Raw genomic sequence first — 58539 nt, 5'->3', positions numbered from 1 at the left:
TAGCGATGTTATTATTTAAGGTGAACATAGACGGCTCGTGAATATATGGGTGGGAAAATTCTAAATTCGACTTGAGTTTTCGAAAAAATGCTATATAATATAATCGCCACCCAATTCAAAAAGGATCACAAATGCTTCACTTTAAAACTGATTCGTGTACACGATTTACTACACTTTGTGCAAATGAATTTTTGGAAAAGACTTAAAAATAGTGTAATAACCAGTGGCGGCTCGTGGTGATTTTTGATGGGTGGGCAAAGCATTATAGGTAGGTTATAACATGTATGAAAAAAAAATATATACATACAGGGTTAGTCACGAGAGAATTACTTCTGAAAATTATTTTTACGCAACCCAAAATACGAATACCATGTACCATTTGATACTAACTGAATTTAAAATGAAATGCTTAATCCATGATTGCTTTGAGTTTGACAATCTCATTTTGACAATTGTGGAAAAGGAGGTTACGCGAGTGTCCATGGTGGTACCGCAGCCAGTCGGAAATCTCCTCCGGCGCCGCTAATAAATTTGTCAGTGTGCCTCTTGGTCTTTTGCAACCGATTAATCACGAGAAAATTATTTCTAAAAATTCCTTTTACGGCATTTTATTCAAAGGTTACAACACAAACTCAAACAAGTAAGTAAATAATTTAACTACTAATCTGTTGAAAATGTTGGGTATTTTGGGGGGATGCTACGGCTTTTTTGTAAATGGATGGCCGAAGAAGTCCAGAGGTTGCAGATTTGCACTTCGAAGAGGCTCTAGGTGACGCAGAGATGGCGAATTAACACATGCACATTAGCGGCGAACAACATTGGTAGAGCACTTACGGCTTCAGTATAGCCCAGATTGATCTGACTGTATGTCGTCGATCCAATGGGGCTCTAGAGGCGAGTCAACGATGAAAAAAAATGTTAAAAATTAATTAACGTCAAAGTGACACTGCCAAAGTCAAAGCAATCATGGATTGGGCATTTCATTTTAAATTTAGATAATATCAAGTGGTACAGGGTATTAGTATTTTGAGTTGCGTAAAAATAATTTTCAGAAGTAATTCTCTCGTGACTAACCCTGTATATATAATTAATCATTTTTGTGAGAACGTGTTTTTGTTTTGGTGCTGCATGTCAATCAATATAATATAACAAATATTTTATGTATATTACATATATATTTTTTTATAAATGTTACTTACAATGTCGGTCAGCAAGAACCAACGAGAACATCGAAGACTCTTGCTAGAAGAGGAAAGAGGAACAAAAAAAAGGTTCAGCACATAAATAGATTTGTTAGGTGTTTATAGAACTATAAACTCAAATAATGATCCCAACATGTAAAGATTTTTAAATAACATGACGAGAAAACATTAAATTTTAATCCTTTGGGATAAGCTACACTTAGACAAAGCAGCAATTTGGAAAATTATTGTAAAATCAAAATTAAAATTGCCAAATGAAACAAAAAATAAATTCTCAAAATACTAACAAAGTTAACAATAACAAATAAAATAAAAATAATTCCAAAATAATCGTTCTGAAGACCACTAATTACCAAAGACTCCTCCAAAAAACTTTTTAAATTTATCATCGAATTTACTTTAGGAGAAATTTGCGATTCATCTTGTCCCCGAAATGTATGTTTTTGTGTAGCCAAGAAAATTATCATATGGAATAAACGCCGAATTTAAGAGAATTTTCTATAGTTTCACTTCGTTTTCCAAGTAATTTTCGTTTATTCAGATTGGTCATGTTTTTGTAAAGCAGTAGCAATATATTTTATATCGCTCTTCTTGTGAAATTTTAAAGTGTTCGTAATTTAATTTTATGTTAAATAGCAGATAATTTCAACAGTTTTGTTTGTTGTTTCACTACCGATCAACCAATAGGTAGGTAATATTTATTGTCCGAACTTTGATTAAAGCCTTTATTACTGCCACGAGAGTTTGTGATGACCAATTGTTTCATTTCTGGACATGATCTTAATTTATAAACAAATAATTCATAAATATCAAGTTCCATACTACTGAATTTATTTATTAAAAACAAAAACTCAATGTATTTAATGCCTTCTTTACCATCTCTCTAATATTATTTGCACAGCTTACAGTAGGATTTGCCATTAAAAAAAATTGCTAGAAAGTACCTACTTTGGTACCCGCCTAACTATTTGGTAATTTGAATAAGCTACATTTTATAATTAAATGCACTATCCACATTGCAGTTTCTGATCTGACTGAATTCAATTAAGTCGTGTCTCCGACGAGGACGAACCATGCCGAGTGCTTCCGATTTTCAGGGTGGATTTGCCCACCCATGCTAGAGCGAACGCGTAACAAACCTGTGCGGACAGTCTGAATTAAATAATAAATTAAGCGTATATTTAACTTTTGTTGACTCTGCTACAGCTATATTTATGAAACAAAAGTGCATATGTAATAATAAAAAAATACACATGTCAGATACGTACTGCAATAATAAATGTATTACTTATTCTCATCATTGGTTATTCGGATTTTTAAATTTATAATTCATTATAAAGTGTACACGGTGTCATAATACAAGAATATGGTTATCACAAATTTTCATTTGATATGAAAAAGTATTTATTAATTATTATGGTGTTGCTCTTTTCTGTAACAATATTATTCAAGAATTTTCGCATAACATTATTTTCCTTACTACCTTACCCATATTTCAATAGAGTAATAAAAATAATTACCTCTATACTTTTACAATGCAGAAGAAGTAAAAAAATCGAAATTAATTTATTGAATCCTTGAATCGAATATCGAGAGATCCGATTCTGCAGCGTTTGAGATATACGTTGAGGCCAGGGCGTCCTGCCCCGCTTGAAGTAAGAAAACACGGATATGCAAAGACGCGCGTTTCGAATTCTTCACTCTCAATTACGTACATAGAAAACCGAACGTATGTCGTTGCTTACAATCAAGAGGGTGGACCAGGGTGGACTAGCCCATCCTCACATGAACCGTATAACGCCGAGATCTGACGCACTTTTTTACAACTGCAATTTCTCAGTTACAGAAACTGCGGGATGTAATGAAGAAAATCCGTTGGCCTAAATGATGTTTACGATGATAATTATTTGTGTATACATATAAAATATTTTAAAAAAGAAAAAAAATCAATATTTTACTTCGTATCATAAACAATCAAATAGGGTGGGCATTGCCCACCCTGCTCACCCCGAGGAGCCGCCACTGGTAATAACAATAACATTTTGTAACTAATTGATCTTAGAAACCACATAGTCTATTATAATAAATAATAATTAATTAAGCGCCCTATAACTGAGATGCCGTGTTGAAATTTAGATGTGGCCCGCTTCTCTGATTACTATTTTACGTTTCACTAATTTTTTTTTCATGACGGCTGTAAATGGTTGAAAAATTCAACGTTATTAGAAAACGCTAATATATGCACATTTAATTTTTTTACAAAAAAAATTAAACAGTAAACAATGGTTCTATGAAAACGTGAACAACGCTTTTTAAAATGTCTCTGTGAAAATTACATTTAACTGCAATAATTACACCGGAAGATTAGCCTTAAATCGTCAAAACCAATGCAACTAAACTGCCAAATTTCAAATATTTCACATTAAAGTCACTAGATAACCAAAGTACCGCAGTTCAATGTCCCAATGTGCAAGAAAGAGAAGTACCTTGCGTTGCGCGCCCTCATACGGTCACAAGACAAACGACCACCCATGAAAATAGGTCAGTAAAAATAACCAGTTGTCTCTACTGATTGATATCTATACTGTGACCTGAGGTCGAACAAAAGTCGAACAAAAATGGAAAGAAATATCTCCATTATAAAATTATTATTAAAACAGCATAATATATATGTGGAATATACTAATACACAAAATCAAAAAAACTCACACACTAGTTCTGAAAAGATCATCACTTTTATCACGTAAACAAGGCAAAAGATGAAATAACAATATGCCGCGAAAAACTGAAACGTATAAGTCTAGGAAATCCTGGCAAGTCAAATGTCAATTATTTATCAATCATATTGCATTTAAGATAGTAACCATGTTCGGTTGTCTACTTAATCCCCGAAAATAACACAGGCCTGCGAAATATAACTTTTAATTTCCCTTTTAAATAATATTGTTTTTTTTTTATATATTTATGTATGCCGAATTAAAATATAACTCTAGTTTTTTTGTAGCACATCGAAATTTATTTTTATGTAGGCCTAAATATTCATAGTTTTTCAAACAATTTTTATGAAAAAATAAAATATGAAGAATATAAAATTGAATGTTTATTTATTAAATGAACTAAATTAGTTGCATATAAACAAGACTTAAAAAAACAAATAAATCAAAAAGCTTCTTTTTTTCTTTCTTCAAAGCTATAATTTAAGCGTTTTCTCTTGTATTCACGATAGGATATGTTATTGCTGTTACATTTTTCGCATTATATCTTTTTATTTTTGAACAGCAAAAGTAACAATCGTCTGTATGATTTTATGGCTCCATCCAAATCATTGGTGTCAGCAAACTTATTTTTTTTTTCCTATTGACTATTTGCGAGGTGCATGAACAGTTAACACATTTTATGAGGCACCCATTTTTTGTCTTGGTTTTTTTATATTAACTTTAAAATAACTTTCGCATAGTTATTAGATAAATTCAGAAATTATTTGTTGTTGTTTTCTGATTAAATAAGTTCTACAAATGTAACAGAAGTTATCTGAAGAATTAACCCATTTCCGAGAAGACATTCGTAATTTTTGTTTAAATTCAGGGTAGTAAGCGCATAGTCGACACAAATAACTCTTACTAAGCTGAACACAAAATGAAATATCAACACCATTATCCATACATATTATTACCACAAAATCTAGAAGTTAATTTTTATAGTACTAAGAACAAAACTGAAAAAAATATTTTTTGCAGAAACTGTACGTGATGGAAATTTTTGCAATTTTTTTTTATACATGAGTATCTAAGACCTACCGAAATTACTACTTCATTTTGTTGGGGGAAAACCATCGCAGGCCTGTGTAATTACCCTGTTATAAATAAACGGCTAATAATAACCGGTTATAATATTATATAGCACGGCACCAGTGTTTAGTAATACCTACCTATTTACTGTTTTACACAACTTTCACCGGCATTCATTAAGTAGAAGGGTTGTATGTTATATGTACTAGGGTCGCTATAACACATAAATAGTTGCAGGCTGTTAAGTAATATGTTTTAAAGTTCATGATCATTGATCGGACTAGGTATGCCTGAAAAGCTATGTAAGATGATTTCCGATGATACGAGAACTACGTATAACATGAATGCAACACAATCAACAAAACTGTCAAAAATAATGAGTGAGAGAAGCCGTGGGCAGATGCTAGTGACTTATGTGACGAGCCGTCACTAAATTCGTTCACGAGAAAATTGTAACTAAAAAGACTAATAACAAACCCTCATAACTCGAAAATTTGCAAATCTTAATTAATTAACACGCATGTTCTAATCGGCATATAGTACCATTCAAATAGATAAACAAAATCAACTATCAATCCCCAAATGCAGGAACAAAATTCGCGTATTCGCAAATTGCGAATAACATTGCGCTTGCCAGACATTGCAAATAACTTGTACAAAATAATGCGCCAGAAACATCGCCAATCGCAATTACTTTCATCTAAAATTGTATCCAAACTAAAACAGCTGCAAACGAAACGCAGACGCATAAAAAACATCAAAGAACGCCGTTGCTTCAAACTTACTACGTCATCAACCCAGCAGTGCATCTGTGCACGCACACTCATCTTAGCCCTCGCTAGAATCATCCCCACTTCATCCCCGGAACTGGGAGTTCATCAGCTTCCCATATTTTTACCATATAAGGAAGCGGACTTACCGATTGGTCGACGCATCTCCACATTTTCATGACCGTATAAAGGCATATAGTACCACACAAAAGCACGGTTCTATTTCTGTCCAAAACGAAGCTATATAAGGGTGACTTTCCAGCAGGAAAGGGATTCAGTTTGAGTAGAAGTTTCCAGTTGCTGTCGATGACGCTGCCCAAACCGGCATCGAGATTTTTTATTATTTTTGCTGAATTTTGAAGAAATCCGAACTTAGAAGAATTTGCTGAGCCCGAGAGGAAGATAGAAAAATTCTCAATGCTGCAGCTGTGTAAGTCTACCTTTTAGTCATTCTTGATTTATCTTGCTTTCCGTTTTTTCGTCATGTGTTCTCGAGTTCGAATCGTACATGTGTAGCGTTTAATTTATGCGTTTTCTTCGTTTCGTTGGGTGTGAACAGTTAGCGCCGGCACCGAAAGTAATCTTTAGTGCTTCCATATGTTGCCGTTTGCAGGTGGCACGTTTAGCCTTGCGTCGGTTCTTGATTATTGGGGAGGATTTTTCGATAAATTACCGTTTGCTTTTATGATAATTATTCCAATGATTCTTTAAATTGCCGATTTAATTCTTTGCTTGCGACATAAATATTTTATGTGCGTTTTTGGAGAGGATTTTTCTGATTTTTACCGTTTGCTTTTATGATAATTATTCCAATACCTCTTTAAATTTGCCAATTTAATTCTTTGCTTGCGATATGACTATTTCATGTGCGTTTTTGGGAAGTTCCCGAATTGAAACCTTTTAATCTAATTTTCTTGCTGTTGATTATTTTATATTGAATTTTTGCCGTTTAAATATAACTCCGTTCTCTGATTATTTTGCTATAGTATTTGGAAACCTCACATTATATTTTATTTTTAACCGTCTCACTGTATTTTAGCGCATTTATGATACTAATTTCCCAATGTTTAACTGCATTTATAAATTATGATTGTTTATTTTTACATGTATCTAACTGTCCTGTAACCATCAATTTTTTCTCGTGAACAATTGTTGTGCTCGGCATATTTAGCTAATTAATGTATGTAAAAACTCATTTATCTCTCTTTTTACATGTTTATATTCATAAGTTGTTGTAGATTTAAGTGCATGATTTTAATCCGTTATTTTTAGTTGTTCTTATAATCGGTGGAGATTTCTTCGAATCCACTGAATTATTGGTTTTATTATTATTTTAGTTGTTTTAATGATTTAATTAATATATAAATGCCCAATCGCAATTTATTTAAATAATTAAGTAATTATTCGATTTCGTAGTTAGTAGTTTTTTTTTGGTTATTTATCATGCTCGTAATATTAATATTGTTTAGAAGGTATCGCACTTAATTAAGGATTTACCGAATTAATTTTTTGTCTTTTTGCATGCTGATTTTTCTAGGATTAAATATTAATTAAAATTGTGGGTTATGTTCATAGATTTTAAGAGTTTTAGTAGTGGAATATAATTGCGTAGCGCTTTAGAAGATAGTTTTGCATGTTGTTTTTTTTTTCGTGTTATGTGTGTGAATTTATTTTATGTTTTATTTTTCTGTTCATTATTTACACATTTACTCGATTATTCTTTTGACATGCTTATAATGCCTTCTTTTAATATACGTATAAAAATGTTATATATGTTTAATTATTACCTCTTCCCCTACATGCAGTTTAGCTCTTCCATTTCCAAGGAAATGGGCCTACACCCAAATAAATAATTTTGTTAGTGTCCAAAAGCTCGGCCGCGGTCAAAACTAATTTGGGCACGACACTTATAAAACAAGTTAGTAATATAAAAATTTGACGAAGAGAATTTTTTACAAACACATCATTTCATAAATCACGTTGCTGTCCTTTGGACGCCTATGAATTGCCTGTAGTGGGGGTTATGTGATTAGGTAATCGACGCGCACTTTTTTCTCATTTTCAGAATTTTATTAAATATTTCATTAAGAACAAACACATTTAATTTGTCTTATTTATAAAAAAAAAAATGAAATTTAATACCAAATGTTTTAACGATTTGTTTCATGTTTCCAAAGGCTCTGGTTTATTTCATATATTACATATTTTTTAATATACACAATATATAATAATATAATACATACATATTTAAAAATAATGCGTCTAATTAATTAGATGTTTTACATCAAAATTATAAAACTAATAACAGTTCTTGTTACACCATTATTCTAAGTGAAAGAAAATTACACAGATTTTGTTCTAATAAAATTGTACAACAATTCTTGGAGTGTCATTTCGTGTTTTAGTTTAAGGACCTGACCAACTTCCGTATAGTTTTTTATTGCAGAAAATACGTAAAGAGCAAAAGTAAAGGATTTCAAATATCGAAAGCAATGAAAATCCCGTAAATAATCCTAAAAGGCCTCCCAAGTTGGATATTAAATCAGAGGTACCATAGAGTTCATTTCTTTCCATTGTTGTAACCTGCTCGTCTGTCAAATAAATATATACAAGTGACCAAGCCGCTCCTGCTAATGATTCCGGATCCATTAAATTTCTTTCTTCCATATCCAACAATACTTTCTCATCGTAGTTCCCTTGCGAAATTTGTGCCCTAAATTTCAAATTTGTACAGGCAGGTTTACAGTCACAAAAGTCATATCCTTCTATGTTAGATTCGATTTGTACGTCTATAAGCGTAGCTACCAACAAATAAAATCAGAAAAGATTTAGATACATATTGAATTTATCCTTACTGTCAGCATGGAATACACACCAGAGAAGAGCGTTACCACAAATAGCAGTTGTATTATCTCCTATAGTTAAAAATTACACAAAATTTTATAATAAAATATATAGTATACTTACGCGGCATGAAATATGCAACACAGCCACATTTTTTTAATGTATAATTAGTTTGACATTCAAGTAAACAGTTAGATTGAGTATAGAATTTAAAATATTTCAAAGGTCGTTCATCATGCATGTAGCACTGTCTTTTTTCGGGAGTATATTTTCTGAGATTTTCTGATGTTTGAATAAGTTCAGCTTCCACAGCAACTGCCGCAACTTTATTGATAGGTATAACAATGCTATGTTTGCGAAGAAGAGGTACATCCAAAGGGCTATGAACTGAAACCTACAAGTAGAAAATATAATGTTACGCAACAAGACTTTAAAATTTTTATCTTTAAATAAACCGTGTAATACTTACTCGAAATCCTTGCACAATATGAGTACATTCAGGATCTCTCTGTTTTTTGTCAAACCTCATCAATATTTTAAGTCCATTGTCAATACCAGACATTAGCGCTCTTCTAGGATACGGACGACCTATCTTCCCTTTGTATCCGGTTTCCACATCAAAATAATCTGCAATTTTGCGAGGGACGTGATTGTATTGACCATAATTATACCTACAAATATTAATCAGTTATAAAGATTTTTAAGCAGTTTTCAACTTACTTGTGGTCGGTAAATAGGTCCTCTCGTCCTAAAATGTTAAACGAATAACATAATCCCTTATCTACAACAACAGGCGTAAATAGTTGTTCACACTCAGCTTCAAAGTTATAAGCACACATTGAAAACGTATCCCGTGGTGAAATTTTAGTCTAAAATTATAATTAGTGATAATAGGTATTAGGGTCAATTTGACCCTTTTCCTGTAAGCAAAGTGAGTAGACATTATATAAATTCCAATGATACAGAGTGAGACAACATCGCGCAGGCGAAGTCAGATTTTTGGAGCGCCAAGTTAAAATTAACCAATGAGCGACAGATTACGCATGTGTAGCTGGTTGCATTCTGTCAAAGAGGTTTGTTGTCACAGGCCTTTGCTCTGTTGCCGGAGTGCCGGATACGTAGTTTTGAAGATGCGTGCGCACGGAAAGTCACTATGGAAGTTTTACGATCTTACAGGAAAAGGGTCAGTAAGTGGGGTGAACTAGTCGGGCGTACTCGTATGCCCGCTTCGCTCGCTCGAGTGGTAATTTATGGGAGAAATGTTAAGCGAATTTATTACTCGAAAGGCGTTCATTAGTTCATCGTTCACTAAAATGAATTTAAATCTATAATTATTTTAAATTTATTGTTTCATCCAAATAATATTTCTAATGCGTTACACTAGAGAGCTAAATCAATAAACAAAAAAAAAACAACAAGGAAAACGCTGTCAAAATGGAATCAGTAAGTTACTAATAGGTAAGTGTTTTTCAAGAAGTTCGTGCTTTCGCTGCATTGGCAAGACAGGAAATAATTCCAAGCGCTTCGAAGAGTAAATACGAAAAGGAGTACTCGATTTTTAATAAATGGAGAACCGAAAAGGGGCAGATTTCACATCGTGATATTTCTTAACATGCTTAAGGGTCCCCAGTCGTCGCACGCAAAATCGGTTTCAGTGAGAAGAATTATTTTTTGTAACTATGCAACCCAAAGTACGGATGCACGGCAGGTAGCGACCCAAGAGAGGAGAGATTATGGTCACTGTAGGGAGTCCGTCATAAAATGCAAATCGGTAAACAACACCAGATAAGCTTATTTATTTTGAAATGAAGGGTACAGGCAATAACCATCGAAATCCATTTCTATCTATTTTGAAAGAAATTGAGTTGAAAGTTTAAAATGCTGCGGAAAATAGATTGAGAAACCCACAAGGTTCAGTCTAACACAACTTTTTATTTTCTTTATAATGTTTTAAAAATATGTATATAAAATAAACTGTTTATGTTCAAATATAACAGCAAAAAAAATTGGTGTAAAGTTGTTTCGACAGAACTTCCCTCGCACCTAAAATACAATGAAACATATCCAGCATTTTCGAGTTAAATTTTTACTTTAGGTACACAATTTTGTGATGAAATCATCACCATTTTGCAAGGACACGTAAATCAATGTGGGTTAGACTAAAAATAACAGTATTCCAAAAATTTCTGGGAAAATGGAGTGAGTCGAGACTGATTTAATCAATAGAATAAATTGACTCATTCATTAATTTTTTTGAGCCACCTAGGTATATAAGCAAATCTAAAAAAATATGAATGCAATGCTAAATTACAAGTAAAAACTCATCATATTTTGCACATTTTGAACACAGTTGAATTTATTCAGCAAAATTTTGAGATGATGTTATCAATTTTTTAGTAGCATAATCCTGAACTTGTGGTTTATAAATACATTATTGAGATTTTTCGACTTTTCGGTTTTTCGATTTTTCAACTTTTGATGTTTCAATTTTTTAGTATTTTAATTTTTGACATTTTCAATTTTTCCATTCTTCAAATTTTCGATTTCTCTATTTTTTTATTTTTCGATTTCTCAATTGTCCGATGTTTCACTGATACGATTTCGCAATTTTTCAACCTTTCGATATTTTAATTTTTCAATTTTTAAAATTTTAGATTTTTCGATTTCTCCAGTTTTCAGTTCTTCTATGCATATTTCAGTTTTTCAATTTTCGGAATTCATTATATTTCTGATTTTCCATTTTTTTTTTATTTTTCGATTTTCCAGTTTTTTGATGTTTCGATTTTTCAATTATACGATTGTTCAATTTCTCGATTTCTAAATTTTAGATTTTCCGATTTTAATTTTTTTTTATTTTTTCATGTTTGGACTATTTATTATTGCTAAAAATAAAAGTAAAAAATAACTACCAAAATTGTGACTAAAAATATGTACCTAAAAATTAATAGAAAATAGAACACATTGCTGCTAAAACATAAAAATTAACTGTACTGTCCCAAAAAAATCTATTGCTTGATTACTGTTCCACTAGTATTGCTAATTTAGGACGTTAGTATCAAACGCAGTGAAAGTATTAATTCTTAGTTAAACAAAAAAATAGTTGAGTGTCAAAGTCGAGTGAAACATGTGAGACGTGTGTAAACAAAAGCATCTAAATAATAACTATTTCCCGCAGAATTTTTGGAGGCTTATAGAGTCGACATTGGCCTGAGCGCGCTCCGGTCTGTGGATCATACAAGTTCTCGGGCGACGATGTATCTAATAACGAGGCAGTTGAAATACCTGATATGTCACAGCGCGAAAAGTATTTCTCAAAAAACTTTCAAACCTTGATATCTTTTTAATCGAACAAAACACAATTTGCGAACGCAATAATCCAGAATGGTGCGAAGAAAAATCCTTTAGACTAACCGAACGTTATTTTGGTAAAATTTGCAAAATGAGAGAACAAGTAATCTTATTGTACTGTGAAAAACATTTTACATCCCTGCAAATCTAGTTCGGCATGTACTCTCCCAAAATCTTTGCATAGAAAATGAAGCAAGGGCAACTGAAGCATTTTGCAGTAACACCAAACTGACAATAAGACAAGGCGGTTTGTACATTTTTAGCGGCATCGCTAGACGGCTTAATAAACAAAAACGCTATCTTAGAAATATATAAAATGTCCAATTTAAATAATACTTAATTCAACGAGATGATAAATGTTGGGAAAATAATATGATAGAGCGAAATAGATAGAGAGAAAAATTTTATTTTATGCCTTACTTCCGGAGAGAGTAAATTCTCGTTATTAAACAAATCAACCCATTAGACAAATTGTAAAGAAAAGATTGTACAATTAAAATTTTTTATTTGCATTCGCGTCATGTGTAGTTCATATAAATCTTTTCCCCTTCTAGTATAAACACAGACAGGAATAAATAGTAATATTGGAATAGGTTTACTGGAGATATCACGTAAAAAACGTGCCTATAATACTCTTCCTCATAGGTGGTGCGGAAAAGAATATCAAAAAATTAAATTTAAATAAATATGATTGTTCAGGTAAATAAGTGGTTAGTGAAGTGATGAGAATCTAAATCTTGTCAGTTTTGTGTATTGATTTATACATATATAGAATGACAGATTAGTAAAAAATACTGGAATAATTTTTTGTAAGAAAATGTTTTAGTAGAATGTATAAAATTATAAAAATTTGCATACTTTTAATTCAAATCAGTAAGTATAGATGCTTAAATACATAGTCACTGTTCAAATTATGTTAGCAATGAAAGGAGTCGACTTGTAAAAGAGTTTCAACAATGTTCGTAAGCTAAAAGTATTTATGAGTTTTATGACCTAGCGTACCTGGACGGATTACCTGAAAGGGTCGGTCGGCAAGGCTCCCTGCTGTGTCAAACTCGACCATTTATGGAAACGAATCCTTTGTAAATAGAGTTGCCTAGTTTCAATTTAATTTCATTATTCAGTATTTTTTTAAAACGCAAATATTTTGATAAATATAAATTTTAAACAAAAATGACCGGGTCTTCCCCATAGAGCTCAATGTTGTCTTTGCACTGATATAAAAGTTGAAGCGAAAAATGCTCTCTCCTCGTCTAAAAACTCAAACTCCTTCGAACAATGAACGATTAATTAAACACTAAACAATCACTTATTTTAAAAAATATTGTGTGTTCCCCAGAGATTTAGACATAATCTATCAATTGAAATGTCGATCTTTTTTTCAAAGTTGAAATTACGCCCGTAAAATGAAAATCTATTTAGCTCATTTTTCGGTCTGCTACTGGGGACCCTTAAGGCATATTACATGAGTGGATGCATGCTAAAGGTACATACAGTGGCCGACTTTTAACGCCAGGCAGCACTTTTTGTCGACTGTAAATACCTACCATGATATAATAATTCTTTCGGTATGATACTCGTGCGGCTCAAAATTAAACCAGTTCGCACAGTGACGTCACTCGGTGAGTAGAACTAGTGGAATTTCAGCATAAAAGCACGAAGAATCGCTAATATTTTTTAATTTTATTGTTATAATTCGTTATGTATTTAAAAAATGTGTTGTACAACCTCTATATTATAATATAATAATTATAATGCTGCATTAAACAACCTGAAAATTAAATTTACGTAAATTATCTGAATTAAATTGTAAAAACGAATTTAACGGAGTTTGATACGTATTTCTATTGTGTGTAACAAATTAAAATTTCGCGTTTAATATTATTTTTCGTGTACTCAATAGAAAAGTGCGGCTTTAATTTGGAGATAATTATAAAAAAAGTGCTATTTTGCTGGTTAGTAGCGCACAGGTTATCTGAAAATGCGAAGATCTTCAGAATTATCCATTTTTTGCTTTTTTAGGTTTTTATTATTGATTATCATGAACAGACTCGTTGTTATGGTAATTGTGCACATTTAACGTGAACATAATTATCTTAAACAGAAATCTACTTTAGAAATTCTGTTCTAAACTTTCAAAAACTGAGTACAAGAAAAGGTAACCACTAAAAATAAATACATTGTACTATTGAACTGTAATCTACATGTTAATTAACAATTTTTCTTGGAGTGAATTGTTTAATTGTTTTCATAGCTTGATTTTCGTCAAGCTATGAAAACAAGTTCGTCGTCTTGTTTTTAAGATAAGCAATTTTTGCTTCTAGATCTTCTCTCTGTATATCTTGATCTGTATTTGTACTATGTAAAAAAACATAATTAAATATTGGATATACTACGTCTTCAAATAATCGTTTCCCTTGAGAAAGAAATATACATCATGCAGAAAAAAACGTGCAAACGTAAAAGTTATTCTTCAAAAAAAAGCACTTTCCTTGAGTAAATAATGTTCAATATACCCAACAGATTTACTTGTAGATGCTGTTTTATCATCGAAGGCAGCACTTGCGTTATTGGTTCCAGTGCTATAAAATAAATGAAAATATTAAATATTTGCTAAAAAGAGTCCTATAAGATGTTCTTTGAAAACATTTTTTGTAATTGAATTTGTTTGATTTATATCAATATTCAAGTAAAATAACCTCTGTAATTTTTATCCTGTTGCTTTATTATTGGTCGAAATCTACAATGAAGTAAATGATCATTAAAATTTCTGTAAATCAAAGATTTGTCTAAATGTACTTAGAGAAGACTTTTTGTAAGCAGTTCCTATAAACTTTTTTTTTTTAATAAGAATATCCTACGTATGGTGAGAGATTGGGTCTGCAGAAAATTCTCTAAATCTGTGCGAAGAAAAGTGTACGATCCGGGTGAAATTTGCAACTTCAAAATGAATTTAATCTCAAGCGCTATGAAAAATAAGTTTTACATTACTCGAAAATGTTTGTAGTGAGTTTCATTTAGGAGCCATAACTTTATGGGAAAAAATGATTTCCTGGCTTTGAGTTCTATTAACAAATATTAAAACTACATATATTACATTCAAGGCAAAGAATCGTCATTAAAACCACTAAAATTGAAGTCGCTGTCACTGCTGTCTGAATCAGTGTTTACATTAGTAATTACTTCCCATTATTGCACTTTTTTTTCTCTGGACCACATAATTGGACCATTGTTCTGGGGTTACAGACTTAAGAGCGAGGGACCATCCTTCGAGGGAATTTTTATTCTTAAGAACAATTTCATCACATTTTCGCTTTGTCTGACCCCATACCATTTCTATCGGATTAAAGATAATATGGTATGGAAACAAACAAAAAACTTCATGTCCTGTTTACCATATATAGTGGTGCTTTATAGTTGGCTCTACACAGTGACAGAAAATCGTGTTTCTTCGCCCCCACAGGAATCCTAATATTTCGCTACTGGAACCATAAAACTAGATCGACTTTTTTCCATGCCAAATAAGGTCTCTTTTCCTCTAGTCTACTGTGATAACTAGCGTTGAATAACTAATAATGATAGAAGGTTCTTTTAAATTAGGCAACAGTGTCTGAAGAAGCCACTCTTTAAACGTCTCGGCATTCATTTCACTGTGGTAGTCCAAGGATTTCGTTTTACTTTTAAAAATTTTAGAGCAATTTTGTACAAATCCCTGCTCATTACCAGCATGAACAACAACATAACAATCTAAAATATATAGTTATTATATCAATAGTAAAAAATACATGCCAAAGTATTGTTCCTATATTACCCCCATCTCCAGTAATTCGTTTTACTGATCGCACGTCTTCATCTTGTCATGACTTCTGCATGGTTCCATTTGCAAAGTCCCACGTCTCATCTAAAAAAATAAAAGGTTTTCTCTTTGCAGACAAGGCATGTTCCATAGATTTACCTAAAAATAATTTTCTTAAAGTAACCACATGCGGTTTTTTCATTAAAGCCCTCCTGTTGTCATCTTTCTCTTAAGAAAATCCGAGGTCTTTTAAAAGAAGTGCCAAATTTGTCCTCTTGCAGTTATATATATATTTTGCCCTTAAGTCTGAGCCCAAAGTGTTTAACTTTGCAACTTGCTCCACAAAATATGTATATATATAAAGCTAAGATACAAATATTAAGAACAATAAATGCCCAAAAATTTACAGAAAGCTATCCTCCTGATATTAGAAAAATAAAGACAGCACAATTTAAACCAGGCAAAGGTTATTGTCTTACTTTTTTGCACCATGCCATATAGAACCAAACGAACTTCCTGCTTAATGTTGGGGTCTAGGTCACGTGTGGCCTTCTGGAGCCGATGTCTTTGTATCTTTTTCGGTGTTTCAATGGGACCATTTTTATATTGTAACACACGTGATGAATATTTGTGATAATTCAGACGATTTATTAGCTAAACGAATTTTGTGTTCCGATGGAAACATCACGAGTTGCGCAGCAACGAGTGGTATTTCCTCAGCGCAACATAATCTGATTTTAGCTAATAAAAGTCTGAATTATAAAAATATTCATCCTACGAATTGTATTTTGCAAGACTATTCCATGCAGTTAGTACTAAAGCACAATAATTATAAACAATTTTCGTCTGTATTTTTAATTCACTTTCTAGGTAAGAATTGTTGGTAAATGAACCCATTTTTTAATAATGTCAAAAAATTAATTTGTTTACATGATCGTAACTATAGTTTGTCAGGTTAAAAACACCGTTTTTTGACCCAATGGGGATGCTGAGTTACTGTGGCTTGCCGCGAAAAGCCCACGCTACAACCCAATCATGATTCGTTCTTAACCTATATGCATGGAATAGTCAGTAGAAACAGCGACAACGTAGTAATTTCAGTGTATTTTGTAGTGTTAGATTGCTGCCAACCTACATGTCAACTGTCAAGAAATCCCAATGTCTCACCGGAACTGCTACATACCGAGAGAACGAAAAAAATACTATAAAAGATAGCCATGGGTTTTATGATGGCATACCTGACTGTCAAAGTGACATTTATGACAGCTGCTTTCGTCTAAACCAATGAACACGTTTGTTATGCATGCTCATGTCAAAACTGACAACTGTGAAATACTACCGAGTGATCAGAAATGACAGTACTTTTAAATAAAAATGTGAACTTTTCTTGCGGTTATGTTGGCATAACGGAAGTAATTGTGTAACAGATATGTCAGTCATGATATGTGATAAATTTAGGTTGTTTTGGATTCATTTTGCAAATTAAAAATGTCAACAATCTATCAATCTTGACAGCGGACAACCAGAAACAACATCATGATATAAATTTTAACTACAAATCCAAGATTGCCAACAGACTCAGTCATTTCTGATCACGCGGTAGCATGGATGCCAATAATTCAGAATTGCCAACACAAAAATTTGCTTAAATCATTATGAGTCACCCGGTAGGTATTCATGATACCATATATCTAATACTACTATACTCGTATTGCTAACTCTTCAGAAGTAACATAGAAACGGTGTTCACGGACATAGAGAGACAGAAGATGTTGTTTTCTGTCTATAAGAGTACCGAGGGTCTGTGCGCATGTACACAAAATAGAAGCGAAAGTACGAAATGTCAAAACGCATCCAATCACGCTATCGACTACAAATCAACCAAGTACAAGTGTATGCGCAGTACTGTTTGGTACCACAGAGAAACAGAGAGGTCCGATATATTGCTCTGCCGTTATGTTTTCGGAATCTTTTGAGGCCAGTTAGCAATATAGTACACTTAGATATATGCATGATACAATAAATACTAGGTATGATATTGCGCACGTACGGAGTGGGGGAGTGACGTCACTGGGTGAGTAAACACAGGCATTTCGCGGGTATTCTGCGACGTTTTTCTGTCTTCCACGTATTTTTTAGAAGGTTTAGTGACTATAGGTTATGTTTTAATAATTTTATAAAGTCACAACGATGCGTTGTGGCGTTTTTGAGTGTAATAGCGATAAACAATCAAGACATTTTCAAAAAGACATACAATTTTATTCGTTTCCAAGGGACAAGTATGGGTTATTCCTTGTTGTCGTTCGGACTCTTTTATAGTAAAAAATGCAAGAGTGTGTTCACAGCATTTTAGTGAAGACGATTTCGAACGAAATTTGCAACACAAACTTCTGAATTAATTTCCTAAAAAAGGAAAAAAAACTAAAGTCTGGACATCAGCCAAGTTAGTTAAAGAAATTTGTTCTAGGGATAAAATCACAGAAATTAAGTAGGTAATTTTCGATAATTTGTCAAGTAGCTCGTCATTTTGTTGGTTGCTTTGAAAACGAATCAATAATTTTTTATTATCTGTCAATAATTTGAATTTCGCAAAATGAATCGTTTTGGTCATCATTCAAAAGCGGAAAATAACAATTGTAGCGGAGCTTCCAAAGTGCTCCGCTAGTACCCTCTCGAGGGCGCTGTCCTCGGCAGGGCCAGTATCAACCCCACCGTGCTCACCCCCACTGGAACACACCCCACCTGATGCTGCGTCACTACGCAGGTACTCCCACGCAACTCAACCCTGCCTATAAAAGGGCCAACGCGGCCACTTTTCGGGCAGACGGAACTTCACCATTTCCACCTTAAGGGCTGCACTGTCTCGGTCCCCTTCTGGTGAGCACTGCACAGATGGAACTCCACCATCTCCACCTTAAGGCCTGCACTGTCTAAGTCCCCTTCTGGTCATCACCAGGCCTGCACTGTTTTACGGTCCCCTCCGCCGCTTCGAGATAATTACCAGGGCTGCACTGTTTTACGGTCCCCTGCGCCGTTTCGAGATCATCACCAGGGCTGCACTGTTTTACGGTCCCCTGCGCCGCTTCCACGATGTCATCTCCAGGGCTGCACTGTATTACGTTCCCCTGCGCCGCTTCCACGATGTCATCTCCAGGGCTGCACTGTATTACGTTCCCCTGCGCCGCTTCAACGACGTCATCTCCAGCGCTGCACTGTTTTACGGTCCCCTGCGCCGTTTCAACGACGTCATCTCCAGGGTCGCACTGTCCAGGTCCCCTGTACCGCATCACCGACGTCGTCATCTCCAGGGTCGCACTGTCCAGGTCCCCTATGTCACATACACCGCCGCCGTCTTCCCCTACGACGCTCCGAGTTTGAGGAGCCGCCACCATTCCCGACGAGATTGCCACCCCTTCGAGAACCCATACCCACACTTTTGACTTGTATTTTTTTATTATCAATAAACCGCTGAGCTACCACACAATGCAATTAAACAGAAGACACCATTAAACACGGTAAAGTGCAAAAATAATGTGTGGAAACAGTAATTTTACGACGTTTTGCACTGACGGAAATTACGAACTGACAGCGACCACCAGCGCAGAACAATTGGCCAGAATTCTCAAAGACGAGGGTTATAACATGAGAAAATGTAATGGTGAGGAGTATAAAGAATCTGCAGTAAAAACCATGTGGAACGTAGCTGCAAAACAACTTCAGCAAAAATATCTCGATGAGTTTCAGAAGGAAATTGATCCATTTAAAAGTAAAAAGCACTGACAACTGAAGAGTATCAGAAAATAATAAGTTTGTGGGACGAAAATACACCAGAAAGTTTGCAGAAAAAAAATTTCGTGATAGCTTCAGTGGAACTTGCGTGGAGAGGAGGTGAAGCAAATAACTGTTTGTTACATTTCTATAGAAGGGAACGCGGAAATGATAGAAACCTTGACAGGTCGTATTGAATACAACCCGGTTTTCACCAAAACCACTTAAGGAGGCTCTCAGAAGTGTGCGGATAGTAAGTGGTTAATAAAAAATGCAGAAAATCCGGCAAACTGTCCCATTAGATTGTTCGAAAAACTAATTGGGAAAAGACATAATGGGATCAAGACACACCGGCTTTTCCTCACCGTCAATCCGACATGGAATAAATCGAATAGTGTTGGGTGGTATAAAAATATTCCTGTTGGACAAAATGAAATGTCCAAGTGGATGACACAATCAGCAAAAAGGACAGGTTTGGATGTTGAAAACAGAAAAATCACCAACCATTCAGGGCTACCGCACTATCCAGTTTGGCTAAAGCTGGGGTGAATGAGCAACAATTGACAAAAATTACTGGGCACGCTCATGCTAATTCTATTAAACCATATCTGCAGATGGATGAACAACACCACGAAAACATTGTTTGTGGCTTGCGAAACACTGCAACCACGTCAACTGGCACCTCAGAAGTGGAAGTCAATGAAGTTATGAAAGTTACGAAAAGCCAAGCGACAACGATTTATAATAACTGTGTTTTCAATTGTACTAATCTTTATTTGCATGAATAAATTAAAGAAATCTATTGTGGCAAGTTTATTCAGGAAATAATCTTATCGAATTATAGCTTGTGCTTTGAAATTATCGGTAATTGCGACCCTCAAGCTGAGCAAGTGATTACTCGTGTCATCTTTGACCAAAACCTCGAAGTGTCACTGGTGATCACTTGATCTCAGCTTTCGGGTCGAAATTACCGATAATTTCAAAGCACTCATGTAATTACTTGCGAAAATTTGAAAAAAAATTATAAGTAGTACATAATCGGCGTAATATTATCTGGAGAAACAAAACTACAACTTCTTTTAGAGATGCAAATGGTAGCCATCTTTGTTCAGTTTGTTAGATAAAGATGTTAAAATAGTTAAATAAAATTAGCCACTCCTACTTAATTTTCACTTACATCGCTTATGGTTTCGAAGAAACCGTTATCCAGGGTATTGTTTTCAAATTTGCAGTCATCACACGTGTTATCACAGACAACACTTAAATGGTGAAACCTCGTTAAACTAGAAACAAAATTAATGTTGGCATAAATTAAGAAATAATCATTTAAAACAAGAATTTTCACTAAAACAAATATAACAAAACGATGAAAAAATTATTCATGGAAAAGTAATTATCCGCTTGTACAATCTGTTACTGACAAGTGTGTTTCTGCAATAAAGCAAAGTTTTTCTAAGTTTTGGGCTACACTATCCAATTTAGGATAAATAGGTATATTTGTCCCAGTCTGACTGTCGACTGTTCTAGTTTCTGGCCTTGTGGTATAAATAACTGCAGCGTTAAAATTAATTAATAAATTAATTACTGTTTCAGTTGGTGTCAACATATTTTAAAATGGTAGACCTGTCATTCCACCCTACATACTGCTATTAAAATTGACATGGCTCACAGACTTTAATTCAAAAGTTATTAATGAGTATATTAAAATGTTGCAAAGAAGCGCATTTTCGCGGGCCGGAAACCGGGACGAGTATCGAGAGAGTTGAGGGCCACTCCGCGATCGTCGCGCCGACGCGGCTGGATAAAGGATTGCTGGTGGAAGTCTTGAGGAGAGAAGAAGTGTGTCGCCCCTCTGTTGCAGCTGTGGAGTTTTTGAAAGTTTTTCTTTGGAAGTGAAAACCGACCACCTAGCGTTTTGGGTTTTCTGCCTATTTGCGTACTGTTTTGAATCGTCTCCCTAGGGCGAAAAACCGTACCGCCGTCACCAGCATTCGGTTCCCACGTTCGAAGGAATAACGTTGGTATTGTCAGTCGTTAACTAATGTACATAGTTGTAAATCTTATACAATAATCGCACAGCCCCCAGGGAATAAAAATTGGATTATTGTTAATTTTCCTACGTTTTATTTTGTTACTTGTTTCCGCGAGCGCTCACTAGACCATCTGCAGATTCGTCTCTTCGACGTTAGAGCAGCTTCAATGCTCTTTCGGCGGACAGGGAGCTGGCGCCCGAGCACCGCCACTCCCGATCGAAGGCGCCACCCTCGGTGGCGTGAAGGTGACCGCATAAGCCTAGGTCGGCCAGACGTATTTCTGTTCAGTGGTACTTGTCGGCCCAAGGCTTGGGACTCAGTCCCGCCAACCCCACAGGTTATCGGTGAAATTCCGGACCATCACCGTCCGTCACCGGAATTTCGTTGTAATGTCATAACGTAATTCCTTGACCCTTTAAAAGTGATGGAGCGCCAAACATACATAATTTTTTATTCGACTTGACCGCAAGAAATTGCAATAATTTACCTTAATTAATTAATTTAATATCACAATCGACTTGTAGTTTTTATAAATTGTCAGTTTTTAAGTGATTTTTCCAAACGACGACTGCAGTTTAAAACTTATATATACTCTGTTCAAACGAAAGAGTCAGTGATCACGTGAAACCTGCATGATGCATTCTGGAGCCGAGTGCGCGTAAGATTACTGCCCCTAGCCCGTGTTACACTGTAGGGTAATTTTAAGTTCTGATTTTGACAAAATAATGTTTCCATCATCCAACATGATAGCGCATACAAGTGTAAGAACAAGCAAAAACACAAAAGACGAAAGCAAGGAGACGGCACAACGTAAGGGATGAGTCAACAATGAAGCGCACCGGCAACGAAATATCGGTATAGTGTAAAACTGGCTTTGGGTAAAAACCCTCCCTCAAATTTGTTGACCAACAGCATAGAAATAATATTATATGGAAGTAACTTAGAGAGAGACGCGCGTTGCCAACACAGTGGGACAGAGATAGGGCTCTCTGGGTGGCAAAACATTGACGCGAAACTGCAGAGCACTATGTTTCTGGCGGTTTCTTTCGTGCTGTCGCATGGTGTTTAAAGGTGTATTTTTGCAAATTTACGTTTTTTAGCCTCAAGTTACCTTATTTAAATGACTACAGTCTTCTTAAGTTGTATTTTATCGGACTATTTGTTAAACATCGTGAAATCGTGTTGTGCGTATAATTGCAAAGAACGTGCAAAGAAAGCAATCCTGTTTCATTTCATAGGTAATAATCACATATAGAGACGAAGGATTTCGTAATTATAATTTAAAAATTTTGTTAGATTCCCTAAACATTTCGAGTTACGAAAAAGATGGATTGTTGCTACAAAAAAAGGGAATTTTATATCTATTGATTATTGTTTTAGTTATTTGTACGTGGATTTAGAAAATAGATTTTACTAGAAAATTTCACCCACTTTAATATGTTTAATTTAATTAGGCACCCTGTCACTTTTATCGAAAGTTTAATTAATTTTATCCTAAAAATTTCAGATTTACCAGTGAACATACACTACAAGATTAGTTAACTTGTAGAAGATTATTGTGTTAACTGAATTCGTAATATATTGTAGATTCTGTATACATTTCATTTTATTAAAAGACTATCTCCCCCACTTAACATGATTTTTGTTGTTTCATATTACACATAATTTTAATGTAAACTGTAAAAATATAGTTTTCATTAACAGACGTTTGTTATAATTGATTGTTTGAACAAATTCGTAAGAAAACGTATTAATTCCCGTTCAAATGAAGTGTTTCTTGCAGAGACTTTAATACATAGACTGGCTGTGTCAGGAAAAACGTGAAGTTTTTCGACCGCCATATTGCTTATAACCGTAAGTGCGCGAAATTTGAATTTTCCGGTCACAAAATGCAATTTAAAATGTTAAATAAAAAAGACAACAAATTGTAATTATTTATTTAGCATAATAATATCCATATGTATATGTAAATTCCTTTAAAAATATTAATGTCCTTGAAACAAAATTAATTTCGTGAATTTTTGTCTTAAAGAGATAGCTTTTTCACGCTCAGTACTTAAGCGGCACTCATAACCTATTCCGAGAGTCAAATAATTTCTCAAAATTAATTTAAGCAATAAATTAAAATAAGAATTATTTACGTCCAACTAATCCATACTAAACAATGTTCATTATGTAGAAAAAAAAATTTATGGTCCCCACTTTGCAAAGTTAAGGCAAACATTTTAGTTACCAAATCATTTTTAATGGCCATATTTACAAACAATCTCGTAAGTCCCGACACACAACCACTTTTATTTCGAGGTCTAGAAACGTTCTGTGCTAGAAACTACTGCTGCTAACCACCACAACCTCACTTAATTTGACATAAAAGTTATAGCAATGGCGTCCATACTACCATGCGCCGTGGCTTCACCGAAATGCATTAGAAATGTTACTAACAGCCAGTCTATGTATTTAAAGTCTCTGGTTTCTTGCCACCCAGCACGTGATACGTGGTCAGCCGTCCTTTCCCCACTGATGCATAACCGCTCTAGCTGTTTCTTTCTTATGTTGATTACACTCGCTCGCGTATGGAAACGTATACAAGGCTCCATCCACTCCTTTATTAGATCAATGACCAACAGGCAGTTGAACACGCGCTGATCACGCGTCTTTATTGCTGACTCTTTCACTTGAATATGCTACAGAACTTATTTAAAATATATTGTAAAAGGAGGAGAGTATTTTCTTTCAACTGAGTCAGCAATTACAGAATAAGGAAGTAATGCGACATTAGATTTTTTGCTACAAAAAAGAAATTCAGCAAAAAATAGTAGCGAAAATTTGAAGGTTCTCGACAAAAGAAAATGTTCAATATTTTTCCAAACATGTTCTATTGATGGATGTATTCCGCACATATCAAAATACCGAGACATTTTTTTGACTCTGAAAATATCAAGGTAAGTATCGGTTTAATCCCTTATAGTCAGTTTTAAAAAATACACATCAACGCATTGGAAGTATGCAACCAAAACACATACTTGATTTTATACAACAAGAAATTCTAAGTTGGAATGAAGTTAATGAAGACATTGAATTTTCTTCTGTATATCACAAGATATTTGACTTCTTTTCTTCGGTGAAAATATCGTTTGTTTCAATTTGTTTAGTGATTACGACAATAGTTCAAAAAGTTGACATATTTTAGTGCTTTTCACTTCCCGAGCGTAAGCTGACTCCCAAATCTTATGTTTTCTAAGTATTTTCGAGTTGAGTCTTTTCTTTACACAATTTTGTGATGACCTCATCAAAATTTTTGGAAGGATACGTATATCACCTTGGATTGGTGCAGTGTAGTACTAAAAATAACAGTATTGTGTCCCCAAAATTATCTGGGAAAACGGAGTGAGCCGTTCCTAATTTAATCAATAAAATAAATTGACTCATTCATTTTTTTTTTGAGCCACTTGTTTAAGCAAATCTAAAAAATATGAATGCAATAATAAATCACAAGTAAAAATTCAACATATTTTGCACATTTTGGGTAGAATTGATTCGACAAAATTTTGAGCTGCCATGACTAATCATCCACACCAACAATTTGATGACATCACTTCAAAGTTATACATAGTAAATGGGTTTTAAAATCTATAAAATAACATAGTGCTACACATGTAGTTTGTTACTCCGTGTTGAGTTTTTGCCCGAAACGTCCAGATATTTGGAAAAAAAAGAGTGCGTCGACCCAGGGACGCACGGATGGAGTTTTAACTCTGCGTTGTCAATTTATATAAATTAAACACGTATACGAAGTCATTAATTTTCTCTTAAACAATAATAAAAGCCAAAAATATGTTGAACTTGTATTTTTTGACAAAATGATGATTGGCCTAAATAAAGTAAATATCCATATGTTGTCTATTATAATAATTAATAATATTGTATAAAATAAAACATTAAAGTACAATGTGTAATTTACCAACTAAAGTAACAAGTAAATATTTACAAATGCTAGAGCAGTATTTATAACTTATTCGATTTAAAATACAAAAAAAAAAAATTTAAAAAATGCACAAAAAAATACAAATTACTCTTAAATAATAGCGTTATCGCCTTCGGTATCTTTATCCCTATCATTGAATACAGTTATTAGTGGCCTATGGTGACTAAAATGAGTGATATAAATATCAGTTCCTAAATGGGTAATAAAGCGTTTGAAAACAGCATCAATTGTTGTACCTAATTTAGTCGTTGAAACAGTCAAACTCAGAGATAATAAATATACGACAGCTGGCAAAATTAAGCGACAATAGTCCTTATATACTGCGCCCAAAACAGTCACTTTCGGACGCACTATTTAAATTTGAGTGAAATACCAGGTTCTTCGTAAATGGAAGAAGAAAAGATTAAAATATAACAATCATTACGTTTATTCGAATAATGATTATATTGTCTCTAACATTTTTTGGTACTTTTGTAATGTTTACAACCTGATTAATAGTAAATTATAAAGTGTCCTAATGTTCTTATCATTACCTGACATGTAACAACTGAATATATGGATGTAATTATTGTGTTTGTTACTGATTTACCAATATTTTTATGTGCTAGTGAAGATAAGTGGGTACGGGTTGAAAACATTCTTCTCAGATATGCCATGAATATGCAAATGCATGTGGCGGAAATTCTATAAACTACATTATTGTCATTTCCAAGCCCACAATTCTGAAACTTTAACCTTATGGCAATCTGCATATTACACTGAACAACCTTTTGTCATTATTTGTGCGATTAAGTTCTCTCTTTCTCTCTCTCTCTCATCTCCATCACATTTCTTGGATTTGCTTATGCAGGGTGAATGAAAAAAATAATGAATGGGTGAATTTATTTTATGGATTTAATCAGGAACTGCAAAACCGAATGCTTTGAAATCTTGGAGATGTTGTAAAGTTATAGTTGGATTCATGTATCTTTTGACACACGTGACCGAAGTATCATACAAGCTCAGACAGCACCTACCATAAGAATCTTTGTTTTAAGGATTACAAAAACGAAGAGCCAGACAAATATTATGTCTACCGAAATTAGGCCTAATTACGCTCTACGTCAGTTATTCTCTTCCACAAAATTTCTTGAATTAGAAAAAGATAAAATACGTAATAAATGCGTCCACATAGTGCGACAGGCACTGATGTAGTCACTCTAGTGACTGATAAATAATTCATCGATTTTTCATCAAACGTCACTGTCATTTTTGGTTTTACTCAGAGTGGTTAATTACAGTTTTTCGTTGTTCTATTCAAGTTTTCTATTCAGTTCTTCGTAAAGTTCGTTGGTTATTAGGATTCTTGTTTCGTTGTCCTATTTTTTTTGTTTTGTTATCTTATTTCTTGTTCGTGTTTGGTCTACAACATGACGGGCAAACGTTTGAGTTCCCGTGCCCAGGATATCGTGTCCAACTTTATAGAGTATTTTGCTCTTGAGAAGGAAAACGGTGGTCCTTTAATCTCATTAAGGGTCCCCAGTCGTCGGCCGCAAAATCGGTTTCAGTGAGAAGAATTATTTTTTGTAACTATGCAACCCAAAGTACGGATGCACTGCAGGTAGCGACCCAAGAGAGGAGAGATTATGGTCACTGTAGGGAGTCCGTCATAAAATGCAAATCGGTAAACAACACCAGATAAGCTTATTTATTTTGGAATGAAGGGTACAGGGAAATAACCATCGAAATCCATTTCTATCTATTTTGAGAGAAATTGAGTTGAAAGTTTAAAATGCGGAAAATAGATTGAGAAACCCACAAGCTTCAGTCTAACACAACTTTTTATGTTCAATAAAAATGCACAAAAAAATACAAATTACTCTTAAATAATAGCGTTATCGCCTTCGGTATCTTTATCCCTATCATTGAATACAGTTATTAGTGGCCTATGGTGACTAAAATGAGTGATATAAATATCAGTTCCTAAATGGGTAATAAAGCGTTTGAAAACAGCATCAATTGTTGTACCTAATTTAGTCGTTGAAACAGTCAAACTCAGAGATAATAAATATACGACAGCTGGCAAAATTAAGCGACAATAGTCCTTATATACTGCGCCCAAAACAGTCACTTTCGGACGCGCTATTTAAATTTGAGTGAAATACCAGGTTCTTCGTAAATGGAAGAAGAAAAGATTAAAATATAACAATCATTACGTTTATTCGAATAATGATTATATTGTCTCTAACATTTTTTGGTACTTTTGTAATGTTTACAACCTGATTAATAGTAAATTATAAAGTGTCCTAATGTTCTTATCATTACCTGACATGTAACAACTGAATATATGGATGTAATTATTGTGTTTGTTACTGATTTACCAATATTTTTATGTGCTAGTGAAGATAAGTGGGTACGGGTTGAAAACATTCTTCTCAGATATGCCATGAATATGCAAATGCATGTGGCGGAAATTCTATAAACTACATTATTGTCATTTCCAAGCCCACAATTCTGAAACTTTAACCTTATGGCAATCTGCATATTACACTGAACAACCTTTTGTCATTATTTGTGCGATTAAGTTCTCTCTTTCTCTCTCTCTCTCATCTCCATCACATTTCTTGGATTTGCTTATGCAGGGTGAATGAAAAAAATAATGAATGGGTGAATTTATTTTATGGATTTAATCAGGAACTGCAAAACCGAATGCTTTGAAATCTTGGAGATGTTGTAAAGTTATAGTTGGATTCATGTATCTTTTGACACACGTGACCGAAGTATCATACAAGCTCAGACAGCACCTACCATAAGAATCTTTGTTTTAAGGATTACAAAAACGAAGAGCCAGACAAATATTATGTCTACCGAAATTAGGCCTAATTACGCTCTACGTCAGTTATTCTCTTCCACAAAATTTCTTGAATTAGAAAAAGATAAAATACGTAATAAATGCGTCCACATAGTGCGACAGGCACTGATGTAGTCACTCTAGTGACTGATAAATAATTCATCGATTTTTCATCAAACGTCACTGTCATTTTTGGTTTTACTCAGAGTGGTTAATTACAGTTTTTCGTTGTTCTATTCAAGTTTTCTATTCAGTTCTTCGTAAAGTTCGTTGGTTATTAGGATTCTTGTTTCGTTGTCCTATTTTTTTTGTTTTGTTATCTTATTTCTTGTTCGTGTTTGGTCTACAACATGACGGGCAAACGTTTGAGTTCCCGTGCCCAGGATATCGTGTCCAACTTTATAGAGTATTTTGCTCTTGAGAAGGAAAACGGTGGTCCTTTAATCTCATTAAGGGTCCCCAGTCGTCGGCCGCAAAATCGGTTTCAGTGAGAAGAATTATTTTTTGTAACTATGCAACCCAAAGTACGGATGCACTGCAGGTAGCGACCCAAGAGAGGAGAGATTATGGTCACTGTAGGGAGTCCGTCATAAAATGCAAATCGGTAAACAACACCAGATAAGCTTATTTATTTTGGAATGAAGGGTACAGGGAAATAACCATCGAAATCCATTTCTATCTATTTTGAGAGAAATTGAGTTGAAAGTTTAAAATGCGGAAAATAGATTGAGAAACCCACAAGCTTCAGTCTAACACAACTTTTTATGTTCAAATATAACAGCAAGAAAAATTGGTGGAAAGTTGTTTCGACAGAACTTCCCTCGCCCCTAAAATACAATGAAACATATCCAGCATTTTCGAGTTAAATTTTTACTTTAGGTACACAATTTTGTGATGAAATCATCAACATTTTGCAACGACACGTAAATCAATGTGGATTAGACTAAAAATAACAGTATTCCAAAAATTTATGGGAAAATGGAGTGAGTCGAGACTGATTTAATCAATAGAATAAATTGACTCATTCATTAATTTTTTGAGCCATCTAGGAATATAAGCAAATCTAAAAAAATATGAATGCAATGATAAATTACAATTACAAACTCATCATATTTTGCACATTTTTAGTAGAATTTATTCAGCAAAATTTTGAGATGATGTTATCAATTTTTTAGTAGCATAATCCTGAGATAATTATTGAGATTTTTCGACTTTTCGGTTTTTCGATTTTTCAACTTTTGATGTTTCAATTTTTCAGTATTTTAATTTTTGACATTTTCAATTTTTCCATTCTTCAAATTTTCGATTTCTCCATTTTCTTATTTTTCGATTTCTCAATTGTCCGATGTTTTACTGATACGATTTCGCAATTTTTCAACTTTTCGATATTTTAATTTTTCAATTTTTAAAATTCTAGATTTTTCGATTTCTCCAGTTTTTAGTTCTTCTATGCATATTTCAGTTTTTCAATTTTCGGAATTCATTATATTTCTGATTTTCCATTTTTTTTTTAATTTTTCGATTTTCCAGTTTTTCGATGTTTCGAGTTTTCAATTATACGATTGTTCAATTTCTCGATTTCTAAATTTTAGATTTTCAGATTTTAATTTTTTTTTATTTTTTCATGTTTGGACTATTTGTTATTGCTAAAAATAAAAGTAAAAAATAACTACCAAAATTGTGACTAAAAATATGTACCTAAAAATTAATAGAAAATAGAACACATTGCTGCTAAAACATAAAAATTAACTGTACTTTCCCAAAAAAATCCATTGCTTGATTACTGTTCCACTAGTATTGCTAATTTAGGACGTTAGTATCAAAGGCAGTGAAAGTATTAATTCTTAGTTAAACAAAAAAAATAGTTGAGTGTCAAAGTCGAGTGAAACATGTGAGACGTGTGTAAACAAAAGCATCTAAATAATAACTATTTCCCGCAGAATTTCTGGAGGCTTATAGAGTCGACATTGGCCTGAGCGCGCTCCGGTCTCTGGATCATACAAGTTCTCGGGCGACGATGTATCTAATAACGAGGCAGTTGAAATACCTGATATGTCACAGCGCAAAAAGTATTTCTCAAAAAACTTTCAAACCTTGATGTCTTTTTAATCGAACAAAACACAATTTGCGAGCGCAATAATCCAGAATGGTGCGCAGAAAAATCCTTTAGACTAACCGAACGTTATTTTGGTAAAATTTGCAAAATGAGAGAACAAGTAACACGGCTAATCCTACTGTACTGTGAAAAACATTTTACATCCCTGCAAATCTAGTTCAGCATGTACTCTCCCAAAATCTTTGCATAGAAAATGAAGCAAGAGCAACTGAAGCATTTTGCAGTAACACCAAACTGACAGTAAGACAATGCGGTTTGTACATTTTTAGCGGCATCGCCAGACGGCTTCATAAACAAAAACGCTATCTTAGAAATATATAAAATGTCCAATTTAAATAATGCTTAATTCAAGGGGATGATAAATTTTGGGAAAATAATATGATAGAGCGAAATAGATAGAGAGAAAAATTTTATTTTATGCCTTACTTCTGGAGAGAGTAGATTCTCGTTATTAAACAAATCAACCCATTAGACAAATTGTAAAGAAAAGATTGTACAATTAAAATTTTTTATTTGCATTCGCGTCATGTGTAGTTCATATAAATATTTTCCCCTTCTACTATAAACACGCACAGGAATAAATAGTAATATTGGAATAGGTTTACTGGAGATATCACGTAAAAAACGTGCCTATAATACTCTACCTCATAGGTGGTGCGGAAAAGAGTATCAAAAAATTAAATTTAAATAAATATGATTGTTCAGGTAAATAAGTGGTTAGTGAAGTGATGAGAATCTAAATCTTGCCAGTTTTGTGTATTGATTTATATATAGAATGACAGATTAGTAAAAACTACTGGAATAATTTTTTGTAAGAAAATGTTTTAGTAGAATGTATAAAATTATAAAAATTTGCATACTTTTAATTCAAATTATGTTAGCAATGAAAGAAGTCGACTTGTAAAAGAGTTTCAACAATGTTCGTAAGCTAAAAGTATTTATGAGTTTTATGAGTTATGACGGTTTATGAAAGTACCTGGACGGATTACCTGAAAGGGTCGGTCGGCAAAGCTCCCTGCTGTGTCAAACTCAACCATTTATGGAAACGAATCCTTTGTAAATAGAGTTGCCTAGTTTCAATTTGATTTCATTAGTCAGTATTTTTTTAAAACGCAAATATTTTGATAAATATAAATTTTAAACAAAAATGACCGGGTCTTCCCCATAGAGCTCAATGTTGTCTTTGCACTGATATAAAAGCTGAAGCGAAAAATGCTTTCTCCTCGTCTAAAAATGCAAATTCCTTCGAAGAATGAACGATTAATTAAACACTAAACAATCACTTATTTTAAAAAATATTGTGTGTTCCCCAGAGATTTAGACATAATCTATCAATTAAAATGTCGATCTTTTTTTCAATGTTGAAATTACGGCCGTAAAATAAAAATCTATTTAGCTCATTTTTCGGTCTGCTACTGGGGACCCTTAAATGGTACAGAACGAGTAAGTAAGTGAAAACCACTTGAAGGTTCATGGTTAATAATTTCGCTCAAATTTTTAGCGAGTTGCAGATCCTCTACGCGTTACTCGCCGAACGGTTTCGAAGATTAAAACTTGAAAAGAAAGACTCGGCGTCCTTCCCAGTCCGACAAAATCACGATCCAATCGGAAAGCACCGAAACCAAAAGACCTGCCTAAGCCTACACATTTGTGTCATGTTGACGTTATGAACATTGTCATCTTTTTGACTAATTACTACAAAGTAACAGTTATTAGTTCGGACGTTAGCTTTTGGTCACGTGTGTAAAAAGATAGATGAATTCAACTATATCATAAGCATGATAAATGTATTTGCTTATCCCCCCCTAAAAAATTGACGACGTCATCTCACAATTTTGCTGAATAAATTCTACCTAAACTGTGTAAAATATGATGAGTTTTTATGTGTGATTTATCATTGTATTCATGTTTTTTAGATCTGCTTAAATAGGTGGCTCAAAAAATTAATGAATAAGTCAATTTATTTTATTGATTAAATCAGGAACGGCTCACTCCATTTTTCCAGTACATTTTGGGAATACAATACTGTTATATAGTATTACACATTACTAGGGCGCGGATTTTAGGTCACAAAAAATTAGGAAAAAGGCACCTAAAATAGGCTTTAAAAAACTTCAAATTAGGTTATAAAAATGTTGAAATAGGTTATTACAAATCTGAAATCTTCAAAATTTCAACGCAACTAAAACAATGTTTTTTTTAGTATTTATATTGTTTAACAGTTATTCACAATATTAATTAACATAATACATATATTTAATTATTTAAAGTTTTGAACCTACTCGTAATACTATAATAAATAATTTATTCAAGGGGGCATTTGCATGACACGCTAATATATCGCTCTAGATTTTAATTTGTCATTGATGTGCAATTATCTGAAAAAATATTTTTTAAACATGAAAAAGATCTTTCTACATCAATTGAAGTAATTGACGCAAAGTTTGACGCAATGGGTTCTTTACGTTCTTTTTGTGAATGTCTCCTTGTTCATGCTGTTCCAAATGGAACATCTTTTCACATTTAAACTTGAATATTCAACATTGAAAATAAAATATAGTATGTTACTTAAATAACAACAAATTGTGATGAAAATCGTAATTACATGCTTACCACAAAGGTCTGCTTTCGGCTCACCCATTGTGTGGACTTTTGTGAAATTACAACAAAACAGCAAGTTTAGGACGTTTTAGGTCACAAAAATCAGTTTTAGGTCACATACTCTCATTTTAGGCAATTAGGCAATTATAAAGTAGGCTCAAATAACGTTATTTTTTGCGAAACACATTTATATCTAAGTTTTATGTAAATGCCTTAAACAGGAACAAAAAGGCAAAAAAACTAAAGTCCGGGCCCTACACATTCCAAGTTGATATACGTGTCCTTGCATAAATGTTGATGACATCGTCACAAAATTGTATAAAGAAAATTGTATAAGGAAAAAACTTAATCGAAAATGCTGGATATGCTTCATTGTACTTTAGGTGCGAGGGAAGTTCTCTCGAAACAACTTTCAACAACCACAAATATTTTCTAATCTCAAAACCACTTACGCAACTAATAATATTTTGTATGGTCGCCTAAAAAACGTTCTGTGTGTCTCGGCTAAAAAAAGCTTTTTCGGCCACGTCTGATTTATTGGCCTCGGCTACGTCTCGGGCCCAAACTTCAGATCGGCCAAAAAAGTTCTTCTTTATGGCCTTAATACACAAATAACTATTTACGTCTTGTCAAACTGAAAACCAGCGCGTTTTGGCAGAGTTTAATAAAATACTCCTACTAGTAGTAAGGGTGTCTCGGACAAATTGGAAATGGCGCTTTGCTCCGTCTCCAAACTTTTGTCTTCGACCAGTAAACCTCTTAACTAACATTCATGATGTATTCATGATTTTGTGTACGACCGAACAAATTCCAGGGTTTTTTAGCCAATTTGTGATGACGAAAGAAATTACTTGTCGTCGTGTTAAAATTACAGCTACACCCGCAGCAACTAGTAAATTACACTTACCGCTTGGAAACACACTCCGTAAATGATCAAAATGCGGTGGTCGTACACAAAATAAATTAAATTTAAATTTTGTAGAAAACACAACTACTAACCCTCAAACAATATTTTTAATTTAAAATTTTTGAACTACTCACTTTGTTTCGTCCACTGATTCGTTATTCTTTAACCGATGGAAGATATCACTATAATTGAACAACCACCTATTATATTTTGCTTCTGGACAAATAGTAACAGCAGGGAACGGTATTTTATACAGCGGTGTATCTTGAGACGCGAAACTTACAACCACTGGACTATTCTCATACTTGTACACAATTTCGGAAATCATATAGATACAGCCATATAATGAAAATATCAGAAGCAAACTCCAAATAATCCTTAAATACTTGATAATTCACACAAAAATTGTTAATGTAAGACCATCACTTACTTTTCAGCTGTTGAACGTTTTTCGGCAACGTACCGGAATCCCTGGAGACCTGTTACTTCCGCATATTCTCTTAAATACTTTCTCAGATTGTGCCAGAATCCTTCTTCATTCTTTGTATGTGGTTTAGCGATTTCTTTATTTTCTCTTTCATTCATTTCGTAAACAGTCATTCTTGAGAAACACTGACGCACAAAGTTCATTTTCGAAAGTGTAGGATAAGTTTAGCGTGACTATTCAGAGGTTTAGTTCAAAGACAAGGTCATCATCTTATTCCGATCTTCGTAAAGTTGGTGGGATTTTTTCGGTTGTTACGTAGTAGTGATAGCAAGTATTTACAATTTATTTCAGGGAAAATTTTTGTTAGCTGTCGTTTAAATATAGTGGTCGGTTCCATTACTTTTCAAATACATATTTATTTGTAATATTCGAAGTGAGATAACCAAAGGTATTGGAACCATTGCGTTTTTAGTTCTTATTTGATAATTATTGTTTTGCTAATAGTTGACAATGTTCAATTATTTCTGAATATTTATAACATACGTACGTTTTAAATGCGCACGGGGTACTAAGCAGTTCAAATTATCAAAGATCTTTTAGTGGACGTTATGCCATACATATCTTAATCCTAGTAAATGCTGTAGGTAGATTTTTGAATAATCAGCAATATTGAACTAACAGTAAATGTGGATTCGGGTAAATAGTAAGTCTTATTTTACAATAATAATAATAATATTGATAATACTAATTTTATTCATACATTACGTTCCAGACGGGATGTTTGTAGATGTGAGGAAAAGTAAAAGTATATTATATAATTACATACCTATAATGTAAAATTTATAAAATACGATAATTAAAGTAAATAAACACCGACAACATAAATACAAACATTTTAGTACACAATATATTTGTCTTCCAGAAATTCGTGATAACTGTAGTGGGCACTGCTTATTAACAATTTTTCAATTGATTTATTAAAATTCTTTGCGTTATATTTTTTAAGGTAATGTGGAATCTCATTATAAAACATTATAGTGAAATAATTAACCGCATCCTGGGACTGCTTAAGTCTTATTTTTTCGGGCACAAATTGTTTTTACTTCCCGAGCGTAAGCAAAGGAAGTATTGTAATCGAGTCCGTCGGCCGACTCTCTACTTTTACGTTTTCTCGATCTTTCATGACCCCTAGAAGACGAAGAAATAGGTCTCCCATTTCCGTCTGTCTGTCCGTCCGTCTGTCCGTCCGTCTGTCCGTCTGCCGTCCCGGATTTTTATTAGACAGATAATCTCCGAAAGTACTCGACCGATTGTTGTGAAATTTTGTACTTATATTAAGAATATCATATAGATGGTAAAACGCTAACCAAAATTTGTCTAATCATCCCCACCACTAATGCGATGACGTCACTTCAAAATTGTACATAGTAAATGGGTTTTCAATTGTATAAAATAGCATAGTCCTACACATGTAGTTTACAACTCTGAATCGACTTTTCACCCGAAACGTCCAGATTTTTGGAAAAAAAATCAAAATTATAAAACAACATTTTGAAATTTAATTTTTAATCTGCTAACCAGAATGCTTTGAAATGTTGCAGATGTTTTAAGGCTATAAAGAGCATCATAAATCTTTAGTCAAAAAATATTTGCTTATCCCCTCCAAAAACTTGATGACGTCAGCTCAAAAGTTTGTGGAATAAATCATATCTAAAATGTACAAAATATGATGAGTCTGTACTTGTGATCTATCACTCCATTCATATTTTTTGGATTTGCATATACAGGGTGACTCAAAAAAATTAATGAATGCGTAAATTTATTTTACTGATTTACTCAGAAACTACAAAACCGAATGCTTTGAAATCTTGCAGATGTTTTAAGGTTATAAAGAGCATAATAAATGTTTAGTCAAAATATATTTGCTTATCCCCTCCAAAAACTTGATGACGTCAGCTCGAAAGTTTGCCGAATAAATCATATCTAAAATGTACAAAATATGATCAGTCTGTACTTGTGATCTATCACTCCATTCATATTTTTTGGATTTGCATATACAGGGTGACTCAAAAAAATTAATGAATGCGTAAATTTATTTTACTGATTTACTCAGAAACTACAAAACCGAATGCTTTGAAATCTTGCAGATGTTTTAAGGTTATAAAGAGCATAATAAATGTTTAGTCAAAATATATTTGCTTATCCCCTCCAAAAACTTGATGACGTCAGCTCGAAAGTTTGCCGAATAAATCATATCTAAAATGTACAAAATATGATCAGTCTGTACTTGTGATCTATCACTCCATTCATATTTTTTGGATTTGCATATACAGGGTGATTCAAGAAAATAAATGAAAGCGTAAATTTATTTTACTGATTTACTCAGGAACTACAAAACCGAATGCTTCGAAATCTTGAAGATATTTTAAAATTATCATAAGCATGGTAAATTTTTGATCAAAATGTATTTGGTCGTCCCCCCTAAAAAATTTATGACGTCACCACAAAATTTTGCTGAATAAATCCTATCTAAAATGTACAAAATATGGTGAGTCTCTTCTTGTGATTTATCATTCCATTCAAATTTTTTCGATTTGCATATACAGGGTGACTCAAAAAAATTAATGAATGCGTAAATTTATTTTATTGATTTAATCAGGAACTACAAAACCGAATGCTTTGAAATCTTGGAGATGTTTTAAGGTTATAAAGAGCTTAATAAATTTTTAGTCAAAATATATTTGGTTATCTTCTACAAAAAACTGATGACGTCAGCTCAAATGTTTGCCGAATAAATCGTATCTAAAATGTACAAAATATGATGAGTCTGTACTTGTGATTTATCATTCCATTCATATTTTTGGATTTGCATATGCAGGGTGACTCAAAAAAATTAATGAAGGCGTGAATTTATTTTATCGATTTAATCAGGAATTACAAAACCGAATGCTTTGAAATCTTGGGAATATTTTAAAGTTATTATAAGCATGGTAAACTTTTGTTCAAAATGTATTTGTTCATCCCTCCTAAAAAAATTGATGACGTCACCCTTAAATTTTGCTGAATAAATCCTATCTAAAATGCAAAAAATATGATGAGTTTGTACTTGTGATTTATCATTCCATTCATATTTTTTAGATTTTCTTAAGAGGTGGTTCAAAAAAATTAATGAAGTCAATTTATTTTATTGATTAAATTAAAGGCAACACTTATTATTAGTATTACACCCCAACCAACCCAATTTGGTAGACACAAAATTTGTTAAAGGAAAAATTCGGTTGAAACATAAGGGTAGCACGCTTATTTACATCGACTTTAACATTACAGACCTGCATTTGTTTTATGCGGTCACTTGGTTCCGCGAATGCGAAATAGACATGTTTATAATCAACCAATTGTGAATTTCACCGTCAAGAATTAAAATAAAACCTAATGTTTTGTATAATAAGCGGAAGTCGAAGCAATAAAACCGATGGTCGTTTTGTTTACAGTTTCTCTGTTTGACTCTCACGTATGCTGTTACGCTTGTCATCTTAAATTAAGAATGTTTATACATAAACGATTTTCAGTTGCCTTTCATATTACTAGACAGCGGATTTTTGTCGGGCTACGTCACGTTTAATCGGTACTAATTCCATAAATATAATTAACGATTTATTAATCAAACGGCTAAGTAAATGAGAACGGGAATTAACAGCAGAGTGCAACGAAACAGCGTTATTCTAATCTCAAATAAACGAAGTGCAGTCCGCAACCGCAATGAATTCGCATCCCGTACGAGCCGTACCGAGTTAGATATTACACACCGACGCCGTATACGTGAGTAAATTGTTTCGTTATTTTATTGATTATAAGAAATCAATATTCAAAACGACCCAATTCATTTTCCCGAAAATTTGGGAATACAATAATTTTATTCTTAGTATTACACTACATCTATCCCAACTGATATACGTGTCCTTGCAAAAATGTTGATGACGTCATCACAATTTTTTTTTAAATTCCCACTACAAAAATGTATTGAGAAAAAAAAACACAATAGGCATGCAGTCGTCAAGTTTCCGACAGCGAGGGAAGTACTGTCTAAACTCTTTAGACCAATTTTTATGTCTTGTATTGTATTAATGGATGTCACTATTACTTTTATTTACTATTATGTAAAATCTTCTTTCCATGTCTCTTAAAAATGTAAAAAAATTGGTCGAAAGTTGTTTCGACAGAACCTCCCTTGCACCGAAAGAACAATGAAACATATCTAGGATTTTCGAGTTGAGTTTTTCTTTGCACAATTTTGTGATGACGTCATCAATATTTTTGCAAGGACACGTGTATCAACTTGGATTGGTGCACTATAATACTAAACATAACAGTGGATGATTATGAATATGAATGCAGTGATAAATCACAAGTAAAAACTCATCATATTTTGCAAAATTTGGGTAGTACCTACAATTTATTCGGCAAAATTTTGAGATGTCATAAATTTTTTGGGGTTGATAAACAGCTACATTTTGATTAAAAAGTTACCATGCTTACAATAATTCAAAACGTCTGCAAGAAAGATTTCAAGTATAGTAGCTTGCATAGATATTGTAGCCGTCCATAGAGTCGAAATTTGCGAATAAAAATAAAATAAAACCGGTTCAAACGGAGCCGACAGTGGCTTGCAAATTCTGACGTCACTCTGGCACACGTTGCAATCATGCGTTGGACAGAGACGTATTAAATATTAAATGTCATCTTTTCCGTTATGATATAATCTGTTTCATTTCTGAGCTCAATCTCGTCAATAAAAACAAAGCTCTGTTACTGTACACAAGTTGTGGTGTGGTATATTCATCGTTGCGGAGGTAGGTGGCGCGAAAAACCTAGCCATCTTAGCAGCAAACACGGCTATAAACTAGTCCACGTGGACTGTTTGTTTCCTGTCATATTTTAGTTTGCTTGGACCAATTGTGTTGCACCAAACTAATACACTTGTTGAAATACATTTTAAAACTTTCATCTTTCTCTAGATCGTCGGTTTCGTAGCTGTGTGACAAATCGTTTGTCGTAGATAGAAAATAGTAAGATTACAGTGACCCTAAGATTTTGTGCAAACGGCCTTAAATACACCCCTGTGTGATGCGACGCGTGCCGTAGTAACAGAACTTGCAAGCCGTCGTCGGCTCCGTTTAAGCCGGTTTTGTTTTATTTATATTAGCAAATTTCGACTCTATGGACGGCTACAATATCTATGCAAGCTATTATATTCAGTTTTGCAATTCTTCATTTAATCAATAAAATAAATTACTAATTTTTTTGAGACATCCAGTATAAACAAATCTAAAAAATATTAATGCAGTGATAAATCACAAGTATAGATAGATTGATATATCATATCGCGCACATTTATAGTAGTTGGAGTGGGTCCCTGGTTCGTGACTTAATTAGGATAACCAGCGATAGATTTCAAACCCATCAAACCTTCTGTTACCTTGAATCGGTTTCCCCAAGGTGGAATCGCTGTGGTAGTCTAAATCCATGGCTGTCATCCATCTGAATTTTCAATTTTTTCTTTTTACCACAACATATTTACATATCTACAAAACGAGGGAAACGCATCACTCCATTATCATTTTTTAAACAAAATGCTTCTTTGTCTTTGTATCCATCCACCGTCGTCTGTATAAAAGTGTGCCGTTTACTTGAAATTCAACAAAAAGGGCTAGCCACCCTTGTGTCCCAATTTACTTTCTAACGACTTCTTCGGAAAGGATGGACATGTGGTACCATCAAACTTAACTCAAGCGTTCGGTGTCACATGCGAGATGGGACAGAAGGAAATATACGAATCTGTTGTTGAGATTTTCTAGGAGAGTCAGGAGGACGTGAGGTCGTTTTGCAATTTAGGATTTGTGGACCGAAATTTTAAGATGTACCCGAAAGGAGGAGAAACAATGCCGAACAGTGCGAATTGAATGTCCCATAGCAGTTCTTTGTTGTAGTGACTAGGTGTTGTAGAAAATTTAAGACCTTTTCGTAGGCCTGAACCTGATCCATACCTGTTTGGTCGCAATATCTTCACCAGAGCCCGGTGACTTCATATTGCTTCATAGCAGTCAGTGCTATTGAAGTGAACATGGTTTCTACGACAGGTTCCAAGGAGTTCCACAGCTGAAGCGCTTGCCGCAGACATGCCCTGCCAGTAATGAAAGGGTAGCAGCCAGGGGATGTGGCAATTGGCTAAAAGGCGAAATTAACACGTCGCTACTTGGCTTTAAGGTAACGGACGCTTTTGGCAACAGCTGTTGTGATATGGGGTACCAGGGCTGAGCCGACCAGCCGGGAAGTACTAAAATTCCAATTGCTTGATCTGTAATAATAATAATTTTCTTCAAGATTACGCATTTAAAATTGAGATATATGACAAAGTTAATTTGACAGTTTTTTTTTTAAACATCAATCATAATGACCGTAAAGCTGCATTTATATTGAGACTTTTTCAAATGACAAGAACAGATTGCTTAGGATTTCATGTCCTTCTTAGTACTTGTTCGGTTTGACCAATGATTAACAGATCATCAAGATAAATCACTGACAAAATGTTATGATCTCGTAGTTGGCATATTACAGGTTTCATTAACTTTGTAAAAGAGTAGGGTGCGGTCGGTAGGTGAACTCGTACAGCTGATTCAGAAAACGGTAGCCCAGAAATTTTTGATATTGCGAATGTATAGAAACTAAAAAATAGAGCTCTTTCAAGTCGATTGACGCCATATAGCACTTCGGTCTTAAAAGTCGAATCACAGTCCTGACATCCTCCATTTTGAAGTGTTGAGGGTTTAAAAATGTATTTGATCCTTTTAAATTTATGACAAAACGATTAGTACCGTTTTACCAAAAAGAGTGGGGACAAAAATTGGCCGTTAGGCCTTTACGAGGGCAACACGAAACCACCGCCTTCTGCTGCAATAATGAGTACAAGATTACATTAATGTGCAAGAGTTTCGCTGAGGAGTTACGCTGGATCGGTGCCCCCCTATGGAAGGGAGTTGATTGAAAGTGTATAATTGCTATGATATAACCTCTAATCCAACCTAATATGACTGGGGGTTTAGTAAGTTGGACCCAGGTACCCTAAAAAGGACGTAACGTTCCACCAAGAATTTTGTTTGATTTACCTTCTTCAGCGATGGTCTCGATTCCCTCCTGTTGGGCCGAAACAGGGCTCTCCGATATATCTGCTACTTTTCCGACTAAGCCCGGGGGGCACACTGCCCCCCCCCCCCCTCTGGTTTGCAAAAGGAGGCAGGGTGAAATGCTGGTAGTGGAGCTTTAATTTCACTGCCTAGCTTAACCGCAGATTTTGCTTGCCGTGAAACTTCTCCTAAATTCGCCCTAAATAAATATTTTTAAGGGTGGATTTTACTCTCAGCAGGATATAAATACCCCTACCATAAATGTTTCAAAGCCTTGAGCCGCAGGTCAGAATTCTGCACTTCATTGCATGCGGGCCGGATTATACTCGGGTACTTTTATGGGGATTAAGCTCAATAGCAGGCAGTTGAAGGTTGATTAGGGACTAATGGGAATGACACTCATAAAGTGATTAAGTCTGTTTCCAAATATCTTTAGAAACACTGTACTGGAGAATCGTGACCTTTCCTTCTGTGATTGTCCATTAAGCCCGATATCAGCTCACCTAGTTTCAAACTCAGGAGGGATTATAACCATTTTTATTTGTGCTGTAGTGTCTGTACCAAGGGCACAAGGAACTCGGGCGGCAGTTCGTCTGGCGTATGCAGCAATAAAGCGGGAGAATGACGCTCCACTGAGTCACGTGCTAAGGCCGGTGAATCCGGGTCGGTTGGCCTCCCTGAGCACGTGTAACTTGTTTTTCTAGGTGTTTCAGCCTCTTTAGCAACTTACGACTGGACACTGGGTCGTCCTCTGGCGAGGGCGACGAGGACGAATGGTATCGCTTGCGATGCTTACCTATTTTGCCTAAGATACACTTAAAATTAATAAGAAACACAGGAAATAACGGTTTGATACGTTTGGCGTATGCGACGCACGTAGTTGAAGTGACATTTCTCCAGTGTTGCCGTAGTGAGCAGGCATCGTGTAGGGGCGATTGTTGAGAGGACGTGTTTTTTGCTTTAAAGTTGTGCGTAAAGACGGTACGTATGCGGATACTTCACAGTTAACAAATAATTACAGTGTTCGGATCCGAAGATTATACAATTCAGTTAATCAAGTAAACAGTACTGTAAATGACAAAATTATAAGTGAAGCTTCTTGTTTATTTCAAGACAATACGAATGAATGGAATAGTCTATAACATTATAATTATACTTTAAGTAATTTTTTCATTCGTTTTTAAATAGTTCAAATCGCATCTTCATGTTTTACATGTTTTTTCATAACAGGGTACTAAGCCACTGACTGCACTTATTTAGAGAGTGGCTTGAACTATAAAAGTGTTCATAGAAAAATTTTTACATAAATGTTATCGAGCGATATACATTCTGTTTTCTAATAACTATATTCGAAAAGCTTGGGAATCGTCTTCGTCATGTGAAAGTCAGAGGAAAAGTATTACTTATCAACATGTGCCTAAAAATGCATCGTTTTAAAGTTACTGAGTGTGATAATTAAATAATTTATCGGTCTCCAAAATTAAATATCTCCAATTAAAATATTAAAGTGTGATAATTGCATAGGGATCCTAACACACATCAAATTATTTTAAAGGAAAACCTAGTAATCTACTCTCTCTGCGTGTCATAAATATGTAAATAAACGTACATAAGTATTAATTAACGCACAAATTCCTTCAAAGCAAAACCTTGACTTTTTTTTTATATTTAATACCCTATGACATAATACTCACCAGGATCTAAAATGGATAAACACTAATAATTTGATATTTAGATGAATTTAATGTTAGCAGATTGTTGTAAATAGTCCCAAAGCACTTAATTATAATTAACAAAATATATGCTTTAATTACTTTCATTGTTACAATTAATTGTTAATTATAATGGCGACATTCTAACAAATGTGTTATTTTCTGTTGATACAGGGTGAGTATTATAACGGGACCCTGATCAATTTTCAATGCAACACAACATACATCTATCCGTTATTGTTCTTCGTTGATGATGTCGGATTTTAAACAGTGTTGACAGATTTTTATTTCTTGAGCGTAAGTTAAGAATGTATTGTAATCGAGATCTGAAGTTTCATGGTCGTATATGAACTGCGGTGCAAATTTTGGTCAAATATCAGGTGTTCAGATAACGATAATTTTGACCGAATTGCGGTAAAAATTTTGCTCAAATATCAGGCACAACTGCGCCAGTAGTACCTGTATAATATTGGTTATTATAAAAATAAATTCTGTGCATAAAAACGAAAAACTATATAATGCAAAAGAATATACTTCTTAGGCATATGTTTATAGAATCTAAAGTTGTTCAATTCCAAAATAATGAAATTTCAAGGTATAATTTTGTGAAATATGTCAGCTACAAATTTGCTAATATGTCATAATTGTAGATAATAAGATAATATTTATACATAGTTATATTTTAGCTAAGTTTGCGGTTTTTCAGAAATTATACCTATCATTTGGAACAGCATAGCAATAAATATTTAAAAAGAACGAAAAGTAAAGAAAGTGAAGTTACAGGAAAATTGATATAAATATTAGGTCCATGTTATTTACTAAATTTGTATTCAGTTCTTGAAACCCAACTTACCGCAATTCGGTCAGGAATTATAAGGTATCAGGCAGATGCAAAATTTTGCATCGCAATTCGGTCAGTGTCTATAAGATACCAGGTAGTATTTGGATTGAAAATCCACCGCAGTTCGGACAGGCCGAGTTTCACAACAATCAATCCAGTAGGTGCAGAGATTACCTGTCTTTGAAGATGATAGATAAAGGACAAAGGGAAAAGGGAATTTGGTTTTTCATGGAATTTCGATTTTAATTTCAGTATTTTTTTTTGTTTTTAGATTTTATGCAAATAAAAGATTTGCAATGATGCTGTCAAAAAAGGATTTTAAAAGAGCAGGTCACTGCGACCATACTGCGACTGTTTGCCAATGTGTACAGACGTCACTTATGACGTGGAAACGTCATAAACTGATTGGGACTGGAAAAAGTCATATAATGCCCATTTACTCAAATCGACTAACGAGTTGAGTAAAGATATAAATATTTTAGTAAATAAAATAATATTCCCATCATTATTGCAGTTCTCATCTATCGTCGTTAACGATTTTTTTTTCAAGTCGGATAATTTTGTCACTTCAGAGAGAAATGAACTGTATGGACTTATCGACTTTTTAGCAAATTTTGATGGCATTTTCGGTTTGTTTACTGGATTTTCTGTATTGTCTTTAATGGAAATTTTATACTTCTTATCTGTAAGAATGATTTGTAATAATCGCCTTTATGGGTATTGGGCAGTACCTGAAATGTAAATTATCCCGCAGATAGACTAATGGATCATGCTATAGTACGTTCACTTATATTTTAATTGATATGTGTAGAGTTTATTACTTATGTAAATGGTCTTTTATGATAGGTATAATAGGTAGATAATAAAATGCACTTCTGTTTCGTCTAAAGATGTGAATAACATAAACAACTATCTTTAATTGCTATTAATTATTATTAATAAAAATAACCATGTTCATAATTGATACATGAACAAATTTGTTTCTACAAAAATTGATTGAAGGTTATTTCGAGAAAACTTCCTTCGCCATTACAGTATAATCAGACAAATCCCGTTTCCTTTCCGTTTTGTGGGAATCTCTATAATCTAAATATATAATATATAATACTTAATATCAGTTTTTTTCCAGAAACACCAAAATTGTAAGATGATGGACAAATTTTATAATGATTTACGATGTTTCCAATTACCATAAAATATTTGCCAGATGTTACACCATTCGGTTTTGATAATTTCAAAGTTAAATTGTAAAATAGGTATTGTTATAAAATTTATTTTTTTTTTTCCTAAAAATCTGGATGCCAACGGTAAAAACTCAAGATGTGTTCATAAATCACGCAAGCAGAAACGTGTTATTTTATAAAATTCAAAAAATATTTGTCTAAGTCAACTCAAACTTCTTGGGAAGAAACCTATGAAAATTATATTCGAAATTTAATCCACTCACTGCTAACTAGACTTGCCCAAAACGGAGCTATGACCAAATACTAGTTTTAAATTACTGTCAGCACTAGCAGATCTATGTTATTTGAAATCCCAGTTTTCTCCAATTTTTGTGTGTTAATTTTACTCTTATTTTATCTTAGGTCTTGGAATATTAATGTTACATGCAATTATAACTTTCTTTAATATAATTAAACAATAAATTTTGCTTATCCTTATTAGCTCAAATTATATAGACAACCCATAATACCATATTAGTCCAACTTACAATAGCAAAAATTATTAAAAAACGAACATAAGAATTGTATGCTTTTTCATTGAATGCGCCTGTAGTTCTATAAAATTTAAGGAACATTTATTCGACAAAATGGTACAATGACGTCATTGCTTTTTGGGGGAGCATAAACGAAAAAATTTGGATTAACGATTTACCATGCTTATGAAAACTGTTTTATTAATGGAACGATTACTACATTAGTTAAAACTTTTATGATTTTTACATTAATGCCATAGCCATCTTTACTGCTATTATTTTTTAATGATTGAATCATAATTTGTCTCAGAACATTAATAGCACATTTTGTTATATGGATGGCCGAAAAGTGGTACTTTTTTCTGTGGAGCAATTAGATTGCAGTGGCGAGCCGAAGCGTAGCATATCTGAGTGTATGCAAAATTGCAACAGAAGAAAGTTTTCGGTCAAATAATAAATATTACTTTTTTATCAAACGAAATGAAGAAATTTCGGTGCCGATGTACTGCCGCGACTGGCAAGGAGTATATTCAAAGTATGTAATTGAAATTAGTAACACATTTATTGCAAAAAATCCTGGTTTCAGATCATGCAAGTGCCTGTGGCAAGTGTAAGAGTGGGTAATGGAAGTTCCAAATGGTACTGCACCTGATTTGGAGGAAATTGCGAAGGAGGCAACAGAAAATGTATTACCGTCTAAATCCAGACAAAATGAAGCAGCATATGAACCATTCCTGCTGAACTGGTGTAAGGGAAAAAATACGGCATCTTACACAGAGAACACTTTGTTGGTTTATTTTGTGGAATTTACACCGAATGGTTGTTACAGCCCTAACTTTTTAAATTGCATTCTCTTTACAGATGAAGCAGGATTTACTTGCAATGCTGTTTTCAACAGTCACAACACTCACGTTTGGTCCGATGCAAATCCGCAGACTCTTCACGAAGTACAATTTCAACGACGGCTTTTCACAAATGTGTTGTGTATCGTGAATGACCGCTTAGTTGGACTTTATGATTTACCAAACAGACTCAACGCGGCACAGTACCTCGAGTTTTTAAACACTGTGTTGGAAAAGCAGCTAGATGCGGAAGTGTCTCTAGGTGAACGAGCATGTGGTACTTGCATGATGGAGCACCACCACATTTTGCTAGGCCAGTAACTGAATGGTTAAATAACTACTTTCATAACTAGTGGGTCGGTAGAAACGGTTCAGTAGCTTGGCCTCCGCGTTCACCCGATTTTAATCCGTGTGATTTTTGTCTGTGGGGTTGGATGAAGCAGTTAATTTATGGAAATCAACAGTGTTCAGAAATTTCCGAAGAACTTGAACAACGACTAGAAGTGACAGCCGCTACAGTTTGTGGAACTCCCGGAGTTTTTTATACATATCCTTGCAAACATATTGCGACATACTGAAACTTGTATTGTTAATCAAGGACAACATTTTCAACATTTATTGTAAAAAGGTAGTAGCATTCTAAGCTGCTTTTACTTTTGCTCTAATAACCAATGTGGAATCGTTGTGTCAAGGACCAAACATCCGTCAGAATAAAACGTCGATCGCCATGAAGCATTACCAAAAATCGGTGTTTTTCAGGACTACCTTTTGTTTCTACAACTAATAATCTTTCGCACTAACCTTTAACGATGAATGAATACATGAATGAACGAATGATAACCAACAAAAAGTAGCTTTTATTTTTAATTGAAACTGAAAGGGTTCGTTTTTGTTTCAACATTTTTCCACTTACTGTTTAACAGGTTTAACCGATTTCCAACCCCGTGCAGGAGTTTGCATAGGTACTTTATAAACGTGGTTCACGGAAGAATTGTATTGGCAGAATTCTAAATCCCAACAGTGGCGGCTGGTCGGGGTGGGCAAGGTGGGCAATGCCCAACCTAATTTTTTAGAGGTTTTAAAATTAGTCAAATATAAATTTCTCAAATTTTAAAAATAATAAAGCCGATAACAAATCCTTGCAATTATGTTCTTTAAACTTTCTTACGTACCACGTGCTCATTATACTCCTTATTTTCGGATAAAAGTGATCTAAGGGCTTGCCCGAGACGCCTGAATTAATCTGCACGTGCGTTCCGTACCCAGATTAGTCTGAAAAACAGAGAAGACTACATCGTCGCAGGTCCTGTTGCACTGGTGGGCGTGGAGTGGGGTCGGACCACGAGTCCCCAAGCTCGGGCTAGCCCGTAACTCAAATATAAAGCATACACGTATGTACATACATACTACATATTGGATTGGAGCTTCGCTCAGAAGTATAATTATTGCAATAATGAGAATTGAAAAATGGCATTGAAAATTATAGGTACATAATTTCTTTCAAATAATCAGTAATATATTTTTTTTAATAAATTCAATTTGTTTTATTTAGTGTAAATGATACGGACAAAACACGAGCTAATAAGACTGTTTTCATTACGGCTAGTCGTCATAGTGAAAAATTTATCCGCATCTAGGCTGAAAAGAAAAACCATTTTATGTCAGATTCTTATTTTATCTGGTATTTCGAAGATCGTAACATCGTAATCGGAAATTCACACAGCCAGCGCTTGTAGGGCTGACGGGTTGACGGTACGGGCTCATGGTACCGGCTGGGCTAGCCCAATCGGATAGTTTCGTAGTTGTCTCGTGGTCTCGTGTCACATCGTGAACCGTTAAAAAGTGCAAAATTGTTTTTTAGTGTCTTGAGGATCTGAGGGGTTATGGTGAGTTAATTTAATTGTTTTGGAATTACTCAATTAGTCAATAAGTGCTTAGTGCAATAATCATAACGTCATAGCCATGACAAATGATTACAATTTGACAAGTTATAACAGGAGGTATAATCCTGTCATTGCCTTCGGCATTAGGTAAAACCCATATCTCTGGGTAAAACTCGTAGGTATTATCATTCGGGAGGTGATCAACAATAATGACGATATCGTAATTTTTTTACTGGAGACTAATAGTTATTTACGTGGCAAGCTTAGTAAATTAGCCTTTACGGGCGAGCCGGAATGTTTGCAGGGCGAGCGACGTAGGAGCGAGTCCTGTAATCCGGTGAGCCCCAGTAAAGGCTAGTTGCAAGCGAGCCGCGTACAACGTTTTACTTCCTCTTGCTGAAAATCCTGAAAATGAACAATTTTGGGATCTCTAGAAATTTTACTTGAAATCAAAGTCATAGAAATTATTGCTCCGGTAACTATGGAAAATTGAATTGTTTGAAAATAACGCGACTGTCAATTTGTAAATTCGATTAATAATTTAAATGGTTTAATTTTGTTTCTGAGCTCTGTTAATTGTGGAATTCGATGAAGATGAAGAGTTTGAAGGTGATTTTAACGTTAGTATTAGCACAGTATTAATGAGATTAAGAAAAAGGCCGACGCAGCGAATGTGTGTTTGATTCCGGTGCTGTCATGATAACGTTTTACAGGCAAGGTGCCTGTAAAGCTGCCACGGTAACGCTTTACAGGCAGGGTGCGTGTAAAGGCTAATTTACCGAGTTAGTTCAGACGACAGTAAACGAGCTTTAACAAGACAAGAGGAAGTAAATTTATTAGCAGACTAAAGGGCCGGTTGCATAAACGCAAATCAAAGTTAATCTCTGATTAACTCCATAGTAGTAATTGTTATTATCATAGTTACAATTGTTCTTAATCACAGATTAAATTTGATTTGCGTTTATGCAACCGGCCCTAAATATATGTATATATAATAATAAAAATTTAATAATAAAAACTAAAGGCAGCAGAGGTAACAGAGGGTTTAATAATAATTGATATGATAAGTATAATTCGCCCATGGCAAGCGAAAAGTGAAACAAACATTACTACTGAAGTTGTCTTTTATTTTCTGAGACTAAGCAAAGTCCTTGGACTGGTGGGCACGACGACTTAAGGGTCCCCAGTCGTCGGCCGCAAAATCGGTTTCAGTGAGAAGAATTATTTTTTGTAACTATGCAACCCAAAGTACGGATGCACGGCAGGTAGCGACCCAAGAGAGGAGAGATTATGGTCACTGTAGGGAGTCCGTCATAAAATGCAAATCGGTAAACAACACCTGATAAGCTTATTTATTTTGGAATGAAGGGTACAGGGAAATAACCATCGAAATCCATTTCTATCTATTTTGAGAGAAATTGAGTTGAATGTTTAAAATGCGGAAAATAGATTGAGAAACCCACAAGGTTCAGTCTAACACAACTTTTTATTTTCTTTATAATGTTTTAAAAAGATATAAAATAAACTGTTTATGTTCAAATATAACAGCAAGAAAAATTGGTGGAAAGTTGTTTCGACAGAACTTCCCTCGCCCCTAAAATACAGTGAAACATATCCAGCATTTTCGAGTAAAATTTTTACTTTAGGTACACAATTTTGTGATGAAATCATCAACATTTTGCAACGACACGTAAATCAATGTGAATTAGACTAAAAATAACAGTATTCCAAAAATTTATGGGAAAATGGAGTGAGTCGAGACTGATTTAATCAATAGAATAAATTGACTCATTCATTAATTTTTTGAGCCATCTAGGTATATAAGCGAATCTAAAAAAATATGAATGCAATGATAAATTACAATTACAAACTCATCATATTTTGCACATTTTTAGTAGAATTTATTCAGAAAAATTTTGAGATGATGTTATCATTTTTTTAGTAGCATAATCCTGAGATAATTATTGAGATTTTTCGACTTTTCGGTTTTTCGATTTTTCAACTTTTGATGTTTCAATTTTTCAGTATTTTAATTTTTGACATTTTCAATTTTTCCATTCTTCAAATTTTCGATTTCTCCATTTTCTTATTTTTCGATTTCTCAATTGTCCGATGTTTCACTGATACGATTTCGCAATTTTTCAACTTTTCGATATTTTAATTTTTCAATTTTTAAAATTCTAGATTTTTCGATTTCTCCAGTTTTTAGTTCTTCTATGCATATTTCAGTTTTTCAATTTTCGGAATTCATTATATTTCTGATTTTCCATTTTTTTTTTTAATTTTTCGATTTTCCAGTTTTTCGATGTTTCGAGTTTTCAATTATACGATTGTTCAATTTCTCGATTTCTAAATTTTAGATTTTCCGATTTTATTTTTTTTTTATTTTTTCATGTTTGGACTATTTGTTATTGCTAAAAATAAAAGTAAAAAATAACTACCAAAATTGTGACTAAAAATATGTACCTAAAAATTAATAGAAAATAGAACACATTGCTGCTAAAACATAAAAATTAACTGTACTTTCCCAAAAAAATCCATTGCTTGATTACTGTTCCACTAGTATTGCTAATTTAGGACGTTAGTATCAAACGCAGTGAAAGTATTAATTCTTAGTTAAACAAAAAAAATAGTTGAGTGTCAAAGTCGAGTGAAACATGTGAGACGTGTGTAAACAAAAACATCTAAATAATAACTATTTCCCGCAGAATTTCTGGAGGCTTATAGAGTCGACATTGGCCTGAGCGCGCTCCGGTCTCTGGATCATACAAGTTCTCGGGCGACGATGTATCTAATAACGAGGCAGTTGAAATACCTGATATGTCACAGCGCAAAAAGTATTTCTCAAAAAACTTTCAAACCTTGATGTCTTTTTAATCGAACAAAACACAATTTGCGAGCGCAATAATCCAGAATGGTGCGCAGAAAAATCCTTTAGACTAACCGAACGTTATTTTGGTAAAATTTGCAAAATGAGAGAACAAGTAACACGGCTAATCCTACTGTACTGTGAAAAACATTTTACATCCCTGCAAATCTAGTTCAGCATGTACTCTCCCAAAATCTTTGCATAGAAAATGAAGCAAGAGCAACTGAAGCATTTTACAGTAACACCAAACTGACAGTAAGACAATGCGGTTTGTACATTTTTAGCGGCATCGCCAGACGGCTTCATAAACAAAAACGCTATCTTAGAAATATATAAAATGTCCAATTTAAATAATGCTTAATTCAACGGGATGACAAATTTTGGGAAAATAATATGATAGAGCGAAATAGATAGAGAGAAAAATTTTATTTTATGCCTTACTTCTGGAGAGAGTAGATTCTCGTTATTAAACAAATCAACCCATTAGACAAATTGTAAAGAAAAGATTGAACAATTAAAATTTTTTATTTGCATTCGCGTCATGTGTAGTTCATATAAATATTTTCCCCTTCTACTATAAACACGCACAGGAATAAATAGTAATATTGGAATAGGTTTACTGGAGATATTACGTAAAAAACGTGCCTATAATACTCTACCTCATAGGTGGTGCGGAAAAGAGTATCAAAAAATTAAATTTAAATAAATATGATTGTTCAGGTAAATAAGTGGTTAGTGAAGTGATGAGAATCTAAATCTTGCCAGTTTTGTGTATTGATTTATATATAGAATGACAGATTAGTAAAAACTACTGGAATAATTTTTTGTAAGAAAATGTTTTAGTAGAATGTATAAAATTATAAAAATTTGCATATTTTTAATTCAAATTATGTTAGCAATGAAAGAAGTCGACTTGTAAAAGAGTTTCAACAATGTTCGTAAGCTAAAAGTATTTATGAGTTTTATGACCAGTAGGCGGAAATTTATCTTACGGATGCAATTCCCCAGTTGAAGCAAGGTGTGTTTTACGGCGAGTAGCGGGGACGCTTTGATCTGGTCCACAAGGTCGTAGCCAGTGCGTCGCTAGGAGTGTTTACAGCTTGTTAAAAAACTACTTCTATATTACTATATTACTTAAAAACATAATACTTGATGCCCCTTTTAATTTTTCAAACACAGGACCACAGATTTGTGATCTTGAAATGTTATATTATGTTGATATAGTTCAAAATAAAAATATATTTGTAATCAAAGTATCGCCGCGACAGCACTGGATCTAGCGTATGAAACACAATTCCGCCCGTTGTTTATGACGGTTTATGAAAGTACCTGGACGGATTACCTGAAAGGGTCGGTCGGCAAAGCTCCCTGCTGTGTCAAACTCAACCATTTATGGAAACGAATCCTTTGTAAATAGAGTTGCCTAGTTTCAATTTGATTTCATTAGTCAGTATTTTTTTAAAACGCAAATATTTTGATAAATATAAATTTTAAACAAAAATGACCGGGTCTTCCCCATAGAGCTCAATGTTGTCTTTGCATGATATAAAAGCTGAAGCGAAAAATGCTTTCTCCTCGTCTAAAAATGTAAATTCCTTCGAAGAATGAACTATTAATTAAACACTAAACAATCACTTATTTTAAAAAATATTGTGTGTTCCCCAGAGATTTAGACATAATCTATCAATTGAAATGTCGATCTTTTTTTCAATGTTGAAATTACGGCCGTAAAATAAAAATCTATTTAGCTCATTTTTCGGTCTGCTACTGGGGACCCTTAAACACCTATTCGAATCATTGCAAAAACATGGACTCAGAACAGCATACTCATGCGTCTTTAAAATTTAAATTGTTTGGGAAAAATAATAGTCAAAGTTCAATAGACTCAGCCCATGTTCAAAGTAACTATTTTAAAATATAATGAACTGGTTAAAGAAAATAGAGAAATGATATCGAAGCTGACTGATATGATCATTTATTTAGCAACCCAAGAACAAGCACTCCGTAATCACAATGAATCAAGAGATTCTTTAAATCAGGGAAATTTTAGGCTGTAAGAACCTCGTCATAGAAAACATACTTACTTTTGATTAGGTACCTAGCTATACTTGCCCAACCTACCAAAAATCTCACCAGCCGCCACTGAATCCCAAACGTGAAAATTATAACGACATACATTTTAAATAGTAGATAATAATATATTTACAACATTTCTTCACTACTAGATGTAATAACACTACTTGCTACATGTATTCTTTGCAAAATTTGAAAACCACTACAACAGGAAAATCAATTTTCTGTATAGTCATATCATATACATACAGGGTTAGTCACGAGAGAATTACTTCTGAAAATTATTTTTACGCAACCCAAAATACGAATACCATGTACCATTTGATACTAACTGAATTTAAAATGAAATGCGTAATCCATGATTGTTTTGAGTTTGACAATCTCATTTTGACAATTGTGGAAAAGGAGGTTACGCGAGTGTCCATGGTGGTACCGCAGCCAGTCGGAAATCTCCTCCGGCGCCGCTAATAAATTTGTCAGTGTGCCTCTTGATCTTTTGCAACCGATTAATCAAGAGAAAATTATTTCTAAAAATTCCTTTTACGGAATTTTATTCAAAGGTTACAACACAAACTCAAACAAGTAAGTAAATAATTTAACTACTAATCTGTTGAAAATGTTGGGCATTTTGGGGGGATGCTACGCCTTTTTTGTAAATGGATGGCCGAAGAAGTCCAGAGGTTGCGGATTTGCACTTCGAAGAGGCTCTAGGTGACGCAGAGATGGCGAATTAACACGTGCACATTAGCGGCGAACAACATTGGTAAAGCACTTACGGCTTCAGTATAGCCCAGATTGATCTGACTGTATGTCGTCGATCCAATGGGGCTCTAGAGGCGAGTCAACGATGAAAAAAAATGTTAAAAATTAATTAACGTTAAAGTGACACTGTCAAAGTCAAAGCAATCATGGATTAGGCATTTCATTTTAAATTTAGATAATATCAAGTGGTACAGGGTATTAGTATTTTGGGTTGCGTAAAAATAATTTTCAGAAGTAATTCTCTCGTGACTAACCCTGTATAATATCAATAGAACTATTCATTTAGAGCGACTAAATTAAAAGGTCATCCCGAAAACATGTTGCCTTAGAAAATATCACGATCGCAGACAACATCACGAAGTGGAGCGAGGGATATTTTCCTAGTCAACATGTTTGTAACCTTGTAAATTTAAACGACTAATAAATGAATCGGATGGTATTCGGAAGAATAATGCATAACAAAATCAATAATGAAACTTTTATCAGATTTTCAACATTGTGACTTTTACAGTGTCAAGTCTGACAGTGATTTAAAAAACGTAAGGTTGTGTTTAATTACTGATTACAGGCGGTTAATCAGTGTAAAACGTTTGCTACTGGTCCAAATTCAAATTTTCATACCTTTGCTTGTTACATGCTTTAATCAATGTTATGATTTTCAGCTTTCGGCTTTACTAAGATGAATGTTCTGTTTTAATGTACTGCTGCTTTCATTTTAGGTTTATTTGAATGATGGTCTGGAAATGTTTTACGATTAGATATATTTGAGTTTTTTGTTGTGAACAACATACTATTCAGTACAATAGAATACATTTTAAAAGCAATCCAATTTTATTATTTTCGTTACTATAACGTAATGGTTACACAAATAGTTCACCAATTTAATCTGCTTTTTAAATGAGGAAAAGGTTGGAAACCGCTGTTCCAGACTACTAAATTGATGAAGTCATACGGCGATCCTCAAGTTCTTCAATCACGTCCTTCGCGGAAAATTCTTTCTTTATAAATATAAAGAAAAAAATTTTCTAAAATGAATGTTTAATTAATAATTACATCTGGCTGACCTTCCAACTTCATACTAGTTTTGGCAAAGTAACGATAAAAAAAATTCATCGCCGTTTAATTAACTCAAGATTACCTCAAAGTAAGCATAAAAATTCGGAACGCGATAATTTTAGACATTTCTGGAATAATATGAATAACACGCACCGGTAGGCCTTCAGACAGACAAATAGTAGAAAAGTGGAAGCAGAAAACCCTCAGACAAAAATTTATTAAATAATAATTAAAGTGGTTTAAAAATATTTGCAACATTCCGTTTACACTGATGTGGATGTCACATCATTAATAAATTAGTGTTTAATAATTAAAACCCGTATTTATTTAAATTTGTTACATTTAGATAACCACCTTTAGTTTTGATGTTTGTTATTTTAATTTTAATATACAGGGTAAGTCACTAAGCGGGCAGTCCTCACAATGTTCAGTAAAATACAAAATGTTTATAAAAATTTAAAAATTTTACAATTATCAAATAATAATAAACGGTCTGCATTTTATTACCGTATTTCACTATATTTTTCGTTCTCATTTTTCAACATGCCGATGTGTCTCTTAAAAAAGTAAAAACCCCAGTAATTATCAACCTTAAATATAGAAAATACTTAACAAAAAAGAAAGAGAACAAAAATAGAATAAGATACAGTAATAAAATACAGGATGTTTTATTAAAAAAAAAAACTGTAGTACCTATATTTGAAATTTGTAATATTTAAAAAATATATGTAAACACTTTATACACGAAGATTCAATTTCATATGTTACAAAATATTATAACATAGATTTTAAAAATTACCCTATTGCGATTTTTTGTAAACTATTCTATTGTTAAAAAATTTCAAGAAATTTGAAATATGGCAACATCGCGTCGGAATTTCAAAAATAAATTATTGTTATAAAGCCGAAGGAGAAATCAATCAAAATATATATAAATATGTAGGGCGTTTCACTTAAAAAAAAAACGGAGTTGGATGATACACCTTAAAAACAGAACATTCTGTCTACGCCTTTGATTGCATCGCACACAGAATTTTATTTCTTAAACTTAGTAACTTTGGTTTCTCGACTTCACTTTTACAATTAATGCGCTTTTACATCGACAATCGCGTCAATTATATTTCTTACAATGGCTTGAGGTCCTATTTATTTACATCTAATAGCGGCGTTCCGCAAGGTTCTAATGTTGACCGTTACTTTTCAATATATTCGTAAATAACTTGCTATTCCCTCTCAGTTGTCCGGTTCTTGCTTATACTGACGAACTCAAAAGATACTCAAAAATTTCCTGTATTGTCGATACCCTACATTTGTAAGCTAATCTTGACAAAATCGTGTAGTGGTGTAATAATAATATTTTTAAAATTAATAAAACAAAAAATGTTTCTTCATATCATTTTCCCGCAAAAATACCCTCACTGAGTTTTCATATTCAGTTGATGGATTCTCTATTAGTTACTAAGAAAGAGTCAGTCAAGGATCTTGGTGTAATTTTGATGAATGCTTAACGTTTAACTCACACACAGAACACAAAGCGAACTCAGTTAACAAGTCCTTAGGTTTTGTCATAACGGTATCTAAGTATTTCCGTAATGTCAACCTGATCAAAATTCTGTTTTATGCCTTTATTTTAAGGAAGTTAGAATACGCATCTTTAATTTGATAGTCAATATACATCACGCAACATATGGCCCTAAATATAATTCTGAAGAACTTTTTAAACTTTCTATCATTTAAATGTGATGGAACGTACCTAGAACAGGGTACGGATATGTCACTTCTTCTTCAACGTCATCAAATCTTCTCACTTTCTTCTAGAAGAGATTTTCATTGGGGCGATTTTCTTGAAAAATCTGTTTCTAATGAAACAGACTGTATAGATCTTCCTAATAATATAAGCTTCAATGCTCCACGGCTATCTTCTAGATTTGTACGAATATTCTAGATCCCTAGAGCTCGTACCAACGTTTTACATCGTTTACCGATTTACACAATGAGTTGTTATGCAAAATAATTGTTTAGAAGACATATTTATTTTGTTAAATTGTAACTATATTATTATTTTGTTTACATATTTATATATTTAATAATGTAGTGTACAATTAGTTATTGTTGTCCTGTAATTGGGAAATTAATCCTGTTGGACAATAAAGTATATATTATTATTATAGAACGAGTTACCTATTAAACTTGTAAAATAACTGACTGGAATACATTTATACCCAACAAATTAGGAAAAAATGAATATATTCTGAGGGCTGTATAAATTTTCTCACCGTCAGTGACTGCTGCTTTAAAATTTTTAGTGGAATATTAAGAAGAAAAATTTGTACATGTTAGTCCAACTACTTCGTATATGGAAAATACGAGGTTAGTCACGAGAGAATTACTTCTGAAAATTATTTTTACGCAACCCAAAATACGAATACCATGTACCATTTGATACGAACTGAATTTAAAATGAAATCCTTAATCCATGATTGCTTTGAGTTTGACAATCTCATTTTGACAATTGTGGAAAAGGAGGTTACGCGAGTGTCCATGGTGGTACCGCAACCAGTCGGAAATCTCCTCCGGCGCCGCTAATAAATTTGTCAGTGTGCCTCTTGATCTTTTGCAACCGATTAATCACGAGAAAATTATTTCTAAAAATTCCTTTTACGGCATTTTATTCAAAGGTTACAACACAAACTCAAACAAGTAAGTAAATAATTTAACTACTAATCTGTTGAAAATGTTGGGCGTTTTGGGGGGATGCTACGGCTTTTTTGTAAATGAATGGCCGAAGAAGTCCAGAGGTTGCAGATTTGCACTTCGAAGAGGCTCTAGGCGACGCAGAGATGGCGAATTAACACATGCACATTAGCGGCGAACAACATTGGTAGAGCACTTACGTCTTCAGTATAGCCCAGATTGATCTGACTGTATGTCGTCGATCCAATGGGGCTCTAGAGGCGAGTCAACGATGAAAAAAAATGTTAAAAATTAATTAACGTCAAAGTGACACTGCCAAAGTCAAAGCAATCATGGATTAGGCATTTCATTTTAAATGTAGATAATATCAAGTGGTACAGGGTATTAGTATTTTGGGTTGCGTAAAAATAATTTTCAGAAGTAATTCTCTCGTGACTAACCCTGTATATCCTATTTTTTTCATGGACACATTATTTCTAACAAATACCAGCTTGTTCCATGCAATGACAGTGCTG

At 33.7% G+C, this 58539-nt stretch overlaps 1 protein-coding gene and 1 long non-coding RNA gene across 2 annotated transcripts; both read right to left on the bottom strand.

Annotated features, from left to right (window-relative positions):
- Nucleotides 1–8026: 8026 nt before the first annotated feature.
- Nucleotides 8027–34607, bottom strand: LOC135133268 (pickpocket protein 28-like). Its single transcript, XM_064061605.1, has 8 exons — nucleotides 34419–34607; nucleotides 34123–34365; nucleotides 20694–20799; nucleotides 9325–9473; nucleotides 9074–9275; nucleotides 8728–8998; nucleotides 8616–8675; nucleotides 8027–8561 (listed from the first exon to the last, which is right to left on the bottom strand). Exons 1-8 carry the CDS (start codon nucleotides 34586–34588, stop codon nucleotides 8167–8169), a joined length of 1596 nt encoding a protein of 531 aa, XP_063917675.1. The 5' UTR covers nucleotides 34589–34607; the 3' UTR covers nucleotides 8027–8166.
- Nucleotides 15667–16048, bottom strand: LOC135133271 (uncharacterized). Its single transcript, XR_010281163.1, has 3 exons — nucleotides 15908–16048; nucleotides 15764–15853; nucleotides 15667–15699 (listed from the first exon to the last, which is right to left on the bottom strand). It is a non-coding gene; the product is annotated as an uncharacterized LOC135133271 (long non-coding RNA).
- Nucleotides 34608–58539: the final 23932 nt, after the last annotated feature.

The sequence above is a fragment of the Zophobas morio genome, unplaced genomic scaffold (assembly GCF_036711695.1).
Source record: "Zophobas morio isolate AGI-343-1 ecotype UQ-CSIRO unplaced genomic scaffold, CSIRO_AGI_Zmor_V1 ptg000021l, whole genome shotgun sequence".
Lineage (NCBI taxonomy): Eukaryota > Metazoa > Arthropoda > Insecta > Coleoptera > Tenebrionidae > Zophobas > Zophobas morio.
Note: the sequence above shows the minus strand (reverse complement) of the source record. Positions and strands in the feature narration are given on the sequence as shown.

Bases quoted from the DNA above. Each gene is read 5' to 3' on its own strand.
- LOC135133268 (XM_064061605.1), bottom strand. From the start codon at position 34,588: ATGACTGTTTACGAAATGAATGAAAGAGAAAATAAAGAAATCGCTAAA. The intron at 34,366-34,418 runs GTAAGTGATGGT...CAAGTATTTAAG, and splicing joins AAACGTTCAACAGCTGAAAA to GATTATTTGGAGTTTGCTTC. The intron at 20,800-34,122 runs GTGAGTAGTTCA...TTTTGTTTCTAG, and splicing joins GAATCAGTGGACGAAACAAA to TTTAACGAGGTTTCACCATT.